The sequence below is a fragment of the Helianthus annuus genome, chromosome 6, assembly GCF_002127325.2.
Source record: "Helianthus annuus cultivar XRQ/B chromosome 6, HanXRQr2.0-SUNRISE, whole genome shotgun sequence".
NCBI lineage: Eukaryota > Viridiplantae > Streptophyta > Magnoliopsida > Asterales > Asteraceae > Helianthus > Helianthus annuus.
The window spans coordinates 131,363,543-131,435,631 of record NC_035438.2 but is presented as its reverse complement, the minus strand read 5'-3'; the positions used below and the strand labels follow the sequence as shown (position 1 = coordinate 131,435,631).

Here is a 72,089-nt window from a genome sequence, read left to right as displayed (position 1 = left end):
AATGGGGCGGATGTGAAAGACAGAAACCCTAATGAGCTGTTAAGTTGTTTTTGTTCTCCGGCTTGTTTTGTGAGTGAGGGTAGAATAGGAAAAGCAAATTATGTTGTGCTTTAGAGGATTGTACATCATGCTTTAATGGTGTTTTAATGGAATTTTTTTGGACATTAAGAAGTCCCTTGGATATGTTTTATAAAGTAGTATAGATATATTCAAAATACATATATTTACCCATTTTTATTTATAAAAACAACCTCCAATATTTGCATTTTTGTAACAAAATTTATGGCAAAGTTTACACTGAAGAATATAGTTTAAGACATACTTGTAAATACTTGTTTAGAAAATATTTTCTAAGTGTTTATATTTTTACAAAATTTTGCCATAGTTTCCCCTAAACATGGAGGTGTCCATGCTATCAAAGCATATCATTTTTTTTCAAAAATCATCACAACAATCAACAATTAATCAACTTACACTTACCAAGTGCAAAAACTACTCAATTTACATAACAACATGAACTTGATCTTTCACAAAAACTTGTAGTAACTTGGTAATGTTTTTAGTAGGTCTAGTTATCCCTTAAAGTGTGTTTATTTCTTTAAAAAACTCATTCTTAAAGAATTTAAGTGTTTACAACTTGTAAACATATTTTACAAAAATGTTTCTTTGTGAGATCTTCTTGTTTCATGAGTGTTTATACGCTTGTTTTACCACTAAAAATAGTGTAGGTTTAAGTAAGAATCAAGTTCTATTAAAAATCATATTTTTGAACTTGGTTCTTTTGGAAAGTCATTCATACATCTTGGATCCATAAGTTTACTAGCTTACTTTGTTCATTATTTTCCAAGAAATCATCTTTTTGTTCAAGTTCATGCTTATGTATAAGGATGATCTTCTTGTGTTAACACATAATCATCCTCTAACTTGCTAAATTATGTGTTTAATCACAATCTAGCAAGCTCCTTATGATGATCAACATCATAATCTCAAGTAAACAACAACAAGTATCATACATATACTTAAACAACATTATTTCAACAAGATTTCATCATATGTAAGCTTTATGTTTAAGATTTATGATTATGTTCTTTAGTGTTCTTGTGATTTACAACATAATATATCTTTTAACCAACTAAATTTAGAAGTATCAAAGGGTTGTGAGAGTCTTACTACTAGCTCTAAGCTAGGGAAGAACACTTGATGAAGAAGATGATGAAAATGGTGGATAGAAGCAATTGATGGAGGTTCTTCAAGATTAAAGAGAACCAAGCTTCACAAGACACCTTCTTACACCCTTGAGAGTATATGGAATGAGTGGATGATGGATGTAAGGTGGTGGTGGTGGCGGCACTATGTTAGGCCGAGAGGAGAGGGAGAGAGTAAGAGAGTGGTGTGGTGTTGTGAAGTGTGAGGAATGTGATGATCTCTAGTATCCATATGCCATACTTATAACCATACTTCTCAATATTATGTCCACAAGATCAAGCAAGATCCAATATAATAAGAAATAAAATCTTTGAGGTAAGGTGGTGGAGGTATGGCCGATTATAGCATGGGGGGTCTAAGTGTAATTTTTGAGCCAAGTAGTTAGTTTATGGTCCAAAACCAAGTATGTAGTTGGTTAAGTTAGTTACTAGATATTTTAGTGGGTGTTAAGGTGTTCGGGGATCATGACTATCTCAGAAATAATTAAACAATGTTTCTCGTATAATTTTGGTGTTTCGGGTAGTGTCCGGTTGTTCGGTTAGATACCGGTTCGTTAAAGTGTCAAGCTATTCCGTTTAATGATCTTTATGTTACTTTTTGTGACACTTTTAATTCCCGACACTTAGGAAAGCATTCAGGACCATTTAGTCAAATTTTTGCACATAACTAGCTTGTTAAAAAGATGAATTTTGCTGAAAAATGCAGAATTCTGCACTTTAAGTGGATTTTTAGGCACTTTCCGGCACTTTATCTATCACCTACTGACGCAGTTTTATGGTCCTTACTTCCCCCCACACCATACTAGTGTAGCACCCTGTCCCTGGCCCATACTGGGTCTCAAAACACTGTATGTCTATGTACTGAACCCCGTTAGCATATTCCCGTTCTATCCGTTAACTGTGCTAACCATGCTTTGTGCATCATGTATGTCAATAAGGTTTGCATGTGACAATAAAGTGACATTATGTAATATGTGATGCACATGTAAGTATGATGCAGTAATCAGAAAGCAGTTATGTAATCCAGCACAGTCATTAAGCATTAATTAATATTAATTAATTGTACGGATACCTGTATTTATGAGGGTTATCACATTCTCCCCCCGTTAGGAAAATTTCGTCCCGAAATTTAAGTTCTGCTACTAGCTGCAGGGGTCTTGGGGAACAAATGTGGGTACTTCGCTTTCATACGATCCTCACGCTCCTAAGTGAACTCTGGGCCATGTCGCGCATTCCAACGAACCTTGACGAGTTTGACACTACTCCTGCGCGTCTTGTTAACCTTCCAATCCGTAACCTCAACAGGTTCTTCAGTAAAGTGGAGTGTGTCGTCAATGTGAACTTCGTCGGCAGGGATGACAACTGTTTCTTGAGTTGGACTCTTTTTCAGGTTAGATACATGAAATGTATCATGAACGCCATTCAGTTCTGCGGGTAGATCCAACTTGTACGCTACAAGACCAATCCTCTCTAGGATTTTGAATGGTCCAATGTATCGCGGGTTCAACTTCCCACGCTTCCCAAAGTGTGCTACACCCTTCCAGGGTGAAACCTTTAACAAAACCATATCTCCCACTTGAAACTCCAACGATTTCCTTCTTCGGTCCGCGTAACTCTTTTGTCGATCACGAGCCGCCTTTATGCGCTCTCGGATCTGTGTAATCTTATCAGTCGTCTCTTGTACCAATTCAGGACCGACAAGCTGTCTATCACCCGCGTCTTCCCAGCATAGCGGTGATCGACACTTGCGTCCATAGAGAGCTTCAAACGGCGCAGCTTGGATACTCGCATGGTAGCTGTTGTTATACGAGAATTCTACCAAGGGTAAGTGAGTGTCCCAACTCCCACCCAAATCCATCACACAAATTCGTAACATGTCTTCCAACGTTTGAATCGTTCGCTCGCTCTGGCCATCTGTCCACAGATGGAATGCAATACTCAGATTCAACTGGGAACCAAAGGCTTCTTGGAAGGACTGCCAAATCCTTGACACGAATCTTCCATCTCTATCAGAAATGATCAGGAGAGGCACTCCATGACGTGCGACAATCTCTCTGAGGTACAGCTCAGCAAGCTTGCTAGTGTTGTCTTTCTCCTTGATTGGCAAAAAGTCTGCAGATTTGGTCAGACGGTCCACGATTACCCAAATCGTATCGTGACCTCTAGGTGTCCTTGGCAACTTCGTTATAAAGTCCATTGAAATCTACTACCATTTCCACATGGGTATTTCAGGTTGTTGCAGAAGACCTGAAGGCTTCTGATATTCGGCCTTTACCTTGGCACAAGTTAAGCATTTGCCAACATACGTTGCAACGTCGCCTTTTAATCTCGGCCACCAATAGAAATCCTTTAAATCTTGGTACATTTTATCCGATCCTGGATGGATCGAGTACCGTGACTTGTGAGCCACATAAAAAATAACGTCTCTTAGACCACCAAAGAGAGGAACCCAAACTCGTTTCATGAAGCACAACATTCCATCATCATTGGGTACTAACTGTTTCTCCATCCCACGGAGATATTCATTCTCAAGATTCACTTCCTTAAGAGCTTCTCTCTGTGCGGCACGAATGCGCAATGAGAGGTCCGTTTGAACAATCATTTCCAAAGCCCTAAACCCTTATGGGCTTAATCCTTTCTTTCCGACTCAAGGCATCGGCGACCACATTCGCCTTCCCTGGGTGATACTTGATTTCACAATCATAATTGTTCAACAGCTCTACCCATCAGCGCTGTCTCATATTAAGCTCTTTTTGATCAAATATATGCTGCAGGCTCTTGTGATCGGTAAAGATTGTGCATCGCGTACCGTACAAATAATGTCGCCAGATTTTTAATGCAAACACCACTGTGCCTAACTCCAAGTCATGCGTGGTGTAGTTTTTCTCATGAACCTTCAACTGGCGCGAAGCATAGGCTATAACTTTTTGTCGCTGCATCAGCACGCAGCCTAAACCTTGACGCGAGGCGTCGCAATATACCACGAAGTCGTCAGTGCCTTCGGGTAGGGATAAGATGGGCGTGTCACAAAGCTTGTTCTTGAGCAATTGGAACGCTTCTTCTTGCTTTTCTCCCCATTCGTACTTCTTGTCTTTCTGAGTGTGGGAGGCCAAAGGTTGAGCGATTTTCAAAAAATCCTCAATAAATCTGCGGTAATACCCAGCCAAACCTAAGAATTGTCGAATCTCAGTTGGCGTTTTCGGAGTTTCCCAATTCTTGATTGCCTCGACCTTTGTGGGATCCACATGGATTCCATCTCCGTTAACCACGTGACCAAGGAACTGAACCTCGCGTAACCAGAACTCGCACTTCGAGAATTTCACGTATAACTTCTCTTTCTTAAGCAGCTCTAAGATAGCTCTTAGATGTTGCTCATGTTCTTCCTTCGTCTTTGAGTAGATCAGAATATCGTCAATGAACACGATCACAAACTTATCGAGGTACGGCTTACAAACTCTATTCATCAAATCCATGAATACTGCTGGCGCATTCGTCAACCCAAAAGGCATAACCAGGAACTCGTAATGTCCATAGCGAGTTCTGAAGGCAGTCTTTGGTATGCTCTCCTCTTGAATCCTCAACTGGTGATATCCTGATCGAAGATCGATCTTGGAGTAGAAACTCGAACCTTGTAGTTGATCAAACAGGTCATCAATTCTTGGCAAAGGATATCTATTCTTGATAGTCAACTTGTTCAGCTCGCGGTAGTCAATACACATGCGGAAACTACCATCTTTCTTCTTAACGAACAAAACTGGAGCTCCCCAAGGCGAGAAGCTTGGTCTGATAAATCCCTTGTCCACCAACTCCTGAAGTTGTGTTGACAGCTCTTGCATTTCTGAAGGTGCAAGTCGATAGGGTGCCTTAGCTACAGGCGCGGCGCCTGGAACTAAGTCAATGCAGAATTCGACTTGCCTTTGTGGTGGCAATCCTGGCAAGTCTTCTGGAAAGTTCAGGATACTCCTTCATGACTGGAATATCTTCTAACTTTGGCTCAGCGGCTTCTTTATCCACGATGTGTGCCAAGAAGGCAACACAACCCTTCTGCAAACACTTTCGAGCCTTCAAACAACTGATGATCCTTAAGGGCGTATCGCGCTTCTCTCCATGTACCACAATCATTTCTCCATTCGCCATCGGAATGCGAATGACCTTCTCGTGACATACAATCTCTGCTCTGTTACTTGACAACCAATCCATCCCCACTACCATGTCGAAGCTTCCCAACTCGACGGGCAGAAGATCAAGCGAAAACTCGTGCTCTCCCAGTTCTATCACGCAACCTCTGATGACTTCATTTGCTTCTACTAGCTTTCCATTTGCTAGTTCTATCGAATACGGAATGTCTAACTTACTAGCTACCAACCCAAGCATATTCTTAAATTCTAGCGATACAAAACTATAATCGACACCAGTATCAAACAGTACAGATGCAAAGCGTTTTTGCGGAATATTTTATAAGTTACGTTTTTGCGTTCGATTCCATAATATTGTGTGTGTAACTTATATATTTATTCCTTGATATTCTTGGTATTATTTTGGATAGTAAATTTCATGGTATTTGTTAAGTTATATTATTTTACCCTAAAAAAATATAGCTATTTCACCAAGTATACAAACAATCACACAAGTGTCTTAATATATATATATATATATATATATATATTCAAAATATATATATTTACCCATTTTTATTTATAAAAACAACCTCCAATATTTGCATTTTTGTAACAAAATTTATGGCAAAGTTTACATTGAAGAATATAGTTTAAGACATACCTGTAAATACTTGTTTAGAAAATATTTTCTAAGTGTTTATATTTTTAAAAATTTTTTCCATAGTTTCCCCTAAAAATGGAGGTGTCCATGCTATCAAAGCATATCATTTTCTTTTCAAAAATCATCACAACAATCAACAATTAATCAACTTACACTTACCAAGTGAAAAAACTACTCAATTTACATAACAACATGAACTTGATCTTTCCCAAAAACTTGTAGTAACTTGGTAATGTTTTTAGTAGGTCTAGTTATCCTTTAAAGTGTGTTTATTTCTTTAAAAATCTCATTCTTAAAGAATTTAAGTGTTTATAACTTGTAAACATATTTTACAAAAATGTTTCTTTGTGAGATCTTCTTGTTTCATGAGTGTTTATACACTTGTTTTACCACTAAAAATAGTGTAGGTTTAAGTAAGAATCAAGTTCTACTAAAAAATCATATTTTTGAACTTGGTTCTTTTGGAAAGTCGTTCATACATCTTGGATCCATAAGTTTACTAGCTTACTTTGTTCATTATTTTCAAAGAAATCATCTTTTTGTTCAAGTTCATGCTTATGTATGAGGATGATCTTCTTGTGTTAACACATAATCATCCTCTAACTTGCTAGATTATGTGTTTAATCACAATCTAGCAAGCTCCTTATGATGATCAACATCATAATCTCAAGTAAACAACAAAAAGTATCATACATATACTTAAACAACATTATTTCAACAAGATTTCATCATTTGTAAGCTTTATGTTCAAGATTTATGATTATGTTCTTTAGTGTTCTTGTGATTTACAACATAATATATCTTTTAACCAACTAAAATTAGAAGTATCAAAGGGTTGTGAGAGTCTTACTACTAGCTCTAAGCTAGGGAAGAACACTTGATGATGTAACACCCCAAAATTTTAAAAGAACTTTATACTAGAATTGTAATGTTTAAAATAAACAAGAATAAACTAACTAGGATAAATAACCCAATTAGTTAGGAGTCTTGTAGTAACACAAAAAAAAAATGAATTAAAAAGCCTAAGTTAGAAACTAAACAAAAGTTGAGGGGCCTAAGTTGTTAAATATGAAACTTAATTTCATAAAACAAAAACCAAACCCCTCCCCCCTTGTGATGTCTGGTCGATCAAGGAGCTGGGGCGACAGGGGTGTTCTTCATCAAACCCTAATTCTCACAAAAACTACAAATTGAGGGCTTAAATCAAGCCAAAATCGAAATTCAAACATCGATTCGTGATCACCAAGTCAAAAGGATCATAAGGTATGCCAATTTAGGCTGTTTTGATTCAACTCAAATTCCTAGAATATGTTAAAAATTGAATGTTTAGCTTGATTTTGTGTTGCAATAAGGAAATTAGAAGAGATATGATGTCTAGGGATAAACCCTAGGTGAATTCTTGTTAAAACCTTGCATGTTAATTGTAGGTTCATAATCACCATTTTAGCTGATTAATGTGTTAGTAGAAACTTGATAAACACTAGAATTATGATTCTTGTTCTAGTGAAAACTGAGTTTTAGGAGATGATCTCTGGAATATGAATGTAAATTTTGTATGAAATTGCATGATTGAAGTTGAATTAGATGAGGATTTCGAGCCATGAACTTGATTTTGTTTATATAGAAATCTAACCCGCTACGTGTTTGTTGAAATGCCTAAGTGGGGGATTAATATGCGAACAACCGGATAGAAACACATAATTGACTATAGTGGCAATTTACGTGTTAATAATTACAAAAAGGGTTCTAAATATAAGTTGAATTGAACTCTTTAGGCAAAAAATCCGGATCGTCAAGCGGACAAGCCGGAGGAGGAGATACGCGCTTGAAGGGTGTGCTCTAAAGGTACGTGACTTTAGTCTCGTTAAATTTGTGCATATACGATTTGGGTTTAATGTATAAATGAAGTGATAGTGTAATAGATGCGTTTGATGTGTCCTTAAAGTGGCGAAGTTCACTCGGCCATCAAACGGATCAAAATAAAGATTTAGAGTTGGGTTTGACTCGTTAATAAAGTGATGGTTTTCACTAGATAGTCAACGGGTCGAATCGATGTCATAATAAGGATCATGAAAGTATCGACTTGAAAGTCTTGTAAGTTCTTAAGTGTTGGATTGCACTATACTTACGAATATAGCTATCATACTTCAAGTTGTGAATCCGGGATATTGGATCAAATAATAAGAAGTATGTTGCAAAGGTCGTTTAAAACGGAATGTTGAATTCCGAGGAAATGTGCTTTTAGTTATAAGGAATCACAAAGCCATGAATGGCGCAAATACACCAAGATGTACAAGCCCGGGGACTTGGATAATTGCATCTAAAGGGTTTTAGAATGAGGAATTGGAGTTATGCACACTTAGTTAATGGGTCGAATAATTTAAAGCAAGGATTTTGTAAGCCATCTGATCATAATTTGGGTTTATAATATGAAATTTACATGGTTGGCTCCGAAATTTTATTACGGACTCATAGGAAAAAGAATCGCTTAAAACGGATAATCGAGTAAAAAGTTATGACAGTTTAAAGTTGGAAAATGGGAAGTTTCCGGAGCTGGGCAGAGATGCAGTATTTAAACCTGCACCTGCTGGAAAAAGGGTTCTCCCGCGCCACGCAGAAGAATCCTTGGCAACCCCCGCGATACGCGGAAGCCGTCGCGAGTCGCGACGGGTTTGATGTCTCTTGCCGCGACACGCGGCAGAACCAAGGTTAAATTTTTTTTTTATTTTTTTATAATATGAAGCTGGATCTTGTTTGCATACTGAATTTGAATGTCAAAACTAACATTACTAATGGTTTTGACTCTAGGTAATGATGGGAATTAATCGGATGATGATCAAGAATGCTATCAAGAACCGAACACGCATTTTGAAGCTTCCGCGCTAATTAGACATGTTTTAAATCATGATGTCAACTTTTGTAAACTCTGCTAGTTGTGAATACTTTAACTAAGTGGCTACTTATGTTGGCCCACTAAACTTGTGTAACTAAATTATGCTCCTCGTTTTGTAAAGTCCTTATGTTATAACTAAAATACCAATATTTTAAGTCGAGTGTTACAAGTTGGTAATCAGAGCTTAAGGTTGTTAACAAAGTGTGTTCGGTTCAAGCTTGATCAAGCATTCGGTAAGAGTAAATTGTTCTAAGTAGAGTTACTAAGTATAAAAAGGGAATAATGAATAGATATGCATGGGAAGAGCGTGTTAATACAATCAAACCCGGAAAGTGCATTACATAGGAGCGGTGAAAACAAGTTATGAACTTGAATAAACCGAAGTAAATAAACCATATGCTATAGATGAAATGTTTAACGCTTGATGTAAACATTTCAGTTAAAGATGACGGATAAAGGTAATGATGATGCGGTGCCAAGAGTCACCGAGCAAATGAGAGAAGTGATTGTTGAAGAGGTAGGAAAAGCAATCGAAAACAGTTTGTCGGGTTTCATCGACAAAATCCAAAACATAGTATTATCAGTGGTGGAGAAAAGAATCAAGAAATTGGAGGATAACACAAATCTAGCAAAGGAAAAGTCGGGAGGACGGAAGCCTTGTTCATATAAAGAGTTTATGGCGTGTAAACCGCCAATTTACAACGGGGAGGTTGTCCCGATAATATGCCAACGGTGGCTAAGTGATATGGAGGGAGTATTCGAAAGGACCCATTGTGACGCAAATGACTACGTAGCCTATGGCACGGGTCAGTTAAGGGGTCAGGCGAAAGATTGGTGGGATAACAAGAAGAAGGAAATTGGAAATGAAGCGGCTAAGGCTATGACATGGGATGAGTTTAAGACGTCGTTTCTTAAACATCATAGTCCCAAGGCAGTCATTAACAAAATTAAGGAAGAATTCATGCAGCTTCGACACAAGGGTGAATCTATCGATAAGATCACGGGAATATTCATGGATAGAATGAAGTTTTGTGATGAACTGATAACGAATGAAGAGTAGAAAATATATTATTATTATAATATGTTGAGCACCGAGTATAGGGAGTTTATGACTCCTTCAAAGAATGAGACTCTCACCGAGATCATAAACGTTGCTTGGGAACGGGAGATAGAGTTGAAGAAACAGATTGAAAGGGGCGAAAGAAGGGCGCAGGTAGTCAACCCAAGCCCGACGAAAAAGGCGCGCACGACCGAATCCTCAAAGAAACAAGAAGGAAAAGGCGGGTCATCAAACTGCAAGATATGCGGGAAAGGGCACAAGGGTGAGTGCCGGTTTAAGGACAAACCATGTCCTATCTGTGGGAAAACAGGGCACACCGCCGCGCTATGCCCGGGGAAAGTATCGGTATGTTATAAATGTTATCAGCCGGGCCACAAGAAATCTGAGTGCCCGGAGTTAGCTGGAAAGAAAGAAGGCAATGATGCACCTACTGAGGCACCAAGAGCAAAAGCTAGATCTTTCCAACTAACTACAGCAGAGGCAAAAAGGGAACCTGATGTGGTTTCAGGTATATTTGCTATTAACTGAATTCCCGCACATGTGTTATTTGATACGGGTGCGAATAAATCCTTTATTTCACACGGATTTATTCGACATCCTTCCTTTGTACTAACAAAATTGCCTATGCCATTAGAAGTAGAAATAGGTGATAACAAAAGTTTCCTTGTGTGTGATGTATGCCGAGATTGTAAGATAAGCATTGATGATGAAGAATATTCAATAGACATGATTCCTATGTCGATGGGAGAGTTCCAAGTAGTGGTCGGGATGGATTGGTTATCCCGACATCACGCGAAAGTCGTATGCTTCCGCAAGGAGATAAAATTAACATCTCCAAGTGGAAAATCTGTTACTATATATGGCGAAAAAGGGGGTAATCCCGTTATGTGCTCAATGTTAAAAGCTCACAAGCTTATGAGGCACGGTTGTAGAGCATTCATGATATACGCAAACGAACCAGAGAAAGGATCGCTAAAGACTGAAGACATACCGGTGGTACATGAATATGCCGACGTATTTCCGGAAGATCTACCAGGAATACCGCCAGAGCGAGAGGTAGAGTTCGGTATCGAATTGATTCCGGGTGCGAAACCTGTGGCCAAGGCTCCATATCGGCTCGCGCCTTCAGAATTGCAAGAATTGATGTCCCAAATTCAAGATCTCCTCGACAAAGGGTTTATTCGGCCAAGTGTGTCTCCGTGGGGCGCACCGGTACTATTTGTGAAAAAGAAGGATGGGAGCATGCGCATGTGTGTCGATTACCGGGAGTTAAACAAACTCACGGTAAAGAATCGATACCCGCTCCCAAGAATCGACGACTTATTTGACCAATTGCAAGGCGCAAGTTAGTTCTCCAAGATTGACCTTAGATCAGGGTATCATCAGTTGAAAGTCAAAGAAGAAGATGTACCAAAAACGGCTTTCCGTACACAGTATGGACATTACGAGTTCCTTGTGATGTCCTTCGGGTTAACCAATGCGCCCGCGGCTTTCATGGATCTCATGAACCGGGTTTGCAAGCCTATGCTAGACAAGTCGGTGATAGTGTTCATTGACGACATCTTGATATATTCGAGGAATGAAGCGGAACACGCAAGTCATTTGCGTGAAATATTGGAGACGCTCAGGAGAGAGAAATTGTATGCAAAATTCTCGAAGTGTGCCTTCTGGTTACGAGAGGTGCAATTCCTCGGGCACATCATCAAATGGGGTGTTAGTAGACCCGTCAAAAATAGAAGCCGTGGCGAGATGGAATCCAACGAAGAATCCTTCGGAAATCCGAAGCTTTTTGGGGCTTGCGGGTTACTATCGGAGATTTATACAGGATTTCTCCAAAATTGCAATACCATTAACCAAGCTAACCCGTAAGGATGAAAAGTTTATTTGGGGCGAGGATCAAGAAAGGGCGTTTTAAACGCTTAAGGAAAAACTGACCCATGCACCGGTATTGTCATTGCCGGATGGAACGGATGATATGGTAGTTTATTCGGATGCATCGCATTCGGGCCTTGGCTGCGTTTTGATGCAACGGGGCAAGGTTATAGCCTATGCCTCAAGGCATCTATAACTCATGAAAAGAAATATCCCACTCATGACCTCGAGTTGGCGGCGGTGGTGTTCGCTTTGAAAATATGGAGGCATTATTTGTATGGGGTAAAATGCACTATCTTTACTGATCATAAAAGCTTGAAGTATTTCTTCGATCAGAAGGAATTAAATATGAGACAGAGGCGGTGGCTAGAAACTGTCAAGGATTTTGACTGTGATATACATTATCACCTGCGAAAAGCTAATGTGGTGGCTGATGCGTTGAGCCGGAAGACAGATTATACACCTATTCGAGTACGATCGATGCAACTAATTGTGACGTCGGGTTTGCTCGAGCAAATCCGGAAATCTCAAATTGAAGCGATAAAAGAAGAAAATGTGAAAAGGGAAAGGATTGTTGGACAAACAAAAGACTTGGTGGATGGTAACCAAGGATTGAAAACTCGATTTGGGAGAATTTGGGTTCCAAATTCATGTGGAGCCAAGGCTCTTCTACTTAATGTGGCTCATAAATCTCGTTATTCGATACATCCGGGGGCAACCAAAATGTATAATGATTTAAAACAAAATTATTGGTGGCCCGGAATGAAAAGAGATATTGTGAAGTATGTGGAGAAGTCTTTGACCTGTTTGCAAGTCAAAGCAGAGCACCAGAAGCCGTATGGTAAGCTACAGCCATTGGATATCCCAGTTTGGAAATGGGAACAAATCACAATGGACCTGTTGACCAAACTGCCCAAGACCAACTGCGGGTTTGATGCTATATGAGTAGTCGTGGATAGATTGACGAAAAGTGCTCACTTCCTGGGATTCGTGAGACTTATACATCCGAGAAAATGTCAGAAGTATATACCAATGAAATCGTGGCACGTCATGGGGTGCCGATATCCATTGTGTCAGACAGAGACACTCGGTTTACTTCGAACTTTTGGCGTGAATTCCAAGAGCAAATGGGAACTAAATTGTTCCTCAGCACTGCTTACCATCCACAAACGGATGGGCAGGTGAAGAACAATAAAAACGTTGGAGGATATGTTGCGGGCTTGCATTATTGACTTCGGGGGTAGCTGGGATGTCTATCTACCCTTGGTTGAATTTTCATATAACAACAGCTATCACGCGAGCATTGGAATGGCCCCGTATGAGATGTTATATGGTAGAAAGTGCCGAACCCCGGTATGTTGGGGAGAAGTGGGTCCACGTGGACTAGCACCTACTGATATAATTCGAACCACAAATGAGAAAATCGATTTGGTCCGAACTCACTTGAAGGTAGCGCAGGATCGACAAAATTCGTATGCGGATAAACGAAGAAGGCCGATTGAGTTTCAAGTGGGCGATAGGGTAATGTTGAAAGTATCGCTGTGGAAGGGAATAATTCGGTTTAGAAAAAGAGGGAAGTTGAGCCCAAGGTTTATTGGACCTTTCAGAATCTTAGAACGGGTTGGTAAGGTAGCATACCGTCTCGAACTGCCCGAGGAGTTAAGTGGGATACATAACACATTCCACGTGTCACATCTCCGAAAATGTCTAGCTGACGAAACTGCTTATATCCACTACGAGGACATCGAGGTGGATAATAGTTTCAATTACGCGGTGAAACCGATTGCGATTTTAGATCGCAAGGTAAAGACTCTTAGGAACAAAGTGATTAAGCAAATAAAGGTCAAGTGGGAACACAGGAAGGGTTCGGATACCACCTGGGAATCCGAAGAGGAGATGCAACAGCTCTACCCTACCCTATTTGGTACGTATTTCAGTTTCGAGGACGAAACCCTTTTTAAGGGGGGTGGACTTGTAACACCCCAAAATTTTAAAAGAACTTTATACTAGAATTGTAAAGTTTAAAATAAACAAGAATAAACTAACTAGGATAAATAACCCAGTTAGTTAGGAGTCTTGTAGTAACACAAAAAAATGAATTAAAAAGCCTAAGTTAGAAACTAAACAAAAGTTGAGGGGCCTAAGTTGTTAAATATGGAACTTAATTTCATAAAACAAAAGCCAAACACCCCCCTTGTGATGTCTGGTTGATAAAGGAGCAGGGGCGACAGGGGTGTTCTTCATCAAACCCTAATTCTCACAAAAACTACAAATTGAGGGCTTAAATTAAGCCAAAATCGAAATTCAAACATAGATTCGTGATCACCAAGTTAAAAGGATCATAAGGTATGCCAATTTAGGCTGTTTTGATTCAACTCAAATTCCTAGAATATGATAATAATTGAAAGTTTAGCTTGATTTTGTGTTGCAATAAGGAAATTAGAAGAGATATGATGTCTAGGGATAAACCCTAGGTGAATTCTTGTTAAAACCTTGCATGTTAATTGTAGGTTCATAATCACCATTTTGGGTGATTAATGTGTTAGTAGAAACTTGATAAATACTAGAATTATGATTCTTGTTCGAGTGAAAACTGAGTTTTAGGAGATGATCTCTGGAATATGAATGTAAATTTTGTATGAAATTGCATGATTGAAGTTGAATTAGATGAGGATTTCGAGCCATGAACTTGATTTTGTTTATATAGAAATCTAACCCGCTACGTGTTTGTTGAAATGCCTAAGTGGGGGATTAATATGTGAACAACTGGATAGAAACACATAATTGACTATAGTGGCAATTTACGTGTTAATAATTACAAAAAGGGTTCTAAATATAAGTTGAATTGAACTCTTTAGGCAAAAAATCCGGATCGTCAAGCGGACAAGCCGGAGGAGGAGATACGCGCTTGAAGGGTGTGCTCTAAAGGTACGTGACTTTAGTCTCGTTAAATTTGTGCATATACGATTTGGGTTTAATGTATAAATGAAGTCATAGTGTAATAGATGCGTTTGATGTGTCCTTAAAGTGGCGAAGTTCACTCGGCCATCAAACGGATCAAAATAAAGATTTAGAGTTGGGTTTGACTCGTTAATAAAGTGATGGTTTTCACTAGATAGTCAAACGGGTCGAATCGATGTCATAATAAGAATCATGAAAGTAGCGACTTGAAAGTCTTGTAAGTTCTTAAGTGTTGGATTGCACTATACTTACGAATATAGCTATTATACTTCAAGTTGTGAATCCGGGATATTGGATCAAATAATAAGAAGTATGTTGCAAAGGTCGTTTAAAACGGAATGTTGAATTCCGAGGAAATGTGCTTTTAGTTATAAGGAATCACAAAGCCATGAACGGCGCAAATACACAAAGATGTACAAGCCCGGGGACTTGGGTAATTGCATCTAAAGGGTTTTAGAATGAGGAATTGGAGTTATGCACACTTAGTTAATGGATCGAATAATTTAAAGCAAGGATTTTGTAAGCCATTTGATTATAATTCGGGTTTATAATATGAAATTTACATGGTTGGCTCCGAAATTTTATTACGGACTCATAGGAAAAAGAATCGCTTAAAACGGATAATCGAGTAAAACGTTATGACAGTTTAAAGTTGGAAAATGGGAAGTTTCTGGAGCTGGGCAGAGATGCAGTATTTAAACCTGCACCTGCTGGAAAAAGGGTTCTCCCGCGCCACGCGGAAGAATCCTTGGCAACCCCCGCGATACGCGGAAGCCGTCGCGAGTCGCGACGGGTTTGATGTCTCTTGCCGCAACATGCGGCAGAACCAAGGTTAAATTTTTATTTTTTATTTTTTTATAATCTGAAGCTGGATCTTGTTTGCATACTGAATTTAAATGTCAAAACTAACATTAATAATGGTTTTGACTCTAGGTAATGATGGGAATTAATCGGATGATGATCAAGCATGCTATCAAGAACCGAACACGCATTTTGAAGCTTCTGCTAGTTGTGACATGTTTTAAATCATGATGTCAACTTTTGTAAACTCTGCTAGTTGTGAATACTTTAACAAAGTGGCTACTTATGTTGGCCCACTAAACTTGTGTAACTAAATTATGCTCCTCGTTTTGTAAAGTCCTTATTTTATAACTAAAATACCAATACTTTAAGTCGAGTGTTACAGATGAAGAAGATGATGAAAATGGTGGATAGAAGCAATTGATGGAGGTTCTTCAAGATTAAAGAGCGCCAAGCTTCACAAGACACCTTCTTACACCCTTGAGAGTATATGGAATGAGTGGATGATGGATGTAAGGTGGTGGTGGTGGCGGCACTATGTTAGGCCGAGAGGAGAGGGAGAGAGTAAGAGAGTGGTGTGGTGTTGTGAACTGTGAGGAATGTGATGATCTCTAGTATCCATATGACATACTTATAACCATACTTCTCAATATTATGTCCACAAGATCAAGGAAGATCCAATATAATAAGAAATAAAATCTTTGAGGTAAGGTGGTGGAGGTATGGCTGATTATAGCATGGTGGGGGGGGGTCTAAGTGTAATTTTTTAGCCAAGTAGTTAGTTTATGGTCCAAAACCAAGTATGTAGTTGGTTAAGTTAGTTACTAGATATTTTAGTGGGTGTTAAGGTGTTCGGGGATCATGACTAGCTCAGAAATAATTAAACAATATATATATATATATATATATATATATGAACACATATATATAAATATGCCAACATAACCAAAATAAAGACATATATATATATAGGGTAAGGTTCATGCGAGAACCACCTTTATTGCGAGAACCGCGAGAACCAATGTGAACACAACCTAAAATAGCTAAACAAACTGTTGGGATTGAACCCTATCAGAGGAACAGATAATTAAAGCCAAAACTGGATCAGAGCAGTGGATCCTGAATAAGCAGATGTTGACATACAAATCTCTCCCCTTGAAAGTGATTACAACTACTGATGACCTCCTATCTGCTGATCTTGCTAAACTGCTGACCCATAACTGCTGCTCAACTAAAGATCTGATGGAAGACTAAAGTCCTGCTGATTCAATCTACTGCCTTGAGTCAAGCACTGCTGATCCGGACAAGTGCTGCTGGGTTCACAGCAGTAGAAGGTTGCAGCAGCTGTTCTAAAGTCTGTTTTGTAATAGAATGTATTAGCAGTAGTTAACACAAGCAGTGTCTGTATAGATCAGAGGTTAGAGTTTGTTAGGAGGTTAGATGTCACTTTCATGGTGACGTCAGCTAAGATGCTCAGTAGTTTGCAAGTGCCTATAAATAGTTCAGTACTTTGTACTGTTCTATGAGCTCTTTTTCATCATTCGTCTTCTTTGCACGAACAAACTACTAAGCTCTGGCTGAGGGGGAGTTTGCAATCATTCATCAATCATTGTAATCGTGTTTGAAATAAATTCAATCTTTCGGTTCATTGTGTAAAGATGTTTGATAAAAGTATTACTCTCGTTTGATTGTATGCAAAGTTTGTGTTCATTATAATATCCGCTGCACACTCATCCATCTTCATCTTATTTACAAACATAAAATACAATCAAAAACAAACTCAGATCCAACAATTGGTATCAGAGCTAGAACAGTCAAATTTGATTTAACAATCATTTTGACGTAAATAGTTCAGCTCAAAACAGTTGATACTGATCGTTTGTTCGTCGTTGAAAAACAGAGTAAGGATTAATCACCGTTAAAGTTGATTTCTCAGTACCTGTAAAACAATAAGAATGACGTCACAATCTCAGGACGATAAAAACAACATTGGTTCTCTTTTTAAACCACCTATGCTAAAAAGAAACGAGTACAACATCTGGCAGAGGAGGATGGGTCACATCCTCGCTCAACAAAGCACAGGTTGTTGGAGGTCTGTCGTCTTTGGTCCCCATGTTCCTACAGTGCCAAGCGCTGAAGATACTAAAAAGTTCGTTCCAAAACCAATTGAAAACTATACCGAAACCGACTTTCAAAAGATCGAACTAGATGCTAAAGCGTTTAGCATCATAGCTTCAGCGCTACCCAATGAAATATATGCTGGACTGTTACACTGTAACAGTGCCAAAGAATTGTGGGACGCGCTTAAGGAACAGTTTGGGGGTACTGAAGAAGTCATAGAAAACAATAGGGAAATCCTGAATCAACAGTATGAAACATTTTGTCATGTTAAAGGTGAATCACTGATGCAACAATTTGAGCGTTTCAGTTGTCTCATCAGTGAACTGAGGCTTGTTAAAACCACTTTTACAAACTCAACTCAAAATAGCAGGTTCCTCAGGTCACTGCCAGAAAAATGGGACACCATAGCTTTTGTCACCCGAAATTCACCTGAGTTCAAGGATCTGACCTTGACCCAACTCCATGGTCGACTCCTGACCTACGAAAGGGAGTTGAACCAGAAAAGGAAGTTACAAGAGTCAGGAAAACCCGTTGATGATTATACATTCGGTAACACTGCTCTTTTGGGTCAAGAAGAATCTGGGAGTAGTGGTAAGGATCAGGGTTATGATCACTTCATTGACATAACTGCTGGTGCAAATTTTAACAACCCTGATCCTCACTCTACAAGTTATGCATTCACTGCAAACGAAAACCAGATGTCAGACAATCTAAGCTTTGAACTCAATGATCTACAGCATTTTGACCCCACTGATTTAGAGGAAATGGACATCCTGCATCAACTGGCCTTGCTAAGTGTTAGAACTAGCAAGTTTTATAAAAGAACAGGGCGAAAATTCCCAGGGTTGCATGGGAATCTAAGGGTTGGGTTGGATAAATCGAAAATCAAGTGCTACAAGTGTAATAGGTTAGGACACTTTGCTAGGGAATGTAGGAGTCAAACTGCTGGCCCCATAATCACTCATCCTAGTTCAAACCCTAGACCTCAAAATCAAAACACAGTGCACTATGCCCAATATGCCCCAACAGCTCAAGTGAACACTGCTCACTATGTTGTTGCCCCTGTGCCAGTACATTATGTCCAAACAGCTGCTCCACAGATCCAATATGTTCAAACCCCTGTTCCTCAGGCACAAGTGCAACCTGCACCTCAAACCACTGCTCCAGCAGCAGTACAACCAGATCAACAAAGCTTTTTCACTCAAGGGTTTGTTGACTGGAGCAGTATGCCTGAAAAACTTAGTGATGAAAATTTTGCACTCTATGCTTCCAATGTTTATTCTCATGATGAATTTTGTTTGATGGCATTAGAGTCAATACAGGAGGATGTTGAATCTGAAGAGGAACAGCTGGTTTCTGAAACAGTGGATGTGGTGATTGAAGCAGTGGTTACTGCTGTGGCAAATGAAGTACTGTTGGGAGAAAGTTCAGGCACCCTGATTGAACCACTGACAGATCCATGGTCAGAAGAGAACAAAGAAGAAAAGGCAGGTGAGAAAGAAGAGAGAGCTGAAGATGAGGAAAATCCTCAATGTGATTGTGCAATGATGGCTGCTGCCAAGGTATCACCCCAAGTTCTTGAAAAACTGTGTTCTGACAATTGCATTATTGCTTTTGCTAACATCAAAGAGGTGAATGAAAACCTTCGTGATAAAATCTTATCTGATGAAGTCAAATTTGAAAGATCCCTAAAAGAACTTAAAAACAAATTGGCTGAAAAAGAGAAAGAGATTAGCAGCATGAAAGAAGAGCAAAGCATAACCAAAACCCAACTCCAAACCTTGGTAGAAAAATACCAAGGTTGCAAAAAGGAGTTAGAATCCACCCAGATCACATGTGAGAAATGGGTGGAACATGCAAAGGGTATGAGGTTATGCTTAAGAAACAGATAAAAAGCAATGTGAAATTTGGGGTTGGTTATAGAAAACATGATGATGAAAACACTGCTTTTGGAAAATCTGTTTCAACCACTGATGTAACTACTGAGTTCATCCCCACAAACAAGAATGGCCAAGAAGTGAAAATCACTAACAAACTTGGTAACAAAATCACACTTGACAGACCAATGGGCCCCTCTGCTTTTGAGGAGATTGAAAATCATCAATTTAAACCAAAATGGTCTGATGAGTGTGATATTCTTGAAAATTTCAAGCCAATGGACTTTACATCAACTGATGGTGTTAAAGCTCCAAAAGCTAAAGTCATACCTCTCAAGGACATCCCAGCAGTGGTTAAAACCTCTGCTACAAAGGAGTCTGAAAAGAGAAAGAAGAAAGAAAAAAATGATAACTTGTTTTGTGAATTCTGTGAGAAAAGAAACCATCTAACAAAAGATTGTTTCCACTTAAAAGCTTATGATATAAACAAAACAAGTGTCATAGTTTCAGCTGAAAGTTGCATTGTTTGTGGTAAAACAAACCACAAAACTCAAGCATGTGTGTATCTCAAAAACTTTGATATCAAAAAGAATGAGTACCTTGCTAAAACATCCTTGAGTCCATCAGCATCATCATCGGTCAAATTCACCAAAAAGCAACCACTGTTTGTACCAGTTCAAACAGCTGTCACAAAACAGCTGAACCAAACAACTGTCAAAAGAGATGTTCAGGTTACTGATGCACCCCCTGCCAATCAGTTCATAAAAGGCAAGGAAAAACAGTCTTACCAAAGGATTCCACACGTTTATGAGGTCTACAAAAAGCCCTCTAAACCCAGAGTGAACAGACATCCTTTTGGTTATCAACAGGTGATTGGTCAAGACCCCCAACAGTGGTTAGCTAGAAACAGTACTAAAACTGTCCAAACCTCTGACTTAACCACTGTCCATCACACTGCATCCATACCAGACACTGTTGAGACTCCATCCAAAGCCTTGTTGGCTTTGGAGTCCTTAATGAACTAATCCTTTTACTTCATGTGCAGGGAGCTTCTGCATGCTTTGATAGTCTTTGGTATGTAGATAGTGGAGGCTCCAGGCACATGACAGGATGTAAAGCCCTCCTCAAAGACTTTAAAATCCATGGAGGGGGTGATATATCCTTTGGGAATAATAGTAAAGGGAAAGTTCTGGGGTCTGGTACAGTGCAATCTGGTAATGTAAAATTTGAAAATGTCAATCTAATAGACAATCTGAAATTCAACCTTCTGAGTGTGTCTCAAATGAGTGACAAAGGGTTTGGGTCATTCTTCACAAAAGATTGTTGTAGGATTGTTGGACCAGAAATGGTCAAAAGGATTGAAGCAATAATAAAAAATGGTCAAATTAAACTTGTTGCTCAAAGAAGTGGCAATGTTTATGTTGTTGACATGTCAAAAGAGTGTCCCAGAGCTGATGCCTGTATGTTCTTAGCTGCCTCTAACAAAGAGACAGAACTTTGGCACAGAAGGCTGGGGCACACAAATCTTAAGACAATCAGTGAAATCTCAAAAAATGGTTTGGTGAGAGGCCTACCACAAAAATTGTTTTCATGTTCTGAACATTGCATTTCCTGTTTAAAAGGAAAACAACATAAAAGTTCTTACAAGTCCATTGAAGAGTCCAAAACAACCCAGTGTTTGCAAATGCTACACATGGATTTGTTTGGCCCAGTTCAAGTCATGAGCCTCAAAAGGAAAAGATATTGTTTGGTTATAGTTGATGACTTTTCTAGGTTTACATGGACTTTCTTTTTGCACTCTAAAGATGAAACTGCAGACATTTTGCAAGACTTTGTGACACAGGTTGAAAAGCAATTTGATCTTCCAGTGAAAAGCTTTAGGAGTGACAATGGCACAGAATTTAAAAATAAGGAGTTGGATGCCTTCTGTGTGAAGAAAGGGATTGTAAGGCAGTACAGCATCCCTAGAACACCAGAGCAAAATGGGGTTGTTGAAAGAAAGAACAGAACTTTGATTGAGGCTGCCAGAACTATGCTTGCAGATTCAGGTTTGCCATTAACTTTCTGGGCAGAGGCAGTAAACACTGCTTGCTATGTCCAGAACAGAGTTTTAATAAACCCCAGGCACAAAAAGACTGCTTATGAAATTCTGTATAAAATTAAACCACTGATCTCATACTTCAAGGTGTTTGGCTGCCCATGCTTTATTTTGAACTTAAAAGATCCCATTTCAAAATTTGCAGCCAAAATTAATTGTGGTTATCATCTGGGATACTCAGCCACTGCCAAGGCCTACAAAGTGTTCAATACACGGACCAAGGCAGTGGAGGAGACTTTGAATGTAAAGTTCAATGAACTTTCCTCAATGAAAATCCCAGCAAATCCTGCTGATCTGTTTGATCTTGAAAAGTTTACTTTTGAAAATACTGCTGTCAAGACTAACAGTGCAGATCCAACAGAGGATACAACACCAGACTATGGGTATGAAATCATCATCCCTCAAAGGTCTGCCACAAATGGAAAAGCATCAGTTGTTCAAAACAGCTGTCAAAGCTCAACCACTGCTACCTCAACAGTTGTTTACCAAAGTAGCCCTTCTACCACTGCTTCCACATCCTCAAACACTGCTGACAAAAGTCCTCAAACAGTGGATAAAAGTCAGCAGTGGTCCACTTCATTACCACCCATTCCACCACCTTTTGAAGCCACTGCTGGGTGATCAAAGTCACCAGCAGTGGTTAGCTCAGATGATACACATTTGCAGCCTTCACCAACAAATGCCATCATACCATACCAAGGAGATTTAATCTTCTTGAGATCTCATCCACCTGATCAAATCATTGGCAACATCAATGAAGGGGTGCTCATAAGAAGCCAAACCCAAAACATTTGTCTTTTTGCTGGCTTTCTATCACTCCATCAGGCAGTCAAGTACCAAGAGGCACTAAAAGACAACAGCTGGGTAGAAGCCATGCAAGAGGAGCTCCAACAGTTTAAAAGACAACAAGTATGGGAGCTTGTACCACTGCCAAAAGAGGTTAGTCCCATTGGCACAAAGTGGGTCTTTAAGAACAAAACAGATGAAAGGGGCATTGTTGTCAAGAACAAAGCCAGGCTTGTGGTTCAAGGTTACAGACAGGAAGAGGGGATTGATTATGATGAAACATTCGCCCCTGTTGCAAGATTGGAAGCTATCAGACTGTTCCTGGCCTTTGCTGTCAACCATAACATGAAGGTGTTTCAGATGGATATCAAAAGTGCTTTCCTCTATGGTACATTGCAAGAAGAGGTGTATGTATGTCAACCTCCAGGCTTTGAGGATCCATTTTATCCTGATCATGTCTACAGGCTAAACAAAGCCTTGTATGGCCTGAAACAAGCACCAAGGGCCTGGTATGAAACTCTTTCCAACTTTCTACTCTCAAATGGTTTCAAAAGAGGTACCATTGATAAAACACTGTTTCTTAAATGGAGAGGGAAAGATTTAATGATTGTCCAAATTTCTGTGGATGACATTATTTTTGGAAGCACATGTACCAAAATGTGTGAAGAGTTTAGATAACTCATGACAGCTGAGTTTGAAATGAGTGCAATGGGTGAGCTGCAATGCTTTCTTGGTCTCCAAGTACAGCAATTGCAAAATGGAACCTTCATTCATCAAAGCAAATATGCTAAAGAACTTTTAACCAAATTTGATATGAATGATTGTAAACCATGCAGCACACCCATGGCAACAAATAAGCTGGTCATGTCTGATGAAAAGGATGAGCTGATTGACCAAACACTTTATAGAAGCATGATTGGGTCTTTACTGTACCTAACTGCATCTAGACCAGACATCATGTTTGCAACATGTGTCTGTGCAAGAAGTCAATCAGCTCCCAGAAAATCAAATCTCATTGCTGTAAAAAGGATTCTCAGATACATAAAAGGTGCTCCCACACTTGGTATCTGGTATCCAGCTAATGGGAATATCAAGGTTTCAGGTTTTTTAGACAGTGACTTTGCTGCATGTCATACCACAAGGAAGTCCACTTCAGGAGGGTGCCAGTTTCTAGGTGATTGCTTAGTTTCTTGGCAAAGCAAAAAGCAAGCAGCAGTTTCAACATCCACTGCTGAGGCTGAATACATTGCTGTTGCAAGCTGTACAGCCCAACTCCTGTGGCTTCAAAATCAGTTACTGGATTTTGGTATCACTGCCTTAAAGACACCACTCATGTTGGACAGTCAGGCAGCAGAAAATATCATAAAAAATTCAGTTTCCCACTCTACCACAAAGCACATCGACATCAGACATCACTTTGTGAGGGATTGCTATGAAAAAGGTTTGATTTCTCTGCATCATGTCCCAACTAAAGACCAGCTGGCAGATGTGCTCATAAAAGCACTTGATACAGCCACTTTTGAAAGCTTGGTCTCTATGATTGGGATGCTAAACATGGTATAACAAGCAACATCTTGTTTTTCTATGAATAAAAGCAACAAAATGTTTTCAGAAAATCAAAAAATCATCCTTAAAAATAGCTAAAAATGAAAATTTCATTAAAATCCTTAAAAGTCTGCCATAACCACTGATCGTTCAAAAGTCTGCTCTACTTCAAAAAGCCTGCCCACTGCTGAAAGGCAACCTCTGTTCTCTCATTTCTTGATAACCTTTGTTGTTCAAAAGCAGTGTCTTATCCACTTATATGCTATCCACTGATAGTGAAAATCATACACTGCCCCCTTTCCACTGCTTTCATCAGTTGCTTTCATCCAAAGTACTGTCCTTCATTTTCACCAGTGGTTGTTACCTGGGCAGTACATAGCATTCATTCTCTTTCTTATAAAATTCCCCACTCACCACCAAAACAGGGTTTTACTGTCGAATTTAATTCTTAAAAATTCTATTCTCAAAGCAGTTTTTCTTCTCATCTCTCACAAATTCCTTCGATCATTCGTTTCAAAAATGACAAAATCGAAGTCATTTGCAAAACCCATATCAAAATCATCGAAAACAGCCTCTCAAAAGGTAACTTCCACTAAAATTCCATACAAATCATCTCACAATCTCCTGGGTCTTCTAACAAAACCAGGAACCACCGATGTTTTCGATTCCATCATCAACGTCATGGCAAAATCAAAGTACAAAACTTTGTTCACCGCCGATGCACCAATCTATTTGGCGACCCAAAGGGAGTTTTGGAAGAATGCAACCCTTGACAAACATGGAGACATTGCAACCACCATACACACTTCTATAAAGGGAAAAAAGGTCCAAATCACGCCACAATCCATCTCCGAAGTCTTTCAACTCGATGATCAGGCAGGTAAAACTTCCTTCACTAAAAACGAGTTGCACATTGATTTCATTGAACGAGGGTATGAAGCCACAATGATGAAGAAACTAACCTTAGAAAAAGGTTATTTTCCTCCTGCACCCAGATTCCTATTTCATACCCTCCTACTATGTGTTTCAAACAAAACCACTTCTTTTAATGAGATCCCTATAAAGATTCAAAATCTGGGATATGCAATTCTTCAAGAAGAAAATTTTAACTATTCTCGGGAAATCTTTAAAGATTTGGTTAATAATGTTGAAACCAAATCATTCTTACTATTTCCAAGGTTTTTAAGTTACTATTTTGAAAAGAAATTCAGTAAGGATGATTTAGCTTTAATAAACCAAGGTGAGATAACTGTAATAAACTGCCTAACATCTGAAACTTTTTCACGTATGTTAGCACCTTGCAAAACACAAGCAGGGGTGCCTGAGCAGAATTTAGCAGCTACCACTGCTCCTCAGGTATCTGTTGCTAAGCCTACTGCTCTAGGTGATCAAAGCAGCAGACCAACTGTTTTGAAACCCACACCTACAAAACCCAAAAGGCTTTACAAAAAGAAAAATAAAAAGCCCCCAAACCAATCAAAACGGCAACTCTGGAGGATGAGATACCAGAGTTAATGCCTGTGACAACATAAATGTCACAAGAAACCACTGCTGCTTCTTCCTCATAGCAGTTGGTACAAATATCTCAACCCATAACCATAACTCCTCCTGCTTCTTCACAAAAAGAACAGGTTGTACACAAAGGGCCACCACATTATGATGCTCTGGATACACTCGTTTCCATCATCCACAACTCAATGCCCGGAGCAAGTCCGCTTTCTACACCAACCATCACATCCACAATTCCACCAAAAACACAACTACTGTTGGATGCAATTGATTTGAACTAGGCATTACTCAGTCCTTCTCAATCACCTGTCAATGAGAATATGCCTCAACAAATGACTGAGCCTGCTGTATCATTCATTGCTAACCCACCAACACAACCTGAGGAGGTTACACCCATTGAGTTACAAGTAACTCTTTGTGGTAATCCAAGTGAAGCAGCCACTACAACTGTTGAACCCACTGGTTTCAGTTGGACAGTGGTTACATCAATAAGACTTCCTTGGAGGCAATTCCTTTTATTGCACCTTTGCCAACCACCAGTGGATTTATTTATCCTACTGGCAACATCAAAAGGTTGTCAAGTGTTGAAGGAAGAAGACCCCAGTACCAAGAAAAAAGGGCATCAGTGGTTAATGTTTGGAGTAAACTCCCTACCTCTACCACTGATAAAACCACTGTTAGTGGGAAATCAGATGATCCCATTCAATTGGGTGATGATTTAAAGTACCAAAAATTGACGGCTCGTGTTGAAAAACTTGATAACTCTGTTGCAGAGCTCAAAGATATGCTCCAACAGTTGTTACAGGTACAAAAGGTACAATCCACTGCTGTTCCACCTCAAGCACCTGCTCTCCAACAGGCACCTGCTACAAATGAGCTCTGGAATCTCTTTCAACCTTTTCTCCATCATCAAGCACAAGTAGCAGATCAGCAACATGAAAAACATGTTCAAGAGCTGAGAAATGCTATGGAGTCTAGGTTCAAAAACACTTAGGCTGATCTCAAGGCTCTCAAAACTCAGATCCTGCACAACTCTGGCACTGCTCCTCCACCAGTGTTCTTCATTGATCAACTCCCCGAAGATAATGCCAAAAAGGGGGAGAAAATTCAGGAGTGGAGAAGGAAAGGAATAACAGATGGTCTCTACCTTGCACCAGAAAATTCAAATATGACCAAACAGATTCCTTTGCCAGATGGGAGTAAGAAAATTGATGTGACCACAAATGCACTTGCAGAAGCACTTGCATGTGTGAAAAGGGATAGAGAGGCCAAAAAGAAAGCCAGGGTGGATTATCCGGATCAGGGTACTTCAGGGTCAAGAGATGATGAAAATCTTATTGATGAAAAGAAGAAGCCTACAAGAAAAGTAAGGCTACCCAAATCCATTCCAGTCAGACGTTCAAAGTCTGCTCAAAAACCACCACCTAAAACAGCTGTTGTAACTCCTGTTGTATCAGCTGCTGTTGGTACTTCAGTAGTTTCAACATCTGCTCCCACTTCAACACACACCATCTCAACACACTACATCCACTGCTTTACCACCATCACCACCAAAATCAAAATCACCTCCTGTGAAAAGGCAGAAGATAGCAGTTGTTATAACTTTTGTTGTAAAGACAACAGTGGTTGGAACACCAGTTGTTTCAACAGCTGTTAGTCTATCACCCACCACTGCCACTACAACCACCTTTCCATCCAAAACATCATCAGTCCCTCCTCAAATAAAGAGGAGAAGGCTAATTCCTAACGATGATGTCTCTTCACCATCACAAACATCTTCATAATCTTTAGCTCTTGTCAATATACCAAAACCAGTTCCACTTTCTTCAGTTCCAATGCACAAACCCTTACCTCCTGCAGGTGTTCAATTTCCTCTTGAACTAGAAGCTGTTAGAGAAGAAATAAAATCTTTTTATATAGAGGATGACCCTGCCAAAAGGAGTTTGCCTTCAATCAAAGGATATCCCTGGCCCAAAAATATTGATGAATATTTGAAGATAAAGGCCAAGCAAGCAGAAGATATCTCGAAAAGAAACACACAAGGGAAATCTGACAAAGAAGTTTCAAGATACTATCAATATCTGCTCAAAAAAGTCAGTTCCCTAGAACGTTTTGCAAAGAATGTCAGTCAACAAATTTCAGAAAGAGCAGCTGAAACTTTGAAGAAAGACTACATTGAAAGCATTATGTTTCATAAGAGATACAAAGGAGAGAGACACATGTACAAAGAGTGGACTGTTTCTGAGCATGAAGTTGAAGCAGCAAGAATTCATGACATGATAAAAAGGAAAGTCACTCACACTCCTCCTGATTGGGCAAAGTTCAAAAAGAATGTACCTGACAAACAGTTGTAACTAAAGAGAATGAAAGAAGAACTGGTTGCTGCTGATTTTGGTACAAAAAGACAAATTGCTAGATGGAAAGAAGATATGGTCAGGTCAACCTACAAAAGGTTGGAGGAATTAAGAAAGAAAGATCCAAAAATTCCTCAAAAACCTGACTATCCTGAAGCAGAGGTTTCAAAAAGGCCAACAAAGCTGCACACCAGGAAAGCCACTGCTCCTACTGGTACTGCCTTTTACAAAAGAAGGAAACAAAGCCAGTTAGGAGCTGAAACAGTTCAAGAAATTCTTACTGGAAATGTTGTTGTAAAAGAAGGCTTGTTAAGAAAGTTAAAAGAAGAACTTGAACAGGAAAACTCTGCTACCACTGCTCAGCCAGTGATGAACAGGCCAGCCTTACCAAATACTTTTGCTAATAAACATCTCCCAAGAAACCCACCAGGCTCAAAAATACAAAAGTGGGAAACTGACAAACAGACCTGCGTATTGACTTTGCTCAGGTCTGGTGGAGAAGTGGAGAAAATATCAAGGGAACAAGCTCTTGGCCTGAGTCTTGAAGATTTGCAGGATCTCCTTGATCTTCCACTTAGCAGGGATGATGAAGATACAGATGCCCTTGACTTTGAATTACAATTTAAAGGTAAGATAAGGGAGCTGTTAATGAGGCAATAAAATATCCACAAATAATGAAGAGTTTTGGCATTATCTGTTCCAGGGGGAGATTGTTGGGATTGAACCCTATCAGAGGAACAGATAATTAAAGCCAAAACTGGATCAGAGCAGTGGATCCTGAATAAGCAGATGTTGACATACAAATCTCTCCCCTTGAAAGTGATTACAACTACTGATGACCTCCTATCTGCTGATCTTGCTAAACTGCTGACCCATAACTGCTGCTCAACTAAAGATCTGATGGAAGACTAAAGTCCTGCTGATTCAATCTACTGCCTTGAGTCAAGCACTGCTGATCCGGACAAGTGATGCTGGGTTCACAGCAGTAGAAGGTTGCAGCAGCTGTTCTAAAGTCTGTTTTGTAATAGAATGTATTAGCAGTAGTTAACACAAGCAGTGTCTGTATAGATCAGAGGTTAGACTTTGTTAGGAGGTTAGATGTCACTTTCATGGTAACGTCAGCTAAGATGCTCAGTAGTTTGCAAGTGCCTATAAATAGTTCAGTACTTTGTACTGTTCTATCAGCTCTTTTGCATCATTCGTCTTCTTTGCACGAACAAACTACTGAGCTCTAGCTGAGGGGGAGTTTGCAATCATTCATCAATCATTGTAATCGTGTTTGAAATAAATTCAATCTTTCGGTTCATTGTGTAAAGATGTTTGATAAAAGTATTACTCTCGTTTGATTGTATGCAAAGTTTGTGTTCATTATAATATCCGTTGCACACTCAACCATCTTCATCTTATTTACAAACATAAAATACAATCAAAAACAAACTCAGATCCAACACAAACCCTAAAAAAACATAACACCCCCCCCAAAAAAAAAAAAAAACCTAACCCCCCCCAAGCTAAATGCTAAAAACTAAAACCCCAAAAAACTTAAAAAAAAAAACCTAACCCCCGCCCCCACCCCCCCCCCCAAAAAAAAAAAAACCTAAAACCCCCTCCCCCACCCCCAAAAACCTAACCCCCCCCCCCCCTCAAGCTAAAATGCTAAAAACTAAACCCCCAAAAAACCTAAAAAAATCCTTAAAAATCTAAAAAAATCAAAAAAAAATATCTAAATTTTTTTTTTAATATTTTATATGTTAAAATCGATACTTTTAGTAGCCAAAAAATCTTTTTTTTATGCTACTAAAAGTAGTGATTTTTTTATAAAAAAATATTAAAAAAATTGTGTGTTTTTTAGCTATTTTTAGGCATTTTTAGTTGTGTTCACATTGGTTCTCGCAATAAAGGGTGGTTCCTAACGGATCTTTGTCCTATATATATATATATATATATATATATATATATATATATATATATATATATATATATATATATATATATATATATATAGTGGACGGTTCAAATGAGAAGACAAATGTTGTAAGAATAAAAAGAATAAGTTTTAAACCAATAGAAATGTTCCATTTTATTTCATTAATATGTGTATTTAATGTTATTAATAAGGGCATATAGGTAAATTTCTAATTGTAATTAATTAGCTAACTAATTAAATTTGTAACTCGTTTTTAAATATACTCTTTCATGATAAAATAATTTAGGGTGAAGGATAATTTTCGACATGTGTAGGATAAGTTTTAGTATGTGTAGGATAAATTCTTAAATGTGTATGATAAATTTAGATATGCGTAGGTAAATTTCGGTGAATGTAAGATATATGTAGGATAAATTTTGAAATGTGTAGGATTAGATGTTTTTTTTACTTTATTAACGAGGGATAACATAATTAATGGGATGAGTTTTAAACTATTTAATATTTTACCATTATGTCTTTTCTTCTTTATCTTCTCACATTAAATTTCTTCTCAAATGAACCTTCCCCCATATATATATAGGGAGGGGCTAATGCGAGAACCACCCTTATTGAAAAAACCTAACCCCCACCCCCCCCCCCAAAAAAAAAAAAAAAAAACCTAAACCCCCCTCCCCCACCCCTCAAAAACCTAACCCCCCCCACCCTCCCCACCCCCAAGCTAAAATGCTAAAAACTAAACCCCCAAAAAACCTAAAAGAATCTAAAAAAATCAAAAAAAAAATCTAAATTTTTTTTTTTTAATATTTTTATGCTCAAATCGCTACTTTTAGTGGCCAAAAAAATTTTTTTTTTTTTTTGGCTTCGAAAAGTAGCGATTTTTATATAAAAAATATTAAAAAAAAATTTTTTTGTGTGATTGTTAGCTATTTTTAGGCATCTTTGGTGTGTTCACATTGGTTCTCGCGGTTCTCACAATAAGAGGTGGTTCTCGTATGATCTTCTCCCTATATATATATATATATATGTAGGGTTAGGATTTAAAGAAAACGGTGGAAAGTGTGAGAACGGTGAGAACGCTTATGGATCGTCCGATCAAAACAATATATGGACTAGATTGGCACGGTGGCGTTTTCGTAAGTAACATCAATTTTATTACGTGGACGCGCTTTATTAAGGGTAAAAGCATCTTTTGACTACTCCAAACAAAACGCCATCTCATGAAAATAAAACGCCAAACAAAAATCACACACCATTCTAACTAAAAACGCCATTAGATACAAAACGCCAAACTTAATTATAATAAAATCCCACCTAAAAAAACCGCCAAAATATCCTATATATACAACAACCCAGACCTTCAATTAAAAACACACACAAAACCCCAAACGCCATATTTAATATATACCATTCGTCTGATAAACGCCAAAAAACCCAAACATCAAATATCTTCTAACCCAAAACGTTTATTAGAAATTCAGTTTGGTTGTCTGTAAGCTTTTTCTCAATGTAATAGAGAAAATCATTAAGTAAAGATATTGTCCATTTCATTGAGTAAAATCTTATTGACTTATCCTCAACTTCCATCCAATTTATAACGCCAAAACATACAAAAACATTACTGAGGTTTGTTGTCAATAAAGTTTAGCTGTATGGGGTGGACAATATTGTCAGTTATTTTTCTTAACTGAGGATTAACAATGTTGTCCATCACCATAAAGCAACACTTTATTGATTTTAGCATGATCAAATTTACAGTTTTAAGATGATTTATTTAGTGGCGTTCTTTTTCTCGGTAAAACGCCAAAAAAGATAACATTTTGGCTGAAAGGGTGTAAACTCAATAACATTTTGCTGCATGAGATGGACAAATATTATAGAAAAAGAGGCTGATTTCAGACGTTGTGCTTCCACACGGCGACAAAAAACTACTTCAAAAAACAAAAATAAAAAAAAACATACGAAAGTCGAAACAGCCAGTGAAGATGCTTCAAAAGAAGAAAGAGACTAGTGATAGTGAAGATTTGGAAGATCAATATTTATTTTGTTTAATTTTCTTTTTCAGTTGATTATTATATAATAGGAATGCCATATCTAATAAAAACGCCAAAAAGCCAAATGTTTGTCAAAACGCCAACATGCCATAAAACGCCACAAAAATTACCAAACCATAATAAAATTACTTTGGACAAGTATTATAAAAAACCAAAAAAATAAAAAAAATAAAATAAAAAAACAAACTTGAAAATGTAACTAGAAACATTAACTACAAATCAGTAATACTGAAGATAGGGAAAATTTATTATATTAGAATCTAAAACGCCAAACTTGAAAGATGGGACGTGTTACAGACTTTTGAGCTAAACAGTAACTGAAAAGACGAATACTTTATTATAATAATGCACCGCCTAACTTAGGCTCCAAAAATACAAACGCCAATTCTACTAAATACCACTCACTATAAAACGCCAAAAAATAAAAAAAAATCAAAGATTGCTAATATGCTTTCTTGGATATTCAGTATTGTTCTTCGTGAAGTTTCACTGAATGAATTGTTAGCAGAGGGGAGTAACTCAGTAAGATTTTGCTGCATAAGATGGACAAAAATTCAAGAAAAAAATACTGATGCCAGTCATATGGCATTTTGTATTTTTTGTTCTTGAAGAAGGCTTGGATGAGGAGAAGAGATCAATGACACTGAAGAGTGGGATGATTATAAAGATGAAGATCAAGATCAAGATGAAGAAAAAGCAAAAAACTCACCCACACGTCAAAGATCTATGTCCCCAAACATCCAAAAAAAGCCACTTCAACAGACGAGCAGGCAAAATAATCAAACCGATGGGTTTGTTAAGTTTTACATAATATGCCATATATTTGGTGACAGATCTTGTATTATTAAAGAAGAGAGAGACTGATGACAGTGAAGAGAGATCCGATTAGGATTTTTAATTTATTTTCTTCGCTTGTATTTTTTTCCTGTGGTTGAAATATAATCTAACAATTGTAAAATGCCAAGATACCACAAACGCCAAAATGTATATAAAAAATAATAGAACAATGGGCCATCTTGTTTAAAACGCCTTGAAAAACGCCATTCGGATAGATTTCCTGACCCCATGGGTTCCAATGGCATACGATTTGAATAAACGCCTTAAACGTCAAAATGTTAATACAATGAAACCATTAAACGCCATTAATTATTGAATTTGGTTAACGCCAAAAATCTTAAACCCCAAAAATTAAAACAATATTGGGAAAAGCGGAACTGGAAAACCAGAAGATGAAAGGACAAAAAAGCCCATCCGCCCTTCTCTATGTCGCGTGACACGTGTTGGGCCAGGATGTGTTCTCACCGTTCTCACACTTTTGAGCGTTTTCTCCTGATCCCGTTACTATATATCATGGTTGTAAAACAAGGTTTCCAAGTCCGAGTACTCGCCGAGTAATCGCTCCAAGGTCGGTTGCCGAGGCGACTTTCTTCAACTCTGCCTAATTACTCGGAATCGATCAAACGCGGTGAATCTTGGTCAAAATCGTATCTAGTAGGTCAACTCAGGCCAAGTTTGACTTAAAAAATTAATAAAACATAATTTCTATGCCTATCATATTAAAGAATGAATGTAATTTTCAAGTGTTTTGTTATAATTATTAGTAAATTTAGGTTATTTGACACATTTAATTTCCGAAAACTAATTTCTCTATAATTTAGCATGTCCGAGTACTCCTCGAGTACTCTCAACTCCCCGCTTGACCGACTAGGGAGCGCCTAGCGACTTTTGCGTCCATTCTATATATATATATGTATATATATATAGGATCATGAGAAAACTAGTTTAAATGAGAAACCAAAAAACTAACTAAAAAAGCCTAAAAACATACCAAAATTTTTTTTTTAATTTTTATAAAAAAATCGCAGGTTTTTATGCATGGAAAAAATTTTTCAAAAAAATAAAAAATAAAAAAACAATTTTTTTTGTTGTATTGCACATGTGCACTATTACGGATATAGTGCACATGTGTAGTACACATATAATGCACATATAATGCACATGTGCAGTACAACAAAAAAAAAATTTGAAATTTTTTTTTATATATAAAAACTAGCGATTTTTTTATAAAAAATTGTTAAAAAAAATTTGGTATGTTTTTTTAGGTTTTTTTAAGTTAGTTTTCTAGTTTTCTCATTTATATGTAGTTTTCTCATGATCCTCTCCCTATATATATATATATATATATATATGTATATATATATATATATATATCTATACTTCTATATCTATATCTATACTACTTTATAAAACATATCCAAAGGACTTCTTAAAGTCCATAAATATTCCATTAAAACACCCTTAAAGCATGATGTACAATCCTCTAAAGCACAACATAATTTGGTTTTCCTATTCTACCCTCACTCACAAAACAAGGCGGAGAACAAAACCACGTAATCAGCTCATTAGGGTTTCTGTCTTTCACATCCGCCCCATTTCTTCTCTCTCTCTCTCTCTCACCAGGCGATAACCCTTGATCGATGGATTTCACTGCCGAATTCACTGGATCGACGGATTTCACCTGCAAATCCACATCTCAGGTACCATCTGTTAAACCTTATCGGCATTTTTGGTTTGTTGTTTGACTTAGATCTGTAAATTTTAGGGTTTTTTCTCCGGCTATGACCCTAGATCGATGGTTTTTTCTGTCGAATCCACATCTCAGGTACCATCTTTTTAACCTTATTGGCATTTTTGGTTTGTTATTTGACTTTGATCTGTAAATTTTAGGGTTTCTTTCTCCAGCGATGACCCTTGAGCGATGGATTTCACCGGCGTTTTCAAATCTCAGGTAACATCTTTTTTACCTCTCGGCATTTTTGGTTTGAAATTTGACTTGGATCTGTTAAATTTTAGGGTTTCTTTCTCCGGCGATAACCCTAGAGATAGATGGATTTCACCGGCGTTTTCACATCTCAGGTACCATCTTATTAACCTTATCGGCATTTTTGGTTTGTTATTTCACTTAGATCTGTTAAATTTTAGGGTTTGTTTCTACTTGATTTGTGAAATAGATCCAGATCTGTAACTATTTTCTTGCAGATCTGGTTACTTTCAGATCCGTACAGTTTTAGTCATGTTTTAAAGATGACTCACTTGATGATTTCTGTTCTTTGCCATTAGGTTTATGGACGAAGACGATAAAGAACTTATTACTATATTGTATGATTTCTACAACTATGATGCCGGAGACACAAAATTCAGTCAACGTTTTTCAAAGTTTACACAGGTTAACTTCTTTTTGCCTCTTTATTTTGAGTAAAATGTTTTTTATTTAGATCTGATATAATGCCTGCTTAAATTAAGGTTTTATGTTATTTTGTTAATTTGAATGTGTATTCAGTAGTTGTATAATAATGTGTAGTTTAGTGACAGTTAAGAAGTTGCTTGTGGTGCACATTCGTAATTAACTATCTACTAAATATGCATGGTATGTTGCAGCGTATTCAAATGTTTTTCTTGCTGCACTAAATTTGATTCCTTATGTGTTTGTCGTCTTTATATCTTCTGTTTTCTATTGAGGTTGCAAAGTGGGTGGGGTGGGTAAATTAGTTTGGGTTGGAACTAAGCCTGGCAAAATGGGCGGCGAACGGGTCAAAATGTTTATAGATAAAATAGGTTCTTGATCATAATCAAACGGGTCATTTTAAAAAGAAAAAATAAGGGGGTTATTGTCATTAGGTTACATCCCGAATGGCAAGATTTTGTGGTTGTTATCACTTTGCTCTCAATCAATTCCTCATTTGAAGATGCAATTGATGATGCTATTGAAAAGCTTCTTGCTCGTATGTAAGTTACTGACTACTGATATCTACAATAACGGGTCAAAACATGTAGTTTCTGGTAGGGGTTGAAATGGGTTAGGCTGAATTGAAGTATTGAACTCAAACGCTTTTTTGTTACAAAAGTTACATCTTCTAGAAATTTGTACTTGTAGTCTTGTAGATTTATTACGTACTCGTGCATTACCTTTGTATCATTATTCACCATTTCAACATAAAAATTTGAAGGTATAAAGTTGGGAGAGTTGAGCAGTTGGAAACAGCAGATCAAGCAAAATCAAGAGGCAATTCTTCTGTAAGTTCACCGTGATCACAGAGATCTTTGAACTTTTGCTAAAATAGTTTGCTCTATTGAATAAAATGTTTGTTCACAGTAAACTGGAATTCCCCTTTGCTTACTCTTAAACTATGTAGTTAACGTGGTAAAAATTCGGATATCGGTCAAGGACCGATATTTGAAATATAGGTTATCGTGGTGGGATATCGGTGATTTTAATATCATGTGAATTTATATATATAGCAATTTAACACTAACAATTCAGTATACCCCCCTACCATTAACAAATTAATCTTTTGCAACTTGCAATACACTAACAATTATAGCAAGTAGGGACTGGTTAAGACTTAAAACACTAACATTTAACTGTTAACACTAAGAATTAACAATTAAGACTTAAAACACTAATACCAGCAATAAGAAGAAAGACGAATGATAGAACTAAGAAGAAAGGTACTGATATCGGGAAAACCAGTGATATATCTGTCGAGTATCGGTCAATATTGCCGATAATATCAGATGGGTATTCTGACCGATATTTTACATGGGGACTGATAACCGATATATCGGTGATATATCATTGATATTAACTGCATAGCTCTTAAAGATCTTCAAGTTCTCTTTAATGTTATCCTGAATGTTTTTGTAGAGCATGCTACCACTTGCTAGGTGTTGCATTAACAACTTAATACTTGCCTGTATTGCCACTTATGCTACTACTGTTAATTTGCGATTGAGCATTTATATATATTGTTGTCATTCAAATATTAATTATATATATTTTTTTAAACATTCACAGGTAATTCAAAGGAAATTGGTACAGGTGCTTACACCATCAACGTTGATTCATGGTAATATTGGGCCTCAAGCTGTTCATCTTCTTTCTCTAAAGGAGGTACTGCTTTACATCTTGCACGCGATATTATAACTATCATATGTCTATGTAGTGTATACTATGAAGATATTGTGGCATTTACTTATGCCACTTTGCTTTTACCTTTTTGTACAGGGTACAAGTGATCCTGCTGACGGTACAACTGCATTTGGATTTGCCTTTGTCGACTGTGCCTCTTTACAGTTCTGGATTGGATCCGTCACTGATGATGCTTCCTGTGCGGCTTTAGGGGCTTTATTGATGCAGGTGTGTTTTTTGGTTAGATGTGCCAGTTATGATGCATCTTCTTAAGAAAGGGTTGTTTTAGGTTGTTTGATATAAAATGGATCAAATGAGTACTATACTAAATAGATAAAAAGAAAAATAAACACTTCTATTACACTTTCATTGCTCATTTTTATACATGAAAGTGGCTGTAAAACATTAGTGTAAGTCAAAGAAGGAATCATCTATACTACTTTATAAAAGTGGCTGTAAAACATTAGTGTAAGCCAAAACTTGCTGGTTTTAAAATGTTCGTTAAGAAGATATACTTCATCTTGTTGGTTTTAAACAAGAAACCAACATCTTGTTGGTTTTGTACTAATATTTGAACAAGCCCAACTAAAAGATGTTATGTGCACAGGTTGAAAAGAGGTGAACAACTAGGTTGAAAAGAGGGAATAGTGGTCAACAGTGGTTGGTATGCTGAAAAGAGGTGAACTGTGGTCAGACTTCAGCAGTCTGCTGCTGAAAAGAGGTGAGTGGTCAGAATTCAGTCTGTACATCTACTTTTTTTTTTCAATTTACAGCTTTTTTTGGTCAACTTACAGCTGGGTTGGGTTAAAAAGTAGATGTTTACTATTTTTAACATTATATATTCAGGTTTAAAAAGTAGATGTCAAAAGTACAACTACTTTTGACATTATATATAGTAGATTTAAGCTTCATAAACTCCATCCAACTTTCTACAAACACTACACACCCACCTTCACCTTCACCTTCAGTTTGCTGCTACATAGTATGAACAACATTTATAAAATCAATTCAACCGTCTAATTGCAAGTTAGTGTCAGTTTAACTTAACGCTACTTTTAAAGCTCAGTTTTGTTATATTGTATTCCTAACAAATTGTGTTTTATTTCATTTCAGAATACTATTTTCATCTGGGTCTTCCATTGTTTCTCACCTCTATACATTTGATTCTTGCATTATTTCTCTATTTTTAACATCTTGGTTCTGCGTTGTGGTAAGTATTTCTCACATTTCGACTGTTTATTTTGTATGTGTGTTGTACTCTTACATAGTGATAACAATGTTTAATACACCGATTGTAAAAATCTTACACTATTTTAGTTGTTAAGACTTATCGACTGTTTTATTTTATATGTGATAACAATCTTCACTTTTTCCCGTTCTGTAAAAAAAATATCAATGTGAACCTCAACCGGCAATGTTATGTTTATACACAAGCAAGTCTCTCTTTGAGTTAAATTAAGATAGTATTTACAACAAGTATTCTGTTTTCTTCTAAATTTTTTACACCCAGAATTTGCAATGGGTTAATAGTCCAACAAAAAACAAAAATGTAAGAAAATGATGCTTCCATGCTTTTCAACTTCTAATTCTCATTCAGGTTCTGTTGCTATTTATATATATATGGAGGGTAAAAAAAACCAGAGGCCGATTAATCTTCGCTTCATGTAAAAATGCAATCTTAACATCTTCCATCTCAAAGTCTCTTGAGACAATTATTAGTGCTAATATAATTAAGGAATACAAGAGAAAATACCTTATTATAGTCTGTCTATTCCTGCCTATTTTGTGAAACCAATCTAGCTTTGAATCTACTGCCACTTCAATTCCTTGATGTCATTCATTTACTTACTTGGTATGTATAGTTGGTACCTCCTCACGAAAGCATAAATATTTCATTTTCTATGATCTGGACAACGGTTACGGCCTCATTATCTATGTTTATCTTGAATATTCAATACTTAAAATTGTGACACATCGTATTTACTCTTGTAACATTGTTTGCTTGTGCTAATCCGTTTTAGTTTTAAATCACACTATTTTTTTTAAACTTTATGTAAATGTCAAGCAAACAGACCGTTCAAACAAATGGATCACAAATTTGTGTAAATTGGACCACCAATCAATAGTCGTTGTGGGCCTACCCAATCACCTTATAAATTAGCCCAAATAATTTATATTTGGCCCATTATCAGTTATTCCTCCTTTGTTACATTACATGAATCCCATCCCATGCATTTAATTGACTATTTTAGTCCAAAAAATCTTTTAATTGCCTGCCTGCCTATTCATGCATGCAGCTCCGAAGGAGTTCAAACTACATTCTTCAATTACTTCATTCTGGAGTCTTTTAATTATCTTCAATCCTTATTGTATATTTAGCAAGTACATCTCATCTACAAAAAAAAAGTAGATAAACAATTCATACTAAAATTCATTCTACTAATTTAAGTGTTGCACAAAATAATTAACTTTACAGATTATAAAATGAATGATATGTGGTAAAAAATGAGTGATAAACGATTATAAAACGTGACAAAAAAATGCAACTAGCATATATTAATTTTTTAGTTTTTTTTATGTAATTCATAAATGTCAGTTCAATTAAAGTATACTTAGTCATTTAAATATCCTTTTGGCATAGTTAAGTTAACTAGAATTGCAATTTATTTATAAGTAAATACAATGATACATATAAAAAATTGGAACTAAAATGTGGATTATTTTAGTACCACATAATTTTTTTATTGTTAGATATTAGGGTGAGTTAATCTTTTTTGTTTTGTTTAAAAAGAAAGACAAAGGAACCGTGTCACACCCCCAAAATCCACACGCGGAGTACCACCGCTTGGGAGCGTGACGTGACCAGGATCAAGCCATCAATCATATCAAACATAGCATTTAATAATTATAAAAGTCATTAAAGTAGTTCATCACGACATAATCGATGTTTCAAAACCAAGCATTGTTTAAGTAGCGGAAGCATTGGTATAAACCCAAGTTAAAATACTGAAATGTCATAAGTGTCTAATCAAAGTAATACGATCCTTGTCCACAACGACCAGCTCCTCTTTGTGCAAGCTCCAATGTACCTAACAATCTGCAAGGCATGTAACAGAATGATCAACAAACTAGTTGAGCGAGTTCACAGTAAGTAAGTGCGTAACAGTAAGTAACGGGTGGCACTACTGGGCCGATAGTAAGTTATATAGGTGGGGGCTTCCCATGTTATGTGACCACTAGACTATTCGTATTAACTACTCGTATCATCCCTGTTCTTCTTCCGAGAACAGTAGCGCGTATGGGGTGTACATAGGTCTTACGTACGTATCCTTCATAACCGAGGATAGGAGACGCGGGGGTGTACGTGGGTTTCACGTACGTATCCTTTGTACCGAGGATAGAAGTAATGCGTACACGTAGGTTTTACGTGCGTGCCTGACATCCGAGGCAGTAATTGGCATATGACCACGTAGGTGTTATCCTAACCTACGGAACCGTCCTGACATCCGAGGATCATGGTAGGTGATAGTCTAGGAAAGCATATGTACGTTCTTAGTCAATTGTAACCTTTATCCCATTCCCACGACCCGGGAATCCCATGCCTTAGTAGGAGTGTGAACTCACCTGGGTTTGCTCGGCAGACAGTATAATGCTCAAGTATACAAGTAAGGAATCAACCACGTCCTATCATGGTTACTATGCAAGTTAGGTTCGTATCTAGCATGTTTGTATCACGTATGGTATCAAGTATGATCATGGCAATTCACATAAACGTATTAGCAGTTCATATCTAGTAACGAGTCCAAGTAGTCAGCCCAATTAACATAAGCAGTCCAATTAGCAACTATGTAACAAGTCCAATAACATAACAGTCATAAGATTGGGCCCGTGACAGCGTAGGCCCAAAACAGTGTACGTGCAAAGAAGGTCTCGAGTCGCAACCAACGATCTCGAGTCGCAACCGGTGGTTACGAGTCGCAACAGGTGGTTTCGGTTCATCATGGCCCGGTTACGAGTCACAGCCGGAGATTACGAGTCGCAACAGGAGGTTGCGAGTCGCAACTGATGATCTCGACTCATCACGGTCTGGTTACGAGTCGCAACTGGACTCGCAACCGTTGTCTCGGCTTGCGCTGTTTGTGGTCTCGAGTGGGGTTCCGACTCGCAATCTGAGTCGCAACCGTGTGTAACAGTTTTTCCTGATTTCATGCAATTTAGTTATATGCATTTATGCAAATCAATTCACATTATCAGTTTCCAAGTTTGACCATATCAATTAACAGTTTCTATCATGATCAGTATCCGATCAAACTAGCATAATTCACATGTTCTTAACAAGAACCCTAACCGAAACATATATGAACACGTCTTTACATAAGAGCAGAAATCATAGCAATTTATACAACCATATAGCCAAGATAAATCAATTAATCCGATTAAGTCACATACACACATGGCCGGTTACAAGCACAATCAATTCAGCCGATCCATCATACATCTATATATCCAATGATCACAAGTATCTAGCCGGTTAACAACATCATACCCGATATGCATTCAAGAATCGTTTAAACACTATCAAACTTGTAAATCAAACGTACATCAAGCAACCCTAGATTACTATCATGCAAATTCGAATTCTAGCAAGATCATGTAAGCACGAATTCATTAACTTGATACTAACCGAAACAAGGGGAGAAGGATTCCGAATCCAAAAGCTTGAATAGGTGTTCGGCGGTTCTTGGTTCCGATTCGAGAGAGAGAGAGAGCTTGTGTGTGTGGTTGCAAAGGTTGTAAAAAAACTAAAACCCTATAATGTGCATGTGTATATATATGCGTACAAGGGATGTGGGCCGAAACCCCACATGGGTTTTCTCATGGTCTCGAGTCCACTAAATGGACCGAGTGGGTTTGTGTTCGGTTGGGCATTCGGTTCAAGTAGTAACATACACATTCTTATGAAATTATATAGCACATAACATTCGATCACACAACTTAATCACATAATTCACATTAGTTCAATGGTTACACGTAATGTACGAGACGGTAAAGTACGAGTTGTCACATTATCCCCTACTAATTGGAAATTTCGTCCCGAAATTTGGTGTGCACTCACTGAGGAAGCTAGGTAAACTGTACTGTTCACTGGTTTTCCTGGGGTGTCACATCCTCCCCCCGTTGATCTGGAATTTCGTCCCGAAATTCCGAAGTAGTAGCTTCAGCCTCAGTAGTGGTAGCATTGGTTTCGAATAACTGGGGGTACTTTTCTGTCATCCTGTCTTCGCGTTCCCAGGTGTACTCTGGACCGCGTTTGGAGTTCCAACGAACTCGAACAAGAGGGATTCTCTTGCTTTTGAGGACCTTCACATCCCGGTCCGTGATTTCTACTGGTTCCTCAACGAACTGCAACCGCTCGTCGATAGTGAGTTCCTTATAAGGAATGATGAGGTTTTCATCTGATAGGCACTTCTTTAAGTTCGATACGTGAAAGACATTGTGAACTGCTCCGAGTTCAGCTGGTAAGTTCAACTTGTAGGCTACCTTGCCAATCTTTTCTAAGATTTCGAATGGTCCGACGTACCGCGGATTCAGTTTGCCCCGTTTACCAAAACGTACCACACCCTTCCAGGGTGAAACTTTCAATAAAACCCGGTCTCCGACCTCAAATTCCAAAGGCTTTCTACGCTTATCCGCGTAGGCTTTCTGACGGTCGCGTGCCGCCGCCATGCGTTGCCGTATCTGTGCTATCTTTTCTGTGGCGTCCACTACAATCTCTGGACCCGTAATCTGACTATCCCCCACCTCTGCCCAACAGAGAGGTGACCGGCATTTACGTCCGTACAATGCCTCGAATGGAGCGGCTTGAATGCTGGTATGGTAACTGTTGTTGTACGAAAACTCCACCAAAGGGAGGTGCTTTTCCCAGCCGTTGCCGAAATCGATAACGCATGCCCGAAGCATGTCTTCTAGAGTTTGGATCGTTCGCTCAGACTGTCCATCCGTCTGAGGATGATATGCTGTGCTCATGTCTAATCGTGAGCCGAAAGATTTATGCATTGCTTGCCATAGCTCTGACGTGAATCGTGCATCGCGATCCGAAATAATAGAGATGGGCACTCCGTGCCTCGAAACAACTTCTTTAAGATAGACGTCTGCGAGAGTGGAGAACTTGTCCGTTTCTTTAATCGGTAGGAAGTGTGCAGACTTGGTGAGTCGATCAACTATGACCCATATTGTATCGTTCCCACGCTGAGATCTAGGTAAGCCTGTAACAAAATCCATGGAAATTTCTTCCCATTTCCATTGCGGTATCTTAGGCTGCTGAAGTAGACCAGCTGGTTTCTGATATTCAACTTTGACTCTCGCACAGGTCAAACATTTTCCAACGTACGTAGCGATGTGAGCCTTCATGCTAGGCCACCAATAAGTAGTGCTGATGTCGTGGTACATTTTATCCGACCCTGGATGTACTGAGTAGCGAGACTTGTGAGCTTCATCCATCACAAGTTCGCGTAGACCGCCATAAAGAGGGACCATATCCGACCCGTTACATAGTAGGCGCCGTCTTCCTTTTGTTCCATATGCTGTCGTGAGCCGCGTAAGGCTTCAGCCTTGACATTTTCGGGCTTCAATGCTTCTACCTGAGCATTTCGTATCTGTGCTGGAAGGCTAGACTGAATCGTGAGCTGTAGCGCTCGCACGCGCCGTGGTAGAGTGTCCTTCCGACTGAGGGCGTCAGCCACAACATTGGCTTTGCCTGGATGGTACTTGATGGCGCATTCGTAATCGTTAAGTAACTCGACCCATCGTCGTTGACGCATATTCAAATCCTTCTGCTTAAGAATATGCTCGAGACTCCTGTGATCGGTGTAGATCGTGCATCTGGTACCGTACAGGTAGTGTCGCCATATCTTAAGCGCGAAAACAACAGCTCCCAGCTCTAAATCGTGCGTCGTGTAGTTGCGTTCATGAATCTTGAGTTGCCGAGAAGCGTAGGCTATCACTTTATCACGTTGCATCAATACACAACCCAGACCCTGTATTGATGCGTCACAATATACCACGAAGTCATCTGTGCCCTCTGGCAATGAAAGAATAGGTGCGCTGCAGAGCCTATCCTTTAGGTACTGAAAAGCAGTTTCCTGCGTGTTGCCCCAACGGTAGGTGACACCCTTCTGTGTCAGTAACGTAAGTGGTTGCGCGATCTTTGAAAAGTCTTTAATAAACCGTCTGTAGTATCCTGCCAAACCCAAGAATTGACGTATTTCTGTCGGTGTACGCGGTGCAGGCCAGTTTCTGATCGAATCTACCTTGGATGGATCGACGTGAATCCCGTCTTTGTTTACCACGTGGCCTAAGAAGTGGACTTCACGAAGCCAGAAGTCGCATTTAGAAAGCTTAGCGTACAGCTGTTCCTTCCGAAGGAGTTCCAATATCAGACGAAGATGCTGCTCGTGCTCCTCCTGACTCTTGGAGTAAATCAGAATGTCGTCGATGAAAACAATGACGAACTTGTCGAGATAGGGTTTACACACCCTGTTCATAAGATCCATGAATACAGCAGGCGCGTTCGTAAGCCCGAACGGCATAACCAAGAACTCGTAGTGACCATAGCGAGTTCTGAATGCTGTCTTAGAGACGTCCTCCTCGCGGACTCTCAGCTGATGATACCCTGACCGTAGGTCGATCTTGGAGTAGTAACACGACCCTTGCAACTGGTCGAATAAGTCGTCTATGCGTGGAAGAGGATAACGGTTCTTCACCGTCACCTTGTTCAGTTCCCTGTAGTCTATACACATCCTGAACGTACCGTCTTTCTTTTTCACGAAAAGCACTGGAGCTCCCCAAGGCGAAGAGCTTGGACGAATGAAACCCTTTTCCAAGAGTTCTTGCAGCTGCTTTGACAATTCTTCCAATTCTGATGGAGCTAGACGATATGGTGCGCGAGCTATGGGTGCTGCTCCTGGAGCGAGCTCGATCTGAAATTCGACCTGACGATGAGGCGGTAAGCCAGGTAAATCTTCAGGAAACACCTGAGGGTAATCGCGTACAATTGGAATATCCTCCAATTTCTTTTCCTTTACTGATGCGTCTGAAACAAGAGCCAAAATGGCTGTGTGACCTTTACGTAAGCACTTCTGAGCCTTCAAGAATGAGATGATGCCAACCACAGCACCACTCTTGTCGCCTTGAACTTCAAGAGGTTCCTGACCAGAACGAGGAATGCGAATAATCTTCTCGCTGCATAGGATTTCTGCCTGGTGTTGGGATAACCAATCCATCCCAATCACGACGTCGAAACTACCCAAAACTATGGGAATGAGATCGATAGAGAAGGCTTGACCAGCAAGGATAAGATTACAACCCTGAACTACGTGCGTGGCTTCTAAACTTTTACCGTTAGCTAACTCTACTACATGTTTGGTGGGTAAAAGTGTTGGTGCACGTTTTAGCAGTTGACACATTTTCACAGACATATAGCTTGTATCCGCACCCGAATCAAACAAAACAGTAACGTAAATATTGTCGAGGAGAAACTTACCCATAACAACGTTGGGATCGTTCACTGCGTCGCCACGACCTAGTACGAATGCACGGCCCCTTGCCTCGTTGCCGTTGTTGTTTCCCCCATTGTTGTTGTTGCCATTGCCCTGGTTGTTGTTGTTGTTGTGATTCCTGTTGAGCTGTGGGCAGTGTCTCTTGATGTGGCCTTCAGCACCACAATTGTAGCACCCCTTGTTGCCCTGTTGTTGGTTGGGCTGAGCGTGAGGCTGCTGCTGATTCTGGTTCGCAGGACGAAGGCTTCTACAGTCTTTGGCCTCGTGACCCATCTTGAGGCATCTTTGACAACGACCCTTGTTACACTGACCGTTGTGGTGTTTGTTGCAGTTGTTGCACTTTGGAAGATTTCCGCGATATCCACCCTGCCTGTGGTTACCTGACGACTGCTGGTTAGGGCTTTGATAGTTGTCAGTCTTTCGCTGCTGATTCTGGGACTGAACCGAAACTGATGCTTTGCTTGAATCCCCCTCCCATTTCCTCTTGTTGTCACTGAGGGTAACGGGAGTAGCTGAAGAAGTGACTGTAGTAGTAGCGCTGACACGCTTAGGCAGTTTATTCTGTTCCACTGCCTGATCGGTGATGCGATGAGCGAGGCGTTGGATCTCCTGGATGTTTTCGAGGTTAGCCGACGTCACGTGGCTCTGAATCTCTGGCGCCAATCCCTTGAGGTACAACTCAATGCGCTTGTATGGAGGGTCCACCATAGTTGGACACAGAACAGCCAGCTCGTTCGACCGTTTAGTATACGCTTCGATCTCTGACCCAACCATTTTCAGATTATATAGCTCGTCTTCCAGCTTGTGAATATCTTCACGCGTGCAATACTCACGCTTGATGAGTTCCTTAAAATCGTTCCATGGGGTGGCGTTAGCAGCTGCCAACCCAAGAATCTGCACCTGCGCGTTCCACCAGGTTAGCGCGATCCCTTCCAAGGTGCCAGTAGCAAACTTGACCTTGCGAGCCTCAGGGCACTCGCACATCTCGAATACTGATTCTAGCTTCTCGAACCAGTGGAGGAGTCCAACCGCTCCTTCTGTGCCGCTGAAAGAGTTTGGACGACAGTCCATGAAGTTCTTGAAAGTGCAGACAGGCTGCTGCGCGTGTTGACCTATTGTGTACGAATAGGACGAAGTTAAATACAAGAGTGAATGTAGGATCTAGGGGTCCTAGTGTGCCTATACTGCAGGATATACTACCTGCTTGAGCTGCTGCAACTGCCGCAGCAACTTGGGCTTGAACAAGAGCCTCTAACTGGGCTTGTGTCATGTTAATTCTTCCAGCCATTGATCTTCATGTCAAAGGCGAAATAGGTGAGAAAAGTTCGCGAATAGTGCGATGACAGAAAAGCGTAAGCACGTAAGGGTTCTTAAGCAATAGCAAATAGTGAGCATTGTAGTCTAAGCATACCACGAGCAAAGTTCTAAGTAATTCTAGCAAACAGGCAATAAACATGAACCTTATTACCTAAGATGTCGAGTCTTGCACGTGGAGCGAAGCGTCGTTGTGGATCGTTGAGAGCACTGTTCTGGTTATAGTCCGATTTTAATAAAAAAAACGTTTTCCCATATTAAAACCAAGTTCTCTATAACCAATGGCTCTGATACCAATCTGTCACACCCCCAAAATCCACACGCGGAGTACCACCGCTTGGGAGCGTGACGTGACCAGGAGCAAGCCATCAATCATATCAAACATAGCATTTAATAATTATAAAAGTCATTAAAGTAGTTCATCACGACATAATCGATGTTTCAAAACCAAGCATTGTTTAAGTAGCGGAAGCATTGGTATAAACCCAAGTTAAAATACTGAAATGTCATAAGTGTCTAATCAAAGTAATACGATCCTTGTCCACAACGACCAGCTCCTCTTTGTGCAAGCTCCAATGTACCTAACAATCTGCAAGGCATGTAACAGAATGATCAACAAACTAGTTGAGCGAGTTCACAGTAAGTAAGTGCGTAACAGTAAGTAACGGGTGGCACTACTGGGCCGATAGTAAGTTATATAGGTGGGGGCTTCCCATGTTATGTGACCACTAGACTATTCGTATTAACTACTCGTATCATCCCTGTTCTTCTTCCGAGAACAGTAGCGCGTATGGGGTGTACGTAGGTCTTACGTACGTATCCTTCATAACCGAGGATAGGAGACGCGGGGGTGTACGTGGGTTTCACGTACGTATCCTTTGTACCGAGGATAGAAGTAATGCGTACACGTAGGTTTTACGTGCGTGCCTGACATCCGAGGCAGTAATTGGCATATGACCACGTAGGTGTTATCCTAACCTACGGAACCGTCCTGACATCCGAGGATCATGGTAGGTGATAGTCTAGGAAAGCATATGTACGTTCTTAGTCAATTGTAACCTTTATCCCATTCCCACGACCCGGGAATCCCATGCCTTAGTAGGAGTGTGAACTCACCTGGGTTTGCTCGGCAGACAGTATAATGCTCAAGTATACAAGTAAGGAATCAACCACGTCCTATCATGGTTACTATGCAAGTTAGGTTCGTATGTAGCATGTTTGTATCACGTATGGTATCAAGTATGATCATGGCAATTCACATAAACGTATTAGCAGTTCATATCTAGTAACGAGTCCAAGTAGTCAGCCCAATTAACATAAGCAGTCCAATTAGCAACTATGTAACAAGTCCAATAACATAACAGTCATAAGATTGGGCCCGTGACAGCGTAGGCCCAAAACAGTGTACGTGCAAAGAAGGTCTCGAGTCGCAACCAACGATCTCGAGTCGCAACCGGTGGTTACGAGTCGCAACAGGTGGTTTCGGTTCATCATGGCCCGGTTACGAGTCACAGCCGGAGATTACGAGTCGCAACAGGAGGTTGCGAGTCGCAACTGATGATCTCGACTCATCACGGTCTGGTTACGAGTCGCAACTGGACTCGCAACCGTTGTCTCGGCTTGCGCTGTTTGTGGTCTCGAGTGGGGTTCCGACTCGCAATCTGAGTCGCAACCGTGTGTAACAGTTTTTCCTGATTTCATGCAATTTAGTTATATGCATTTATGCAAATCAATTCACATTATCAGTTTCCAAGTTTGACCATATCAATTAACAGTTTCTATCATGATCAGTATCCGATCAAACTAGCATAATTCACATGTTCTTAACAAGAACCCTAACCGAAACATATATGAACACGTCTTTACATAAGAGCAGAAATCATAGCAATTTATACAACCATATAGCCAAGATAAATCAATTAATCCGATTAAGTCACATACACACATGGCCGGTTACAAGCACAATCAATTCAGCCGATCCATCATACATCTATATATCCAATGATCACAAGTATCTAGCCGGTTAACAACATCATACCCGATATGCATTCAAGAATCGTTTAAACACTATCAAACTTGTAAATCAAACGTACATCAAGCAACCCTAGATTACTATCATGCAAATTCGAATTCTAGCAAGATCATGTAAGCACGAATTCATTAACTTGATACTAACCGAAACAAGGGGAGAAGGATTCCGAATCCAAAAGCTTGAATAGGTGTTCGGCGGTTCTTGGTTCCGATTCGAGAGAGAGAGAGAGCTTGTGTGTGTGGTTGCAAAGGTTGTAAAAAAACTAAAACCCTATAATGTGCATGTGTATATATATGCGTACAAGGGATGTGGGCCGAAACCCCACATGGGTTTTCTCATGGTCTCGAGTCCACTAAATGGACCGAGTGGGTTTGTGTTCGGTTGGGCATTCGGTTCAAGTAGTAACATACACATTCTTATGAAATTATATAGCATATAACATTCGATCACACAACTTAATCATATAATTCACATTAGTTCAATGGTTACACGTAATGTACGAGACGGTAAAGTACGAGTTGTCACATTATCCCCTACTAATTGGAAATTTCGTCCCGAAATTTGGTGTGCACTCACTGAGGAAGCTAGGTAAACTGTACTGTTCACTGGTTTTCCTGGGGTGTCACATCCTCCCCCCGTTGATCTGGAATTTCGTCCCGAAATTCCGAAGTAGTAGCTTCAGCCTCAGTAGTGGTAGCATTGGTTTCGAATAACTGGGGGTACTTTTCTGTCATCCTGTCTTCGCGTTCCCAGGTGTACTCTGGACCGCGTTTGGAGTTCCAACGAACTCGAACAAGAGGGATTCTCTTGCTTTTGAGGACCTTCACATCCCGGTCCGTGATTTCTACTGGTTCCTCAACGAACTGCAACCGCTCGTCGATAGTGAGTTCCTTATAAGGAATGATGAGGTTTTCATCTGATAGGCACTTCTTTAAGTTCGATACGTGAAAGACATTGTGAACTGCTCCGAGTTCAGCTGGTAAGTTCAACTTGTAGGCTACCTTGCCAATCTTTTCTAAGATTTCGAATGGTCCGACGTACCGCGGATTCAGTTTGCCCCGTTTACCAAAACGTACCACACCCTTCCAGGGTGAAACTTTCAATAAAACCCGGTCTCCGACCTCAAATTCCAAAGGCTTTCTACGCTTATCCGCGTAGGCTTTCTGACGGTCGCGTGCCGCCGCCATGCGTTGCCGTATCTGTGCTATCTTTTCTGTGGCGTCCACTACAATCTCTGGACCCGTAATCTGACTATCCCCCACCTCTGCCCAACAGAGAGGTGACCGGCATTTACGTCCGTACAATGCCTCGAATGGAGCGGCTTGAATGCTGGTATGGTAACTGTTGTTGTACGAAAACTCCACCAAAGGGAGGTGCTTTTCCCAGCCGTTGCCGAAATCGATAACGCATGCCCGAAGCATGTCTTCTAGAGTTTGGATCGTTCGCTCAGACTGTCCATCCGTCTGAGGATGATATGCTGTGCTCATGTCTAATCGTGAGCCGAAAGATTTATGCATTGCTTGCCATAGCTCTGACGTGAATCGTGCATCGCGATCCGAAATAATAGAGATGGGCACTCCGTGCCTCGAAACAACTTCTTTAAGATAGACGTCTGCGAGAGTGGAGAACTTGTCCGTTTCTTTAATCGGTAGGAAGTGTGCAGACTTGGTGAGTCGATCAACTATGACCCATATTGTATCGTTCCCACGCTGAGATCTAGGTAAGCCTGTAACAAAATCCATGGAAATTTCTTCCCATTTCCATTGCGGTATCTTAGGCTGCTGAAGTAGACCAGCTGGTTTCTGATATTCAACTTTGACTCTCGCACAGGTCAAACATTTTCCAACGTACGTAGCGATGTGAGCCTTCATGCTAGGCCACCAATAAGTAGTGCTGATGTCGTGGTACATTTTATCCGACCCTGGATGTACTGAGTAGCGAGACTTGTGAGCTTCATCCATCACAAGTTCGCGTAGACCGCCATAAAGAGGGACCCATATCCGACCCGTTACATAGTAGGCGCCGTCTTCCTTTTGTTCCATATGCTGTCGTGAGCCGCGTAAGGCTTCAGCCTTGACATTTTCGGGCTTCAATGCTTCTACCTGAGCATTTCGTATCTGTGCTGGAAGGCTAGACTGAATCGTGAGCTGTAGCGCTCGCACGCGCCGTGGTAGAGTGTCCTTCCGACTGAGGGCGTCAGCCACAACATTGGCTTTGCCTGGATGGTACTTGATGGCGCATTCGTAATCGTTAAGTAACTCGACCCATCGTCGTTGACGCATATTCAAATCCTTCTGCTTAAGAATATGCTCGAGACTCCTGTGATCGGTGTAGATCGTGCATCTGGTACCGTACAGGTAGTGTCGCCATATCTTAAGCGCGAAAACAACAGCTCCCAGCTCTAAATCGTGCGTCGTGTAGTTGCGTTCATGAATCTTGAGTTGCCGAGAAGCGTAGGCTATCACTTTATCACGTTGCATCAATACACAACCCAGACCCTGTATTGATGCGTCACAATATACCACGAAGTCATCTGTGCCCTCTGGCAATGAAAGAATAGGTGCGCTGCAGAGCCTATCCTTTAGGTACTGAAAAGCAGTTTCCTGCGTGTTGCCCCAACGGTAGGTGACACCCTTCTGTGTCAGTAACGTAAGTGGTTGCGCGATCTTTGAAAAGTCTTTAATAAACCGTCTGTAGTATCCTGCCAAACCCAAGAATTGACGTATTTCTGTCGGTGTACGCGGTGCAGGCCAGTTTCTGATCGAATCTACCTTGGATGGATCGACGTGAATCCCGTCTTTGTTTACCACGTGGCCTAAGAAGTGGACTTCACGAAGCCAGAAGTCGCATTTAGAAAGCTTAGCGTACAGCTGTTCCTTCCGAAGGAGTTCCAATATCAGACGAAGATGCTGCTCGTGCTCCTCCTGACTCTTGGAGTAAATCAGAATGTCGTCGATGAAAACAATGACGAACTTGTCGAGATAGGGTTTACACACCCTGTTCATAAGATCCATGAATACAGCAGGCGCGTTCGTAAGCCCGAACGGCATAACCAAGAACTCGTAGTGACCATAGCGAGTTCTGAATGCTGTCTTAGAGACGTCCTCCTCGCGGACTCTCAGCTGATGATACCCTGACCGTAGGTCGATCTTGGAGTAGTAACACGACCCTTGCAACTGGTCGAATAAGTCGTCTATGCGTGGAAGAGGATAACGGTTCTTCACCGTCACCTTGTTCAGTTCCCTGTAGTCTATACACATCCTGAACGTACCGTCTTTCTTTTTCACGAAAAGCACTGGAGCTCCCCAAGGCGAAGAGCTTGGACGAATGAAACCCTTTTCCAAGAGTTCTTGCAGCTGCTTTGACAATTCTTCCAATTCTGATGGAGCTAGACGATATGGTGCGCGAGCTATGGGTGCTGCTCCTGGAGCGAGCTCGATCTGAAATTCGACCTGACGATGAGGCGGTAAGCCAGGTAAATCTTCAGGAAACACCTGAGGGTAATCGCGTACAATTGGAATATCCTCCAATTTCTTTTCCTTTACTGATGCGTCTGAAACAAGAGCCAAAATGGCTGTGTGACCTTTACGTAAGCACTTCTGAGCCTTCAAGAATGAGATGATGCCAACCACAGCACCACTCTTGTCGCCTTGAACTTCAAGAGGTTCCTGACCAGAACGAGGAATGCGAATAATCTTCTCGCTGCATAGGATTTCTGCCTGGTGTTGGGATAACCAATCCATCCCAATCACGACGTCGAAACTACCCAAAACTATGGGAATGAGATCGATAGAGAAGGCTTGACCAGCAAGGATAAGATTACAACCCTGAACTACGTGCGTGGCTTCTAAACTTTTACCGTTAGCTAACTCTACTACATGTTTGGTGGGTAAAAGTGTTGGTGCACGTTTTAGCAGTTGACACATTTTCACAGACATATAGCTTGTATCCGCACCCGAATCAAACAAAACAGTAACGTAAATATTGTCGAGGAGAAACTTACCCATAACAACGTTGGGATCGTTCACTGCGTCGCCACGACCTAGTACGAATGCACGGCCCCTTGCCTCGTTGCCGTTGTTGTTTCCCCCATTGTTGTTGTTGCCATTGCCCTGGTTGTTGTTGTTGTTGTGATTCCTGTTGAGCTGTGGGCAGTGTCTCTTGATGTGGCCTTCAGCACCACAATTGTAGCACCCCTTGTTGCCCTGTTGTTGGTTGGGCTGAGCGTGAGGCTGCTGCTGATTCTGGTTCGCAGGACGAAGGCTTCTACAGTCTTTGGCCTCGTGACCCATCTTGAGGCATCTTTGACAACGACCCTTGTTACACTGACCGTTGTGGTGTTTGTTGCAGTTGTTGCACTTTGGAAGATTTCCGCGATATCCACCCTGCCTGTGGTTACCTGACGACTGCTGGTTAGGGCTTTGATAGTTGTCAGTCTTTCGCTGCTGATTCTGGGACTGAACCGAAACTGATGCTTTGCTTGAATCCCCCTCCCATTTCCTCTTGTTGTCACTGAGGGTAACGGGAGTAGCTGAAGAAGTGACTGTAGTAGTAGCGCTGACACGCTTAGGCAGTTTATTCTGTTCCACTGCCTGATCGGTGATGCGATGAGCGAGGCGTTGGATCTCCTGGATGTTTTCGAGGTTAGCCGACGTCACGTGGCTCTGAATCTCTGGCGCCAATCCCTTGAGGTACAACTCAATGCGCTTGTATGGAGGGTCCACCATAGTTGGACACAGAACAGCCAGCTCGTTCGACCGTTTAGTATACGCTTCGATCTCTGACCCAACCATTTTCAGATTATATAGCTCGTCTTCCAGCTTGTGAATATCTTCACGCGTGCAATACTCACGCTTGATGAGTTCCTTAAAATCGTTCCATGGGGTGGCGTTAGCAGCTGCCAACCCAAGAATCTGCACCTGCGCGTTCCACCAGGTTAGCGCGATCCCTTCCAAGGTGCCAGTAGCAAACTTGACCTTGCGAGCCTCAGGGCACTCGCACATCTCGAATACTGATTCTAGCTTCTCGAACCAGTGGAGGAGTCCAACCGCTCCTTCTGTGCCGCTGAAAGAGTTTGGACGACAGTCCATGAAGTTCTTGAAAGTGCAGACAGGCTGCTGCGCGTGTTGACCTATTGTGTACGAATAGGACGAAGTTAAATACAAGAGTGAATGTAGGATCTAGGGGTCCTAGTGTGCCTATACTGCAGGATATACTACCTGCTTGAGCTGCTGCAACTGCCGCAGCAACTTGGGCTTGAACAAGAGCCTCTAACTGGGCTTGTGTCATGTTAATTCTTCCAGCCATTAATCTTCATGTCAAAGGCGAAATAGGTGAGAAAAGTTCGCGAATAGTGCGATGACAGAAAAGCGTAAGCACGTAAGGGTTCTTAAGCAATAGCAAATAGTGAGCATTGTAGTCTAAGCATACCACGAGCAAAGTTCTAAGTAATTCTAGCAAACAGGCAATAAACATGAACCTTATTACCTAAGATGTCGAGTCTTGCACGTGGAGCGAAGCGTCGTTGTGGATCGTTGAGAGCACTGTTCTGGTTATAGTCCGATTTTAATAAAAAAAACGTTTTCCCATATTAAAACCAAGTTCTCTATAACCAATGGCTCTGATACCAATCTGTCACACCCCCAAAATCCACACGCGGAGTACCACCGCTTGGGAGCGTGACGTGACCAGGAGCAAGCCATCAATCATATCAAACATAGCATTTAATAATTATAAAAGTCATTAAAGTAGTTCATCACGACATAATCGATGTTTCAAAACCAAGCATTGTTTAAGTAGCGGAAGCATTGGTATAAACCCAAGTTAAAATACTGAAATGTCATAAGTGTCTAATCAAAGTAATACGATCCTTGTCCACAACGACCAGCTCCTCTTTGTGCAAGCTCCAATGTACCTAACAATCTGCAAGGCATGTAACAGAATGATCAACAAACTAGTTGAGCGAGTTCACAGTAAGTAAGTGCGTAACAGTAAGTAACGGGTGGCACTACTGGGCCGATAGTAAGTTATATAGGTGGGGGCTTCCCATGTTATGTGACCACTAGACTATTCGTATTAACTACTCGTATCATCCCTGTTCTTCTTCCGAGAACAATAGCGCGTATGGGGTGTACGTAGGTCTTACGTACGTATCCTTCATAACCGAGGATAGGAGACGCGGGGGTGTACGTGGGTTTCACGTACGTATCCTTTGTACCGAGGATAGAAGTAATGCGTACACGTAGGTTTTACGTGCGTGCCTGACATCCGAGGCAGTAATTGGCATATGACCACGTAGGTGTTATCCTAACCTACGGAACCGTCCTGACATCCGAGGATCATGGTAGGTGATAGTCTAGGAAAGCATATGTACGTTCTTAGTCAATTGTAACCTTTATCCCATTCCCACGACCCGGGAATCCCATGCCTTAGTAGGAGTGTGAACTCACCTGGGTTTGCTCGGCAGACAGTATAATGCTCAAGTATACAAGTAAGGAATCAACCACGTCCTATCATGGTTACTATGCAAGTTAGGTTCGTATGTAGCATGTTTGTATCACGTATGGTATCAAGTATGATCATGGCAATTCACATAAACGTATTAGCAGTTCATATCTAGTAACGAGTCCAAGTAGTCAGCCCAATTAACATAAGCAGTCCAATTAGCAACTATGTAACAAGTCCAATAACATAACAGTCATAAGATTGGGCCCGTGACAGCGTAGGCCCAAAACAGTGTACGTGCAAAGAAGGTCTCGAGTCGCAACCAACGATCTCGAGTCGCAACCGGTGGTTACGAGTCGCAACAGGTGGTTTCGGTTCATCATGGCCCGGTTACGAGTCACAGCCGGAGATTACGAGTCGCAACAGGAGGTTGCGAGTCGCAACTGATGATCTCGACTCATCACGGTCTGGTTACGAGTCGCAACTGGACTCGCAACCGTTGTCTCGGCTTGCGCTGTTTGTGGTCTCGAGTGGGGTTCCGACTCGCAATCTGAGTCGCAACCGTGTGTAACAGTTTTTCCTGATTTCATGCAATTTAGTTATATGCATTTATGCAAATCAATTCACATTATCAGTTTCCAAGTTTGACCATATCAATTAACAGTTTCTATCATGATCAGTATCCGATCAAACTAGCATAATTCACATGTTCTTAACAAGAACCCTAACCGAAACATATATGAACACGTCTTTACATAAGAGCAGAAATCATAGCAATTTATACAACCATATAGCCAAGATAAATCAATTAATCCGATTAAGTCACATACACACATGGCCGGTTACAAGCACAATCAATTCAGCCGATCCATCATACATCTATATATCCAATGATCACAAGTATCTAGCCGGTTAACAACATCATACCCGATATGCATTCAAGAATCGTTTAAACACTATCAAACTTGTAAATCAAACGTACATCAAGCAACCCTAGATTACTATCATGCAAATTCGAATTCTAGCAAGATCATGTAAGCACGAATTCATTAACTTGATACTAACCGAAACAAGGGGAGAAGGATTCCGAATCCAAAAGCTTGAATAGGTGTTCGGCGGTTCTTGGTTCCGATTCGAGAGAGAGAGAGAGCTTGTGTGTGTGGTTGCAAAGGTTGTAAAAAAACTAAAACCCTATAATGTGCATGTGTATATATATGCGTACAAGGGATGTGGGCCGAAACCCCACATGGGTTTTCTCATGGTCTCGAGTCCACTAAATGGACCGAGTGGGTTTGTGTTCGGTTGGGCATTCGGTTCAAGTAGTAACATACACATTCTTATGAAATTATATAGCACATAACATTCGATCACACAACTTAATCACATAATTCACATTAGTTCAATGGTTACACGTAATGTACGAGACGGTAAAGTACGAGTTGTCACAAACCGGCTACAATCGATGTCAATAATTTATTTTTTCAGAATATCATAACTTTGTATCCAATAAAATTGTATTTAAACTAATTTTATTTGCTTAAAAACTGATCTTTATATCCAATCAAAATTATATTTTTCAGTTTACAATTCATTCCAAACACATATCAATTGAGAGGTATGGGTGGTGGTTATCCAATTCCAGTTGAACCACAAGGGCCTTCAAGTCATGGACGATCAAACCCTTCTCCAGAGACAACCCCACCTTCCGTAACAAACCCACCCCCCGTCACAAACCCACCTCCCGTCACAAACCCAACTCCTGTCACAATTCCTCAAGATAATGATCCAAATACTTGGACGGATGAAGAGTTGATTTGGGCGTATGACTATACCTTTGCTCAACTACAATTTGGGGCACTACGTATTGGGGAGGGGCATTATCGTCCATTGGCAAACACTCCTACAGTGCCAAACCATCCACCATCTTCAAACCCCCGTCAAGTGGAAAACCCCCATCAAACACAAGGAGTACCGAATTGGGCTGAAGGGTACGAAACCGATCCTGGAGCGGAATACGAACCACCCTTGGATGAAGAAATGAATTGGGAACCCTAAAAAAACGTTATTGAAGAATGCATCCACCGAAACGACGATGATAATGATTGATTCTCCTATGATTCGGTGTTTTGTGTTTTAGTAATATTTAATGTGATTTACTAAATGTTTCTATTATGTGTTAGTTATTTTTATTTCAATGTATTTTTGTTTTGTATTAGTTTGAATTTTATTTATGTAGATGTTTCGGTTTTAATTATGTATTAATATAACTTTTTTATTTTAAGGTTATTTAAATTTTAATCATGTATTACTTTAATTTTAGCTGGCTCCCTCTCTTATCTAGTTGACCTTAAAAATCAAACAGATATAAATTTAAATATATGTAATTTTTATTTTTTCTTTGACTAACATTGAACATTAATAGGATATGTCTGGTCATTGTACGGTCGACGAATTTTCATCATTGAGAAATGATAGAGCATGGTATAATCTAACCTTTGTTATGGTCGAGCTTATTTGGCATGACGTCGAGGGAAAGAGATTAGTGATTATTTTTCTTGATCAAAACGTAAGAACATTATTTTTATTTGCTATATATGTTATACGTGTGAATGTTTTTTCACCACTAAATGTGTTCTTTTTTTAGAGACAAAAAATTGTTGCGATCGTTCCACAACATTTGATACACCTGTATAATGACGCTACATTGATGGGTGGCTTTTTTTTGTTGAATCATTTCCAAATTGAGAATCTCCACTATCATGAGTACCCAAAGTACCATAATTACCTCTTAGTCTGTTCGGAGAAAAAAATCGTCATCAATGAATATACGAAGCTTTTATCACTGGAGCTTACGATTCCAAGAGGTGCTTGTATATATCCGTTGGTGCCTTCCATTAAAAAATTGAAGCATGACAGAAGACCTAAAAAATTTATTGTTGGTACATATAAAATCCCATTCTTTATTTTTTGATTAAACATATAAAAGTTTATATATTTAGATATTAGATATGGTGTATACAATTTGGTTGATTTCATTGTAGATGTGGTTGGGAGGATAGTAGAAGGTAAACGGGATCGTTGTTGTTTCGAACTTTCTCTTCGAGATAAGACGTAAGTTATTATTAACATATTAGAGACATAATAATTACATCGTATGTAACAAAAAACTAATTTTAAAAGAACTTCCCCCAAAATTGTTGTGTACAGTGGTCATACAATACAAATGTTTTTGTCCTTCCTGAAGCCTTCCGATGTTATATGTACCATTCAAGCGGTGCAACAAAAGTCTATCATATACGTATCACGTGTCAAGTTGGTTCACCTACCGGATAGTACGTTATGCTTTAAACATCAACTTTCTAAAAAATTAGTTACATTTAATGGGTCATGTAATTTAATAAAAGTTGTATTTTATTTGTTTTTTCAGTTAATATTTTGAAGTCTACAGAACTGAGTAGGATTACGTACGACCCAGATATGCTCGAGGCACGAGATATTTAAATTATGGATCTATACTTAAGTCCCTGTTCATGATAGAAAGATTGGGTGTTTTTATATCTTTAGTTGTTGAACATTAAAATCTATGATGGTGTTTTGTGATTTTCATTTGGTTAACTGCCTTTATGTTTCTTTCCTACTTGTAGAAGTATACTTTAGTTTGTTTAATATTATATTATGTTATAACAAGTATGTTATATTACTTGATTAAAAAGTAATGGTTACACCTATTTTTCACCAAACTATAATCTAGATAGGTTGGACAACTAAAAAGTAATTATTTATCTTAAACGAAGGTATCACCATGGCTGACCTTCCTATTGAAACAATATTTGAGATATTAACGAGGGTGCCAGCGAAGGTCGTATGACGTTCTAGGAGTGTTTGCAAGGAATGGTATGCGTTGCTGTCAACTCGAGATTTCATAAGGGTACATTGTTCTCGCTCATTAGTTTCATCTAACCAGAGAGTTCTCTTAATTGACGACCTAACATTCTCTGTTCATCCGATCATCTTTCAATCCTATGATTATGGGCCAAGGTCAATAATTACATTACCATTCGACCTCCAAAATAATGATGTGTCAATACTTTCACATTTGAATGGATTGTTGTGTGTTTGCTTGAATCATACAAACGAGTTGCTTCTTTGGAATCCAACAACTACTGCTTTCAAGCGTTTGTCAACACCTGATTCTCTTGGAATCTATATAAATAATCTTGATGCCGTTGGTTTGTATGCTGATGATGCCGATGATTACAAGGTCTTGCATATCAAGCGTAGGTGTGGTGTATATGAAAGCTATGTTTATTCTAGGGAATTAAACTTTTGGAGAAATATTCCTTTCTTAACAAGACAAGAGTACCTTAGCCCCAATTTCTATTGGTCACCAGGCACATTTTGTGGTGGTACTATGTATTTCACTCTTTGCGAATGTTGGGTTGGAGGTACAAATGTGGTGATTTGTTTTGATATTAATTCAGAGCAGTTCAAGGAGATAAGCTTTCCACCTGTTCCATCTACGGGATTTGTTCAAGGTGTTTTAGTGAATGTAAAAAATGAGCTTCACATGTTTGCTACGACTGGCTGGTTTGAGATAACAATTGACCTGTGGACGCTAAAAGAGGATTACTGGATTAAGGTCTTATCGTGTCCTCCGATCCCCCCAATATCATTGTCATTGTGGGGCGATATAACACATTACGTGACGAATGGTAATTGGTTTGTGATGACTAAATTAGGGAAGCTTTTTACTATTGAAATGGATACGAAGCCCTTCGAAATTCTTTATCCAGTTACTTGGTTTCGTGGTTATAAGGGTGCGGTGTTTGTGGAGACCGTTGTTTCACCAAGTATTTAGTTTGGCTTTCACTTAATGTTATCATTATGTATTCGATGTTTTAAGAATTTTGGTTTTCTATTTCTGGTAATCATGTTATTTTGTTTAAGTGTCGTGTACTATTCTTGTAATAATTTCAGAATTTCATCATCTATAACTATCTTTTATTTAATTTGCAAGGTATTTGACACTTTAACAATTTACAATGACTAATGGACAACCAAACCATCTTAATCAAGCTTCTAGCTCTCGTTCATCTACTAGAGCTGAAAACGAAAAGGGTATAACAAAAGATATTATGATGCACGCAAAGAAAATAACAAAGTCCCAAAATTTGGGAGTAGTGAGGTCTCCCAAAGTGCTTCATCACTATCTTTAATGAGTAATAGATCAGCAGAAAGGACACCGTTAAGAAGTTTACAGACTAATATTACTCAATTTACCCAAATGACAAACATGAACGCGTCAAGTATTTCTACCGTGAAACGTAAGGAGTACAATGGAATGCATATTTCAAACGGTAGTCAAATTACATCAACCCCGACTAATGATGTTACGCCGACAACCACATTCCCCAATGTAATTGATGAAGTCATTACCAGAACATCACGAGGTTTCTATTTGTTTAACATTGATTTCTTTATTGAATTTGATATCTTTAATAACCTTCATTACTTAAGACAACGATTTTTTTAGGTGTTCGAATTCAACCACGTACACTTTTACCTCAACTTTCTGAAGTAGTTGATCAACCTTCCTTCCAAAATGAGAATGTAGAAGATGATCCATATAACTTTGTTTACGATCGTTTACCTAGGGAACATCGTGTTTTAAAAGAACGTGGTGCATGTCCTGATTGTGGAGCAAAACGTTTTCAATTTGAATTTGATACCTTTTGTTGTATGAGTGGGAAAACTGTGTTAGCAAATTCAGAAATTCCAGAGGAATTGCATCGACTTTTCACATCGCAAGATGAAATTGGAAATATTTTTAGGCAAAACATTCGTGCTTATAACACCAATTTTTCTTTTGCCTCAATGGGAGTGACGTTGGATGATACATTGAACAATATGAGAGACGGTGTATATACTTTTCGTGCACATAGAGGAATATATCACAAAATCGACCAATTAGTTCCGAGGGATGGAACCCCTAGGTACCTGCAGTTGTATTTTTATGATCCTGATGCCCAGTTAGATCTCAGACTCCAATGGCCAAATCTTGATCGTCGTATTACTCAAATTTTGACACGCGTTCTTTCTGCAAACCCATATGTCGATACATTTAGAAGACTTGCAGAACTAGGACCTCTGGACAACTATAGAGTCACTTTGAATGCTTCGGTTGAACTTGACCAAAGGGTGTACAACCGACCAACGACATCGGAGGTATATAAAATAGTTTATATTAATTACAATTATTTAATAGTATTGCTTATTTTACTTACTTATAGTTCACGATTATATAGGTTGCTGGTATTTGGGTTGAAGGTAATGACAATATCACTTCGTATAAACGAAGTATTGTTGTGTATGGTAGGTCTGAATATAGCCAAACTATTCAGCCGTACTTCAGTTGTTACGATCCATTGTCGTATCCTCTATTTTTTCCTAATGGTGAGTCGGGTTGGCATGCAAACATACCACGTCACGGAGTATCAATAAATGATGTTCGCAACAATGACAACATCGAAGGAGAAATGGAAGGTACCAACAATTTATTATCCTTTTTAAGTGAAGATCATAAAAATACCGTAATGCGTCTTATTTTTATTAATAGTTTGTTTTTAAAACATCTTCATCGTTCAGAGTCTAACACACGAAGTGGTAGAACAACCGTGGCTATGCGAGAGTACTACTGTTACAAGTTCCAGATTCGATCTACCGAAAACGTGCTTCTGTTCGGTGGTAGACTGCTACAACAGTTTGTGGTAGATGTTTACATAAAAATTGAGACATCACGCTTACAATTTTGTGAGAGAAACCAGGCTAAGATACGTGCCGATTTGTACCAAGGTCTTGTGGATTGCGTCAATGCTGGTGAGGTTCATGCAAACAGAGTCGGGAAAAGAATTGTGTTGCCTGCATCTTTCATCGGAGGGCCTCGCGACATGCGACGTCGGTTTCTAGATGCGATGACTTTAGTTCAAGACGACGGCAAGCCTGATATATTCCTTACAATGACGTGTAATCCTAAGTGGCCTGAGATATGTGATAATTTACATGTTGGTCAAACTGCACAAGATCGTCCAGACCTTGTTTCAAGAGTGTTCCGGGGTAAATTAGAAGATCTTAAGGAACAACTCTTCAAGAAACATATCCTTGGGGAAGTTAAGTCATACGTTTATGTCATTGAATTTCAAAAGCGTGGTTTGCCGCACGCACATTTTCTCCTTATCATATACCCGCAACACAAGATCAATAACGCCGACCATTATGATAAGGTTGTGTGTGCTGAAATTCCTAACAAACAAAGACATCCCAAATTGCATGAGATGGTTGTCAAGCACATGATTCACGGTCCTTGCGGCAATTTACGATTAAGCAGTCCTTGTATGCAGGGTGATCCTAAAATTTGTCGTTTTCATTATCCTAGACAATTTAATGAACAGACAACACAAGGAGAAGATGCGTATCCGTTGTATCGAAGGAGAGACACCGGGATTGAAGTGGATGTACGAGGAAAAACACTTGATAATAGATGGGTGGTCCCATATAACCCAAGGCTTTTGATGATGTTTAACTGCCACATCAATGTTGAAGTTTGCTCAAGTATAAAATCTGTGAAATATCTTTTTAAATATGTTTATAAAGGACATGACAAACAGGTTATTCAAGTTGATCAAAGTGAGCCAGGGGTTGTTGTTAATGAGATAAAGAGCTTTCAAGATGCACGCTACATATCGCCCCCAGAGGCTATGTGGCGCATTTTTTCCTTCTCTCTTTCTCAAATCTCTCCTTCTGTTTTAGCCTTACAGCTTCATCTCCCAAATAATCAGATGGTTAGATTTAGAGATGATGACTTAATGTCTAATATTGTTGATAGGGAAAGAGATAAGAGAACCATGCTAACAGCATTTTTTGAGAGAAATAGAATCGATGAAACAGCAAGGGTATATTTGTATAAAGATTTTCCAAAACACTTTACGTGGAATGGAAGCACACGCCGTTGGAATCCTCGTGGTGGTAAAAAACAAAGAGGTCGTATCGTTTCCGCTAATCCAGCCGAAGGAGAAAGGTACTACTTACGCCTACTTTTGTCAAATGTCAGAGGGCCTACTTCTTTTGAACATCTTTGCACAGTTAATGGTCAACGGTGTGAGACATTTCGAAAAGCAGCTCTTGAGTTAGGCTTAATAGAAGACGATGAATATCTATCACAATGTCTCGAAGAAGCCTCTACGTTTCAGTTTCCCAATGCTCTTCGAAGGTTATTTGCGACCATAATGATTTTTTGCCAACCTGGAGATATTCGAAAGTTATGGAATGACCATTTTGAATCACTGTCTGAAGATCATCGGTTACACTGTCAAAGTATAGAACGAGTTCAAAATATGGTTCTTACTGAAATTAGTGTCTTGCTACAATCCATGGGTAAAAATATCAATGAATTCGACCTTCCTAAGATAACAGACGATGTTAACTTACAAGATGCAGGTTGTCGTGAGTTACAAGAAGAGTATGGAATTGTTTTGGAACCTGAACACTTCAGTGCCAAAGATTCACTTAATCCGGACCAAAAAAACGTGTTTGATGAGATCATGATGCATGTTGATAATGATCTTCCAGGCGTGTTCTTTATTGATGGCCCAGGTGGAACTGGAAAAACATTTTTGTACATTGCCTTGCTTGCTGAAATTCGGTCACGTGGTCTTATTGCTCTCGCAACAGCTTCATCAGTTGCAGCGGCTAATAATATGCCAGGAGGTAGAACGGCTCACTCAAGATTCCAGATTCCTCTTAATCTTGAAAATAATTCAATGTGCAATATCAAAAAACAGAGTGGGGCCGCTAAACTGATTCGGTCTGCCAAAGTAATCATATGGGATGAAGCGTCGATGGCTAAACGACAGGCGATAGAGGCAGTCGATCGTACATTCCAAGACATTATAGGCGTTAGTCTCCCATTTGGTGGGAAGATAATGGTTATGGGAGGTGACTTCAGACAGGTGTTGCCGGTTATTAAACGTGGCACTCGAGCACAGATTGTAGACTCCAGCGTACGAATGTCACCTCTTTGGTCTTTGACTAAGAAGATGCGGTTGACCATAAATATGAGAGCGCTGAAAGATCCATGGTTTTCTAAATTTCTTTTAAGAGTCGGCGATGGAACTGAAGAACCAATCGAAGGAAACTATATTCGCATACCTGATGACATGACAATTCAGTGCAACGACAGAGAAAACGCTATAAAAGAATTGATCCATGCCATCTTTCCATCAATTGAAGATAATGTATATTCTTCAGATTATATAATCTCTAGAGCAATATTGTCCACTAAAAATGAGAGTGTTGACGAGATTAATAATCAAATGATTGAAATTTTTCAAGGGGAGGAAAAAGTTTATTACAGTTTTGATGAAGCTGAAGACGATCAGCGTAACTTCTATCCGGTCGAGTTCTTAAACTCGCTAAATATTAGTGGTTTGGCGCCTCATAAGCTTCGTTTAAAAATTGGATGCCCAATAATATTGTTACGTAATATCGATCCATCACATGGCCTGTGTAATGGCACGCGGTTGATATGTAAGGGTTTCATGCGAAATGTTATTGATGCGGAAATTGCAGTTGGTCAACATGCCGGAAAAAGAGTTTTTTTGCCAAGAATCCCTCTAACCCTTTCTGAAGATGACATGTTCCCATTCAAGCTGAAAAGAAAACAATTTCCAATTCGACTTAGCTTTTCCATGACGATTAATAAAGCTCAAGGTCAAACAATTCCGAACGTTGGTATTTATCTACCGGATTCTGTATTTTCACATGGACAACTTTATGTCGCGTTGTCAAGAGGGATTTCAAGACAAAGTACGAAGGTGTTGGTACATCTCGCCAAAGAATTCAAACAACGCGGAGTTTACACATCAAATGTTGTCTACCAGGAAGTGTTGCGTGATTAATTAATCGCATCCTTATCAAAAAGAAGGTAAGTTAGTAGATGTTGTGTCTTATTTGCTTCCAGAAATTACCTTTTAATTACTATTTTAAATCACCTGTAAGTGTCTAACATTTTTTTTATGTGTTGAAATCTGGTACAGTAGAGGAGAAGATGCAAGAAAGTCATAAGCGAACGGATGTATTGGTAAAACAGGAAGAGATACAAGAGACTCCCCACATTTTGTTTTTATTGTTTTGTCCAGCTACTTGACTATTTTGAACTCTTCTTGTTTTTAATTACATCTACTTCCTTGTTTTGTACTCTTCTTGTAGAAGATCACCAAAGAATCGATAAACTAACAGAAAAACCAGTGCCATCATATCACGAATAAGAAAACTAACTTAAGTACTATACAATATATCACGAGACGACGGATAAACTAACGGTAAACAATTATACTATTGTAAATTGCCACTCCCGCCGCATCGCGCGGGTAAGTGACTAGTATATATATATATATATATATATATATATATATATATATAGGGAGCCGCTAAAATGAAAACTACCTCCAGTTGTAAGAACCGCGAGAACCACTCTCAACCAATTAGATTGTGCCAACATAAAGGGTATGTTGGTCATTTATCCAAAATGTCAAATCTTTCCTCTCTCTTCATTTAAACCACTGACTCTTTATATATATATCTCTCCTCTCTCCTCTTTCATCTCTCATTTACCACCATCTTTCATCTTTGTTCAAAAATCATCTGTAAATTGAGAAACCCAAATGAGAACTCAAACCAACCACCATCTCTCATCTTTGTTCAAAAAATCCTTCGCTTGATGATGACCAGCTAAACCCCCTTTTTCCCACATATTATTGTTATTTTATTTTGTTTAAATCTACAAGAATCAACTTCAGCAGCTTGTACCAAGGGCAAAGCCGTTTTCCGGCAACCACGGGAGCCGCAAGCAGCGGCAACAGGGGACGCACGGCGGCCAGAAACGCCGGAATCGGGCGGAGTGGAGGTGTTTTTCGGCAGCTCGGAGACGGTGGTGCTCGGCCGGTGAACAACGGTGGTTGTTTTCATGTCTTCAAAAATATCTCCGGTAAAATGTCTGGTGATTTTCGTATCAGTAACCATCCACTCATAAAGCTCAAACTTGTGGCTGCCATTAAAGAGGCTGGAAATGTTAAGGTATTAGGTGTATAACTCGAACTAAATATATAAATATATTTTCTTTTAGTGGAATTTTTTTTCATAAAGGATAAAGGATGGGATAATTTTTCTTTTTTTTTGTAGTCAAGGGCCATTAATATTGGTTCTGTATATCGTTTCTGTCACATTTGTATAAGTTTAGTATGTTTATGCCTGTAGTCTGACCAGTAGCGTTGATGGAGACCGACGGTGATGCCCGTTTTTTTCCGATGGAGACCGACGGTGATGCCCGTTTTTTTATTGAGACCGGTAGTGTTGATGGAGACCGACGGTGATGCCCGCTTTTTTTTCGATGATTATGATGATAACGATGTCGTAACGGAAGGCGGTGGCCGGAGCCGGCGGGAATCTGTTTTGGCTCGGTTCACATCTTTAAGTTCAAAATCAAGTTCGCGGCACGGTCGGTTCGGGCCGGTTTTCATGTTCAGTTTGGTTATTTCTGGTACAGTGCACTCGGTCAACTTAGCTTCTGTTCGAGTCGACTCAGTCAACACTCGGTTCAACAAGTTCGAGTTCTAGTCAACTGTCGTCAACTCCGGGTCAAAACGGAAGTCAAAGTCAGTCAACGCTGTTCGACAAAACAACACGAAGATTAGGTAAAAATTGTTGAGTTTTATTTAGTTAACGCGAACCGAGCTCGAATCGATACTTTAGTGACTTGTTTACGTTTGGCATTTTGGTAGAAGTTTTATATATTTGTGTTTATATTGTTGAAAATTATTGAGTTTTGAAAAGATAATGAGAACTTGAGTTGTCGGCTTATTCCAAAAAACAGAGGCAACTCTGTCCGTTTTCCGTAAAAATATAAAACGTAAATAGTTTAACATAAAACGTAAAACGTAAAAAATTTAACGTAAAAGAAAAAAAAACTTAAACCGTAAACTTTTTAAAGTAAACCGTAAACTTTTTTACTTAAAACGTAAAACATAAAAAGTTTTACGTAAAACGTAAAAAGTTTTACGCCAAACGTAAAACATAAAACTTTTTACGTAAAAACGTAAAACGTAAAATGTAAAAAACCGGCGCGTAAAATGTAAAAAACCGGCGCGTAAAACGTAAAAAACCGACGCGTAAAACGTAAAAAACCGGCGCGTAAAATGTAAAAAACCGGCGCGTAAAACGTAAAAAACCGGCGCGTAAAACGTAAAAACGTAAAAAACGTTAACGTAAAACTTTTTTACATTTCGTAAAAAAAAGCTCGTAAAAAAACGCTCGTAAAAAACGGTGCGTTAAAAAAACGGCGCGTTAAAATCTGAGCCAAACCCCGTTCTTTTTCGAGATACACTTTTGTTTTTTTTGGTGTTGTTGGTTTTTTATATTCTTTTCCCCCGTCGATGACGATAAAAATATATCCGAGACACCACCCGACTTTGCGATTTATGGGTGCGTTCGTCTTTGTGTAAACAAGTTTTCGTGTAAAAAAGTTTTTGTGGAAAAAAAGTTCAACCGTAAACTTTTACGTAAAACATAAAAAGTTTACCGTAAAACTTAAAAAAGTAAAACGTAAAAAGTTTAACGTAAAACTTAAAACGTAAAAAGTTTTACATAAAACGTAAAATTTAAAAACATAAAAAGTAAAAAAAAATGTTGACGTAAAAAACCGATGCGTAAAACGTAATAAAACCGGTGCGTAAAACGTAAAAAACCGGTGCGTAAAACGTAAGAAAACCGGCGTGTAAAACCTAAAAAAACCGGTGCGTAAAACGTAAAAAACCCGGCGCGTAAAACGTAAAAAAACGTTGACGTAAAAATTTTAACGTAAAACTTAAAACGTAAAAAGTTTTACATAAAACGTAAAATTTAAAAACATAAAAACTAAAAGAACGTTGACGTAAAAAACCGGTGCGTAAAACGTAAAAAAACCGGTGCGTAAAACGTAAGAAAACCGGCGTGTAAAACGTAAAAAAACCGGCGCGTAAAACATAAAAAAACCGGCGCGTAAAAAACGTAAAAAAACCGGCGCGTAAAACGTAAAAAAACCGGCGCGTAAAACGTAAAAAAACCGGCGCGTAAAACGTAAAAAAACGGCGCGTAAAAAACGTGTTAAAAACGTTTTACGTAAAAAACGGCGTTAAAAAATTGTCGCGTAAAAAACGGCGTTCAAAAATTGGCGCGTTAAAAAACGGCGCGTTAAAAATCGTCGAAAAAACGGCGCGTTAAAAACGTCGAAAAAACGGCGCGTTAAAAACGTTGAAAAAACGGCGTTAAAAAATTGTCGCGTAAAAAACGGCGTTAAAAAATTGGCGCGTAAAAAACGGCGTTAAAAAATTGGCGCGAAAAAAGGGGCGTTGTAAAAACGGCGTTAAAAACGGCGCGTAAAACAACGGCGTTAAAAAATTGGCGCGTAAAAAATAACGACGCTTGAAAAAACCCGGCGTAAAAACGGCGCGTCAAAAAAACGTAAAACGTAAAAAGTTTAACGTAAAACTTAAATTGTAAAAAGTATAAAAAAACTTTTAAAAAAAATCCGAATTTTAAAATGTTTTTAATAAAAAAGTTATGTTTAAAAAATAAAAAGTAATATAATAATACAAAAAAAAACTAATAAAGACAAAAAGACAAAATAGAGTTATTTTACCAAATTAACCTTTTGGATTATAATATTAAAGACATAATAAGACAAAAACCATTTAATATTAATTTTTGTTACTTTTAATCTCATCCATCCATCTTATTAATCTAAAGGCTAGAAAGTGGTTCCCATGGTTTTTACAACTAGAGGTGGTTTTCATTTTAGCGATCCCCTATGTATATATATATATATGTATATATATATAGGGGAGAGTTTAAATGAGAACACCCATTTTTTGTGCGAACTATGAGAACAAATCTCAGCCACTCATTTATATCCCTTGTGTTTTAATAAAAAGGGTGGATTTGTAATTTTGCTTCCTTTTATTCACCACGCCTTTTAATCTCTCCTTCCACCTCTCCATCATGTACCGCCCTAATGATTTATCCCTACACCTCTCCACCGCCGTGTCTGATTCACCCTCAACCACCAGCCTATCACTTTTTAACCGCTCTTCCTCACATTGTCGCTATAAACACTCGTTACAAATCAAAGGTACGTTAAGTGTTCTCTGCTTGATAGGGATCAACTGACAAATTCATTATGATACATGTCGATGTTAACAAATTGGGTATTTTAAAGCATTTGTTTTAAGTTTTCATGTATATGTTGAAAATATCTTTCAGCAATGATTTGTTTCGATTTCTATGTTGAATTTAAGATCTGCTAGTGCTCAATCTCTTAAAAGTGAACCCTAATTTTTAATTTTTAATTAAAGTTCACAATTGAGTGAAGATTGCTCTTTTTATCAAATAGGATTTACGTATTACACCCATCTGGCTTGTAAACAAAAGATTCCTACCAAATAAGTAATATTAAAAAACCTAATTGGTTTTCTTTATTACTTGGTTGGTTGATAAAAAATGATTTTAGTCTTGTTTACTTAATTAGCTCAGTTGACACTTAATTAAATGATGACTCCATTTGATTGTTATTTACTAGTTGATAAATTTGTGATTTTTTTTTTACCATTTGATGTTTTGAATACATTTTTGGGCAGTTAATCTACTTTTTTCCGTGTATGAATCCAACAGTCGATTGAAGAGTTGCATCTGTGTGGAATCGGATAAAAGTATATAATGGCAGCACTTTGTTTACATGGGACTGGGCTCGGGTCTTAATCTCGGTTGAATAGTTGCATCAAAAGTGCCACTGTGAGAAGTTATTGAGTGGGATTAATTTTGCGGATAAAGGGGATGATTGGAAATGGGAGCCAGATTTGATCAGAGGCTTCTCAGTTCGGTCGATTCGAAAAATTTGCTCGGATCTTATTCAAGTCGAGAAAGACCAGATTTTTTTTTGGAATCATTGGCTGCCTAAAAAGGTCAACATCTTTCGTTGGAGGCCCTTATGGATGGATTACCAACTCGAGATGCGCTTCAGAAAAGACGGGTCCAGCTGGAGTAGGACCTGTGTCCCTTTTGTGAAGAAAACTCTGAGTCTGTGGACCACCTCTTCATAGGCTGCCAAATAGCTGCTGAAGTGTGGAACGCCATAATGATTTGGTGCAGGCTTCCTTCGTTCTTCGCGTTTTCCAGCCGAGATCTTTTTTACTACCACAAAAACGTTAAAGGAAATTAAGGTTTATATCAGAATGGTGAGGTCCATTATGCTCTTGGGCTGCTGGTCGCTGTGGAAAGCCTACAATGATCTGGTTTTTAACCAGAAGGAAGAAGGCTGCAGCGATTGTTCAAGAGGTGAAAGCTCTCGGCTTCCTATGGATCAAGGCTCGAGCTAAAATGGGTTCATTTTCGGAGGAACAATTACGTAAGTTTGACTTCGGATAGGCTGGTGTAGGTGTTGTTTCTTGTTTGTTTGTTCTGTTTTCCCTCTTTTGTACCTCTAGCCTCTGGCTAGTGTTTGGTTGTTTGGAATGAAACATTGCCTTTCAAAAAAAATGAATCCAACAGTCCAACATTGAAGTTTAGCTGGCAATCAAACTTTTGAGCAATGAGTATTATTAACCATGGTGGAACTGGTAATTCCCACACAGCAAATCAATTAGCTATCATGTTCTACATATTATTATTTTTTATTTTCTACATTAGTTAATAGTTAATATGAGTTGTTATGTGCTAGCAAAATTCAATTTAGGCCCCTAAAAAGGTTGAGTTGGCCTTTGACAAGATAGGAGGTGCAGGCGCTAGCTAGGGATGTTTGATCCTACAAAGGAGGCGATGCGTTCTTATGATGCTTCGACAAGACGACTCAGAGGCTCAAAAGCGAGGACCAACTTTGAAGTACCAATTATGTTCCCATTCTCTGTATCATCAAGAACAGAAGTAAAGAAACGGAAGTCTAGCGAATGTAGTATTAACACTAGCAACAAGTGTCACGTAGTGACTTCAGCGGGTTAACTTTTTAGTACTACTCTTTCGGTAACGATAAGTCACTTTGAATATTGGTGGTCCTTTAAAAATGATAAAAATTAGTTTGTATGCTTTATTAATTCAATACAAATACTTCTTTATTTGTTTGTTATGTTACTGGAATTTATAATTTTATATATTATTATTATTACTGTTCATATGCACCTATGTAACCCAATCAATTACACATGTGTTATGTATTTGCGCCTTAATTGCATACAACAAATATCATAATATTAAGAGTTTGTGTTAACTATTGTCACATATGCCAATTACTAACTACTGTTACATATGCTGATTAAGAATCATATTTGTCTTATCTTTAGTAATATGTCTTACACACATGTAAATTGTTCAATATCATATAATGTGATGCTGACTTACACATGTGTAAACTGACTTACACATGTGTAAACTGTCCATTATCACATATGTAGATTGCCCATTACTAACAATTTATATGTTCTAGATAACAATAACAATGATCAACCATATATCATTTAAATGAACATTGTATTATGCAAAAATTCAAAACCATTTAAAAGGCTGATAACAAAACATAATCCTTGATATATGTTAACCACCTTAACGTAAAAGTAAAGCCTAATATTAATAAAAACATGAAGTCCTTTTTCTTTTCATTTTGTTCTTTATCAAACTCTAATGCTTCCTTTATCATATGTCCTCTGTTAATGTTCGCTTGCGATAGAACTATCCTCGCAACATATTCTTTCTCGTTAGATTTAGTTTCATTCTTTGTCTTTTGATTTTCTCTATTTTGAAGTGACAATCCTAGTTCTTCGCATGACTTTCCATGTACATTTCCACATGTCACATCACT

General features: G+C 39.1%; 1 protein-coding gene and 1 long non-coding RNA gene across 2 annotated transcripts; both read left to right on the top strand.

The window, feature by feature from the left end:
• Positions 1–34,253: 34,253 nt before the first annotated feature.
• On the top strand, positions 34,254–34,780 carry LOC110864202. The gene is made up of 4 exons (XR_004859653.1): positions 34,254–34,376; positions 34,442–34,501; positions 34,567–34,627; positions 34,693–34,780. It is a non-coding gene; the product is annotated as an uncharacterized LOC110864202 (long non-coding RNA).
• A 183-nt stretch (positions 34,781–34,963) lies between these two features.
• Positions 34,964–65,498, top strand: LOC110945082 (DNA mismatch repair protein MSH7-like). The gene is made up of 6 exons (XM_022186719.2): positions 34,964–35,094; positions 35,518–35,625; positions 35,847–35,913; positions 36,695–36,790; positions 36,905–37,036; positions 65,248–65,498. The coding sequence occupies exons 1-6, from the start codon at positions 34,964–34,966 to the stop codon at positions 65,248–65,250; spliced, it is 537 nt and encodes a 178-aa protein (XP_022042411.1). The 3' UTR covers positions 65,251–65,498.
• The last annotated feature ends 6,591 nt before the right edge of the window (positions 65,499–72,089 follow it).

Bases quoted from the DNA above. Each gene is read 5' to 3' on its own strand.
- LOC110945082 (XM_022186719.2), top strand. From the start codon at position 34,964: ATGGACGAAGACGATAAAGAACTTATTACTATATTGTATGATTTCTAC. The intron at 35,626-35,846 runs GTAAGTTACTGA...AAAAATTTGAAG, and splicing joins GAAAAGCTTCTTGCTCGTAT to GTATAAAGTTGGGAGAGTTG. The intron at 35,914-36,694 runs GTAAGTTCACCG...AAACATTCACAG, and splicing joins AATCAAGAGGCAATTCTTCT to GTAATTCAAAGGAAATTGGT.